At 39.7% G+C, this 60,948-nt stretch overlaps 5 protein-coding genes across 12 annotated transcripts; 1 reads left to right on the forward strand and 4 right to left on the reverse strand.

The window, feature by feature from the left end:
• Positions 1 to 9,951: 9,951 nt before the first annotated feature.
• On the reverse strand, positions 9,952 to 25,157 carry rragca (Ras-related GTP binding Ca). The gene is made up of 7 exons (XM_084943788.1): positions 24,566 to 25,157; positions 20,465 to 20,668; positions 19,401 to 19,600; positions 15,896 to 16,010; positions 14,573 to 14,715; positions 14,087 to 14,235; positions 9,952 to 11,854 (listed from the first exon to the last, which is right to left on the reverse strand). Exons 1-7 carry the CDS (start codon positions 24,746 to 24,748, stop codon positions 11,700 to 11,702), a joined length of 1,149 nt encoding a protein of 382 aa, XP_084799914.1. The 5' UTR covers positions 24,749 to 25,157; the 3' UTR covers positions 9,952 to 11,699.
• On the forward strand, positions 23,803 to 29,837 carry LOC146378076 (c-Myc-binding protein-like). 7 transcript variants are annotated; one of them, XM_084943793.1, is made up of 5 exons: positions 23,803 to 23,972; positions 26,359 to 26,431; positions 26,969 to 27,017; positions 27,178 to 27,307; positions 29,505 to 29,837. In XM_084943793.1, the coding sequence occupies exons 1-5, from the start codon at positions 23,946 to 23,948 to the stop codon at positions 29,568 to 29,570; spliced, it is 345 nt and encodes a 114-aa protein (XP_084799919.1). In that variant the 5' UTR covers positions 23,803 to 23,945; the 3' UTR covers positions 29,571 to 29,837. The 7 variants fall into 7 exon arrangements, with proteins under 7 accessions (XP_084799919.1, XP_084799918.1, XP_084799923.1 ...); XM_084943792.1 differs by having other exon boundaries at positions 23,804 to 23,972; positions 26,356 to 26,431; positions 29,505 to 29,836; XM_084943797.1 differs by lacking the exon at positions 29,505 to 29,837 and adding an exon at positions 28,282 to 28,740 and having other exon boundaries at positions 23,813 to 23,972.
• A 1,241-nt stretch (positions 29,838 to 31,078) lies between these two features.
• On the reverse strand, positions 31,079 to 40,065 carry rhbdl2 (rhomboid, veinlet-like 2 (Drosophila)). 2 transcript variants are annotated; one of them, XM_084943790.1, is made up of 8 exons: positions 39,596 to 40,065; positions 37,809 to 38,052; positions 36,029 to 36,177; positions 34,800 to 34,912; positions 34,176 to 34,276; positions 33,064 to 33,124; positions 32,904 to 32,965; positions 31,079 to 32,603 (listed from the first exon to the last, which is right to left on the reverse strand). In XM_084943790.1, the coding sequence occupies exons 2-8, from the start codon at positions 38,037 to 38,039 to the stop codon at positions 32,424 to 32,426; spliced, it is 897 nt and encodes a 298-aa protein (XP_084799916.1). In that variant the 5' UTR covers positions 38,040 to 38,052; positions 39,596 to 40,065; the 3' UTR covers positions 31,079 to 32,423. The 2 variants fall into 2 exon arrangements, with proteins under 2 accessions (XP_084799916.1, XP_084799915.1); XM_084943789.1 differs by lacking the exon at positions 39,596 to 40,065 and adding an exon at positions 39,168 to 39,575.
• Positions 40,066 to 40,487: 422 nt separating this feature from the next.
• akirin1 (akirin 1) lies at positions 40,488 to 52,437 on the reverse strand. The gene is made up of 5 exons (XM_084943861.1): positions 52,039 to 52,437; positions 43,997 to 44,143; positions 42,395 to 42,523; positions 41,117 to 41,188; positions 40,488 to 41,022 (listed from the first exon to the last, which is right to left on the reverse strand). Exons 1-5 carry the CDS (start codon positions 52,241 to 52,243, stop codon positions 41,012 to 41,014), a joined length of 564 nt encoding a protein of 187 aa, XP_084799987.1. The 5' UTR covers positions 52,244 to 52,437; the 3' UTR covers positions 40,488 to 41,011.
• A 2,314-nt stretch (positions 52,438 to 54,751) lies between these two features.
• cnr2 (cannabinoid receptor 2) lies at positions 54,752 to 58,215 on the reverse strand. Its single transcript, XM_084945042.1, has 3 exons — positions 58,110 to 58,215; positions 56,510 to 56,563; positions 54,752 to 56,367 (listed from the first exon to the last, which is right to left on the reverse strand). Exons 2-3 carry the CDS (start codon positions 56,553 to 56,555, stop codon positions 55,280 to 55,282), a joined length of 1,134 nt encoding a protein of 377 aa, XP_084801168.1. The 5' UTR covers positions 56,556 to 56,563; positions 58,110 to 58,215; the 3' UTR covers positions 54,752 to 55,279.
• Positions 58,216 to 60,948: the final 2,733 nt, after the last annotated feature.

The raw sequence follows: 60,948 nt of genomic DNA on the forward strand, positions 1-60,948 counted from the left end.
TGAACGCCACATTCAAGCAGTGATCTTGCATGATAGCGCAAAAAAAAAAAAAGGAATAGCACATTAAAAAAATCAAAGTAAGTCAATACTGTCCAATATTCCCCTGTATGCTGTTTTGTGTTAAGTTTCAACAGGTTTGTGGATCGAATTTCCAAATATGAAAGAATTGAGGAAATCCTTCAAGACTTTCAGCTACTGGGCAAATTTTTATTTTAAACATGGGTACTGATCTAAAATTTCACAGCTGGCGCAGCTCTACTAGAAGATATTATAAAATTCAAAACAAAATTTATTTTTGTTTTGCTTGTTTTCTGCTGTTTTAGTCCAGTTTGGTTTTTCAGTGAGTTCAGAAAAGATTGGGGGAAATTTTCTTTGGTAACTTCTGTCTCTTTTAGATTGCAGAAATTGTTTTGCATTTTACTGTGATAGGAAATTCAAAAATAGGAAATAAGACATCTTTTTAGTAAACTAGACCCTTAGACCAAAGCAGCTAGCCCGAATCAGCCATATTAGTTAGTAAGTTACTGTTAGATGTATCTATTTGACAAAAAGATACAATTAATAGCATCCGAACTACCCAATCAGTGTTTTATTTAACTATCCTGTAGTTACTGTGATCATTGTTGGATTAATTATCAGTTTATTTCCTACAATTATATCGAAAAACTAACAATTAACCCAACAAACATTGTACTAACGGGAATTAGTTGAACGTCGCTACAGAGTACTTACCAAAACGCACCATGTAGTCTATTTAAAGTTGAATTTAGCCTTGTTCGTCTTTCAATACTGGTGATGACAGCATCCACCTGTGAAATACACAGTAATCCCGTCAGTATTGCTGGTTGGAGCCACAGAGTCCACTCTCCACCCTCAGAGCTAAACTTTACTCCAGTCTGTGGTTCTCATTTATTTACATCGTAGTCTGACTGTTGGTTTGCTAGCTTACACACACTGATATAAAACGAGCTTATTGTGCTAACATTTTAGTAACGTTAGCTCAGGCAGCCGTCGAGCATGCGCACTCACCAGAGGTCAAGTTCATTTTTCAGCTACCGGTAGCTTCGAATTCATCACGTCTGTTTTCCGGTGAGAAACAGGTGTTGAACAGGTAAGTCTTTAAACTCACTATTCCTACATAAGACCACCTGCATCCAGTATGCCGTCACTCCACTCTCTACACTCCTTTTTTCTATGTGCCCTTCATGTTTGTTGTTGTCCAGTTTCAATTGAATTTAATTCATATAGCCTCAAGGCACTTTATATTGTAAGGTAAAGACCCTACAATAATATAAAGAAAACAGAGAAACCGCAGGAAGGAAAAACTCCATTTTAGCCGGAAGAAACCCCTGGTAGAACCAGGCTCAGGGACAGGCGGTCATCTGCCAGACCAGTTGGGGGTGACCTGTAGAAAAGAGACGGAAATTAATAATAACAAATAATTAAATGCAGAGTGGTTTGGCATTCAAATGTGACATTAATAATCGTATTCCAATATTAAGCGATACATTATGTGTAAGTTAACTTTTTTTTATTGCGCTATAGAACATTTAATTTATTTATTTATTTATTTTTTAAGCAAAAAATTAAAAAAGTATTTATACTTACCATGTGAAATATATATATAAAAAAATTCCCCTTCAGTAGGCATCTTACATAGCAATATTGTCATTTTTTTTAAGATAAAATTCCCTAAAAGTAGTTTTCAACATGTTACAGTAAGCAAGAATATGTCGATGTGACTATATATAACTTGTGAATACATTTTCAAGGTTTCGAAATGTGTAAATGTGTTGTTTAAACATTATTTCCAAACTTTAAATAACCATCAGTGCACCATAACCCTGCACACATACATCCCTCATATACTTTATATAAGGCTGACTCATTGTTTGTCCTTTGTGTGGACCTGAGTGCACGTGATAAAGTGGAAAACCAGCATGCTGCAAACTCCAGTGTCTCACCTCTCTATTACGCTTCGTGAAAATGTTTGCTGTCACAGAACACCCACTCACAAATACAAATGCACACACTGACATGTGCTGCATGCTACAATGTGTATTTTTAGCACATGTACACAACCTGACTGATCCCACTTCGATTTTTACAAGTAAAAGTTGCATGACTGTGGAATAAAAAAAGCAACAAAAAAAAACAGCAATTGACATAAATAAAGCGCTGAGATTCTCAGATGTTCCTTTGAAGGCACTCAGCAAATAAATTAAGAATACTTATAAACTTCTCTCCCCATGCATCCTCTTTCCCCCTCCACATCTTTTGATGTGCCACAAATTGATGCCTAACAGTCACAAGAGCACAGAACACATGACAAGAAGAGGAAAGAAGTAAAGAAAAGGGGAGGCGGAGAGGGGGGGGGGGAAGCAAAGCAAAAGTGGGATGCCGCGGGTGTACATAAGTTGAGAGGTTTGGGAGAAGAAAAAAAAAAAAAAAAGACAAGAGACAAAAAGAGTGAGAGGCTGAGTCTAATAAGAACCAAGAGACAGCGTGCCGATGTCTTGTGGTGCCATTTGAATACAGGGCAGCAGCAGCTGGAGTCTGTGTCGAACAGCTCTGCACTTCACACAGCATCACCATCAGGAGAGGATAGCACTGGTACTACTCTGCTGGAGTCTTATACTGCTTCACACACTCCCACAGACCAGCCTCTGTGTGTGTGTGTGTGTGTGTGTGTGTGTGTGTGTGTGTGTGTGTGTGTGTGTGTGTGTGTGTGTGTGGGAATGACTGGAGCTCCATGGTTCTCATTACTCAGCCACTGTAATGTGCTCGCCTTTCTAGCTTACCATATTGGGGCTGGTGTTCCCACTGCTGGCTTACAGAAAAGGAAAGGACCAACCTCACCTCTGTTCTGAATGCATTAGCACACATCACATTTTCAATCTGGACCTCAGCACAGGTTCCCCGCGAGTCTACTGAATAGTAAGAAAGTATATGCATGTAAGTGTGTGTGTGTGTGTGTGTGTGTGTGTGTGTGTGTGTGTGTGTGTGTGTGTGCAAGAGAGTTTAAAAATACCCATACTCCTGCTCTGTGCTGATAAGTTGTGTTATGAGAAAGTGCCAGGGCAGACAGCGGGGTCATTAGCATGACTCCCAGATTGAGTGGTAGAGGGAAAGGAAACAGGGAAGGGAAGAAGGAAGGAGGGACGAAAGTCAGAAACTACACCCAAGTTTCCAAAGTTTTCTGGAAGGGATACGAGTGAGCACCCAGTCAAGAGTGTGCACAGAGTGTCCAAAGACAAACATGACCCTGCGACCCCTGCTCTCTCAGCCATCTCCATCTACAGTCTGGTCATCTGGCTGCTTTGGTCATCTGCCACCTCCAAAGTCCATCTATTCGTAAATGGAAGCGCTATTTTTATTTTAGTATCCATGCCCATTGCGTTTCTTATAAGTCCCATAACTTTCTGCACCAAAGTTCCTTGAAACTCTGAAAAAGGCATTTTCAATGACTTTATGCTTCTTCTCCAATATAGTTCCGAGCAAGGCATTCTTTTTTTTTTCCTTCACTGCATTTATTAGGTTTTTCTATTTGGACCCAAGTGCTGATTTCATTCAACTTTCGTTTCTTATTAATATCCTGAAACTCTAACACAGTCCTATTTTGTGCCCCACCCTAACATTAATAACATATAGTAAAAGCAACATTGTCACGGTGTAAAACTTCAAGAACAATTTGCAACTCTTTTGGGATGCACAGAAAACTCATGCACCCAAAGGGAAATCGTTTAATGTGTTGAATTCTTGCTGTTTAATTTGCAGGTCTTAAAAAAATGAATACAGATTAGAGCAGGAAGCCCTTTTTGCTCCACATTAATCATCGCAGGCTGTCTCCGATTTAACTTATGACCTAACTTGTAGTTTTGGGATTGCTTGACTATATTAACAGTATATAAAGCAGTTAGACACGGTTAGAGACGAAAACACTACTTGATGCTTCAGTAAAAATCAATAATGCAATATGTAATAATATGCCAGACAAAGGGGGAGTTTTCTGCATCATTACTCTTGATTTTTTTCTGTACTTCTCCCTAAGATCTGAATATACATTTTATTAGTTTATTTAAAGACCTTCTTTTTATGACTGCTGTTCAGTGGTCCCACATTCAACTACGTGAGTTTTATTGAGTTAGTTTAAGCTTTTAAAGTACTGTGTATGAGTTGTGTTTAGATTTGTTTTTGCCCCAGTCAATAACACACTTAAATATGACCTTAGGATCTTTGTTTTCTTATGTTCTGTTGCATTAAAAGCTCCCATTGCATTAAAAACTCTCTTTACTCAAGCCCACTCCATCACTTTTAAACGCACTTCGGTGCGGGCATTCTCAGAGGCCTTTTTGACAGCTATAACAACGCTAGTCTTTTGCCTTGTGCCGTTCAGCGCCGAGGAGCCTTTGTAATGTCTTGGCAGTAGCCACTTCGGTATTCTTCTTGCTGTTGTTATTCCATTTAGGGGCAACAAATCCCGAAAAGCAAACCTGTGGTTGTATAAGTCATGCTGGGACCGTAAAGGGAAAACATAAAAAAAAATAGACGGGCATTAATGGAACGGCTAATAAAGTCAGTTTGTGTGAGAGTGTTGTGAAGGATTTACTGCTGACACACTGGTTAATGCACGAGCAGGTTTTCCCTCAAATGTTATTTTTAGAAAGGGTCTAGGGTCTTTTGGAATCTTGTCACTTGTTAACCCCTTGTGTTCTCAAGAATTAATAAAGTCCTATAAAAATGAGGGGGAGCTAAATGACTGGAGAAGGAAGGAAAATTGTTTTGCTTTTTTTTTTTGCGTTTGTTACCGGTGGATTGATATGAAAGAATGCATAAATCTCAGGATTTATGCATTCTTTTTAACTAAAACAGGTTACATCAAACAAACATCTTGAGATAAACTGTTACAAAACACAACCTATGGCTGATACATTTTTTTGTTTAGTTTGAAGAGCAAAACAGTTATGATAAGGTCAGTAAATCTGACCCAAAACCTCATCATGTAAACTAGGGACTTTGTATTAAATGTCACAAAATGAATACACCACACCTCAAATGGCAAAACATTATGTCAAAGGTGTTGGCCGAAATGACAAAATAAAGTTATGTTAAGTAATTAGAAAGCACTTCAGGCACAAACATAATGCTGTGTCCTGGTCATAGCTTTCCCGCAGGTCTTCGCCTGGACCCCCTTTTTCTGTTTTGAATTTTAAAATAATGCCTTCATGAGTCAAGGCTGGCTTGAATATATGAAAAATTTCTCAATATTGGAAAAAAATATCTGATTTTTTCCAATATTCTCTTGAATCTGAGATATTCAGCCTCTGCTGATTTCATTGGCCAGCTTTTTGCCTTCAGAATCATTGCAGCCACACAAATTCCTTCTTACACAGAGATGAGATGCTACAAGTCTGTAAAATGTATTCAGATATTGTATTTTAAAGTTACTGTTCTATTAAAGCAGACAGCTTCTACATAGCGAACAACAACAAAAAATATTACCGCTCAATCTATCATGTGAGAGTGCATTCAAAGTATGTCACGGACCTGTTTCAAACACTTTTAAAATCACTGCTTACCCTCTCAAACCAAACATGGTTACAACGGCAAGACAAAACCTCGTTGCAACGTCACAACTGTCTGGCTTCTCCTCTAACACTAATGAGCAAGTGAAAGAGTGGGAGAGTACCCTGATTAGTCTGGCAGCATCAGTGTCAGACACTCTGCGGGGTGCCCACATCTCAGTGTGTATTTGTGTGTGTGTATTATGTTTATATTCCTGCATTTGTATGGCTGCCAGTCTCTGCTCTCCTTTCCGTGCCATCCCTCCCTGTCTCACTTTCTTTTCTCTCGTTCTCTAAGCTCCAAGAACTCTGATCCTTGCATTCGCTCAGTCTGGCAAATGACTGCAGGGGCTGACAATCCACTGTCAGCATGCACCGCCACAGTCAATAACACTGTCCCATGTCACTGCACTACACTGGCTAAAGCTCACATTTCTTATCCCTCCCAAAAACTGCTGCTTAACAGCCCTTCTCTGCCTTTGCCAATCCTGCTAAAAGCATCACCACAGCCAGCTAATATCCCCCACCCCTCGAAAACCCCACCCTGACACGTTTTTGGTTGTCCAAATGACCAGAACATCCTTGGTTGAAGTGAACGCTGCATAATTTAAGTCCAAGAGTAGCACCCAGAGAAATATGAAACCAAATGTGGTGTGCTTTCCACGATGCCCCTGAATTCTAAGCAAGTGATGGGTGACTGATCCAGCTGTCTTTCTGTAACAAGATGAGGTCATGTAGGCTATACTCAAATACACACGTGAATTGCATACGCGCATGCACGCATGCATGCAAGGGGTGCAGCGGAGCTCAGAGTGTTACCAAGAAATTGTAGTCTCCATGATAATCCACTTCTCCTCCATCGTGTTCTATTAACTTCACAGTGTACGCACGCGCACACACACACACACGCCCCCTTCTCTCGGCCCACACGCTCGCTCACAAATGTCTGCAAGTGTCAGGACCCGTGTTGTCCAGCTCCATTGTATCTGCATGAGGCTGAGATAATGGCATCTGTCGCTGTTCCTTTTGTCAGCGCTGTCCCTGGCCCCGTGCTCACTGCTGGTCCCCATTAGCTGGCTGCTGGCCCGCTGGCCCCTTCGCTCCATGCTCTGCTAGCTGACCAGAAAATGCAGGAGACGCCTGTCCCTTCCTCTAACTCCCACTGTCGTTATCCTTTTCCCCTCTCCTCATACCGCTTCTCCCATTGCTGCACATTAAGGGTAGTAGAGCAGTTTGCTCTACTGGTTAGCTTCTCAAAAAAAAAAAAGCAGTGAACACCTTATGACAGGTCTGTTTTGCTTTAATGATATGTTGCAACAGAAACCTCAAACTAGGTTTTCTGTTTGTGTGTCGGCTGTGGGAAAATCAGGTGATGTTTTTGGCATGGATGGGTTTTTATTGGATACCGAAATATCCCCATGAAAGTTGTATTTCCTTACTTAAGCTTTGTCCACCTGACTGATTTTTTAACCTAGGTACCAGAGAGATGACAAATAAAGCCTCCAAAATGAAGGAGGATAGTTAATGAGTAAGCAAAGAAGCTGGACCAAGGCAGTGACTTACTGACTCAATTACTGTCCAAATAATGCCTTTATTACTTTTCTGTTATGATTGGCAATCTGTTATCCAATTACCCCAATTCATTTATTACAAAGACACACAAATCTCTTAAGTTAGCCATCTTTTTAAAAGAAGAAAGGTAGAAACAAAGAACTTTTGAACACCCTTTACCCTGTTACACGACTAGGCATCTGGTTTTTGTGATTTAAAAGATGCCCTGTGCATATTTTGGAGCAGTTCATATTTGTATTACACGTTATTAGGAACTCCGGTTTTGACTATAAGCAAAGCCGAACTGCTATGATCGTGCTACTAACTGCCTTGCTTACAGTTTTTGATGTCAGATCATCTCAGCACCAGCTTGCCTTGTCTATGCTGGATAATTGCTCTCACTGGAGCTCCCATGTAGCCTGTATTACATCTGTCACCTATCTGAGACGTCTTACTTAGCCACATCATTTTTCCCTCATCTCTCATAAGCATAGTTAATAAAATGTAAAGATGGGAGATAGCACACCGCTGACTGAGTTTTATTAAGAACGTAATAGCAATATCGTCGTCGTAATGATACTAAGAGATCTGAGATGATGGGCGGACCGGCGTGCGGAAGTGGGCATGACATCACAGGCAAAAGTATGTTCTGCTCGCTTTATTTCATTATTAGTTAAGCTTACTTATTAGGGACAGGGGAAGGAGGAGTGTTGCCTTTGATAAAACAAGGCAATTTCAAGACCTGCTGCAGCGCCAAATTACAGTTGTACATCATGCGGCTCGCTCTCTGCTGCTTCCTCAACTTCCCCACAGTCTCCTTTTTCTCCAGCTCTCTCTGACTGGAAAGTCTCCGCATGTGATGTTGATCTCCATGTTGCCTGCACCACGGAGCAGAAAGACCGGCCAAAGAGCGAGAGACGGCAGCTGAAACAGCAGACAACAGCCCCATCTACAGATTCTTTTCAGTCACTGTGATACAGAGTGGACACGAGGTGACCCAGGTGTTCCAGTAAACAGTAGCTCATGGATATTATTTTACCAATATCTTGATTGCATGTAGTTTACTTCAGTCACTTTAAATTCAGCCTGGGTAAATGAAGAGAGGTTTTTTGGGGGGGGGGGGTTGCCCAGCAAACTGACAATAAATACACCTGCAAGATGCTCGGGATGAAGTGCACACATCCAGGTTTTGCATTATTAGAAGCACGCTTTGTTTTTGCTGCTACAGTACAAGTGCAATAGCTGCTTTTTAAGCTGTCTGCAGGCATGAGACACGTTAACCACCAGACAATTTTTGTTCCCTCAAGTGCTTTTTCTGTATTCAGATTTTGTTGCCGCCTCAGTTTATTTGCTACTATTTTTGTCTCAGTGTACTTCGCGTCAGCGGATACAGAATTAAATACCTTTTAATTTCTCGAGCTACGCTGGCATATAAAAGATGCTCATATTTAGATAAATTAGATAAATTTTGACTGTTGAACTTACTTATGTGTTATACTTATGTGTGCATCTGTTCTTGTATTTCAGCTGGTGTGACACTTGAATTTCCCTGCATGGAATCAAAAATGTTTGATATTCATATTGGAATTAAAGGACAACTAAAAATGACTCGGTTTATTCTTTTAGAGTGTCTTCATTTAAGTATATCATGGGCTCTGCATCTCACCGCAAGGTCTTCCAGGAATAGCTATGACTCCAAATGACCTTCAAAACATCATAAGCATGACCTCTCTACTTCTTCAAATGTGAACTGACATGCAGATCAACAAACCATCCGGCTGACAGGCCTAACCTATCTGCCATTAGTCCGTCAAGGTATCACACTTTGCTTTAATTCACCATCTTTCACAGTGTCACACTTTATATTCCTTGGCATGGGTAGGCTACATGTGGATGCATAATTTATCTCAAATTAGCGCCTATTTGAGTAAGCATCAAAGCAAGGCGGCTAAGGTTGGAGGAGAGCTTAAGGAACCGCAGGGAAACCATCGGCAGGATTAATGCGGGAGATTTTTATAAGAAATTACTGGCTTAATGAAGTGGATAAAAAAGCTGTCAGTGTTTTATTGCATCTAAATTGTGTGGAAGTGGTGTTTAGCTGTTTCGCCTACTCCCCACATAATGGGTCGTGACAGTAGCTGTGAGGCTTATTTAACTTAACTGGTGAATAACTTGCATGGTGAAGCTATTCACCGAGTTGTTTTTATATGCACTAAACCAGAAAAGGGGGGGGGGGGGGGGGATTTTTTCTTTCCCCACTCATTATTATGCCATCTGAACAACAGCCAACTTTAAGAAAACTGACAATTAACAGTCTGTCTTGTTTTATATTGGAGTAGTTTTGTTGAGCAAATAAATGTTAAAAACGGTTATTTGGCATTTTAACACGAAAACATAGAATCGACATAAAGATGCCTTTTTTTAGAAATTGGATGCGAGTAAACACCTGTGTTTCCTCAATACTGAGTAATCCAATTTATTCTATTGTCATGCTCATAATGCAGAACCAATAAACGAAGCAGCAGTTCTCGCTGTTGTTATAGACGCTGGTGACATTTAACAGGCTGTATTCACCGCACAGGTGAAGCAATGGATGCACACTTTCTGTATTTTTAACAAGTATGAAAAAGACTTATTGGTCTTGGCAAAGAGAAAACTGGATATCATAATAGTGGAGAGGAGACTTGGATGGTCCTGCAGCACCATCTTGTGTTTGTTTGCACTTTTGCATTAGATAGTGAAGAAAGGGTTGTCAAACAGAATGCAGACATTTCCGCACATGTGGCAAGTTTCTCAAATATCTCTTAGTCAACGAACTAATAAAAGCACAAGAACACACTTTAAATTTTCATTTATTTCACACAGTATAGCATCACATTACATGAAATCAATCATCCACCACAGTTCTGATGTGCAACAATGAAGCGGCGACTTATTCTCAGGTGACTAATGAAACAACTTCTCGGGCCAGTTTCAAGGAGCACCAGAATTACCTGAATAACTTTGCTGAATAAAACCGGGGGCACCTTCAAAGCTAGAACTTAGTTTTACTCAGAAAAGTTAGCTAGATAATGTGGTAATCCTGGTTCCTGAGTCAAATTCCCGATCTTTAGGTGCAACCGGTACGAGCTTTTACCTCTCAGTCCTGACAGAAGCAAACACAAACATACAGACATGAACAGTGCATTTCATTTTAATGGCGATTATAATAAAATTTGGTCTTTTTCCTCCTACTTTAGCAGTTTGATTTTCTTTGTTAATTCCATTTCCACTCTCCCCTTTTCAAAACAAGAAGCAATGTTTTGGTTGAGAACAATTCAACTGAAAAAACACACTGATGTATGCATGCTTGGAGTAATGATTTGCTCTTGTGACTCCCGCCCATCAGGACTAAACTAAATCAGGTTGCTACATGGGTTAATAATTTTTGGCGGGACTGTGACAGCGCGGAAAAGCATGCAAGCATGCTGCAACCAGTCTGGCAATCCTAAACCATGAGTCCATCTGGTTTCTTGACCTGTTCATCAATCTTGCACCTCACTCATACTTAACAAATTTAATTAATATTTTTCTTAAATTGTGGCATAGTGTAACTGGCTGCGATTCATTCATGGTGGCAGTGCTTTTGCAATGTGTATGTCTAAATTTCCAGTAAACTCCTTTTTCTATTCATCATAAAGTCAATCAGAAGCTGTTCCTCAGTGGAGCACGAGCACAGAAGAGTTATTTTCACTGAATGAGAGGAGTTTAATCATGCTAAACTGCTCTTAGCTAAAAGGACATATATACGTTTTCTGTTAAGTTCCTTCACAATAACTCGCCTGGGATTTAATCAAAACCTTTCTCACACACACTCACACACACACACACTCTAACTGGACAACACAATCCCTTTTTAGTCTGCTCACAAAACCTTATTTTCCCTTCACAAGTCAAACCAAAAGCAAGTTTTGGGCAGCATTCAGGTAAGGTGAGGTGAATGGTGGTGAGAGAAAAAGCTTGCACTACAGTCAAGCTTTATCTACATAAGGCCATCTCTGAACATGTGTGGGTTTGGACCAGCAGTTTGCGTCCATCGTCTTTTTCAGCACAGAAGTGGTCGGGGTGGGTTCATCACGAGACAGAAGCCTCCAACCTGACAGTTTGTCCATATGAAGAGGTTATAACAGAGGGTTTTATTCCCCCACATCACATTGTTCATACAGAGGAAACAGCAGCTAATTATCACAGCCTTTGACTGCTTTAAGAAATCCAAAGAAAGATCCTGAACCTTTTCCTGTTCAGGTGCAGTTTAGTCTCTCGGCTTCCTCAAAGCTAACACAGTGCTTTGCATTTACCTGATGCCTGAATTTCCCTTCAATCGTCCATCTTGGCCTGACCCCTCTGTGCTCCACTGCTGCTCCCACACTCTTGGCTTGAGGCATTTCTCAGTGCTTTAAGTGCTGGGAGCATGGGATAGTGACTGGTGCGCTGGTGAGCCCCAGTTTTGTAGTCTTTTCTCTACAGGCTCCCGAGCCCTTCCTAATCTTTCCTTTCCTCTTCCTTCTTGTTGCATCTTTTTGTTTTTTAATTTTGCATCAGCAGCTAGATGGTGTTGCGTGGTATGCCATTGAGTGCAACAGCCTTGGAGCAGGGTGAGCCCATTGCCTGTGGACCAGCTGAACGCGGAGTGGAAACTCCCACCTCAAAGACTTCATGGATAGCCTTCCGGAAACAGTGGAAGTTGTAGTCTATTAGTCCTGTGAAAGCGAAAAACAAAAAACTATGTTATTAAACAACTGATCAGTCCAATGACTGTTTGCTCACTTCCAATGAAATGAACTGGCACTAATTTTTTAAATGGTAGTTATATTTTGATGACGAGGGAGAGAATATTAACAAAAAATCCACACTCTCCACCACGGGCAAGACCAAAGACCTGTCAAAGGACATGACAAGCAAGAACGTAGAGCTGCAAGGCTGGATACAAGACCATCAGCACGAAGCTTTGTGAAAATGTGACAGCTGTTGGTACAGTTTTTTGGAAATTGAATAAAATATAAAATCACTATGAATCGCCCTCCGTCTGGAGTTCTATGCAGGATTGGGGTGAGGATCATGAAAAAGGGGGTGGATCAGCCCAAAACTACATGGGAGGAGCATGTTAATCATCTGAACATAGCTGGGACCACCAACAACACCATTGGTAACACAGTATGCTGTAATAGATTCAAATCGTGCAGGACCAAAAATGTCCCCCTGCTCAAGAAGTCACATGAACAGGCCCATCTGAAGTTTATCAGTTGACATCTAAATGACTCAAAGAACGCTTGGGAGAAAGTGTTGTGGTCAGATAACACCAAAATTTACATCTTTGGCATCAACTTGAACTGCAGTGTTTGGAAGAAGAGAAATGTTGAATATATCCAAAGAACACCATCCTCACAGTCAAGCTTGGAGGTGGAAATATTACGCGTTAGGGCCGTTTTTCTGTTTAGGGTACAGGCCAACTTCTCCACACTGAGGGCCCAATGGACAGGGCAAGATATAATGTTAGACAGGAACCTCCTCTCACAATCCTGTAGAGGGAGCTGAAGCTTAGAGTTGCCAAACTGGGGTATTGCTTTGGGATTCAAACAGTAGTAGTAACAGTGCTTCTGAAAGTCTACAAATCTATAGAATTGCCATATGCTACTGCCAATTATAAAGATTACTCTGGAAGCAGCACGTTTTCAACGATTTCTGTATTTACAGCTTTACAATTTGATATAGATCCTCTGCTAAGGGAACATTTTATATGTGGACTTGTTGAGTAAATGTTACACTAACTCAAAACTCACTGAAATGTGCATGCATTCCCTTTGGTGATGCAGAAAATGTAAAAGTGTTTTTATATTTTATACTGCTGTCGGGATTTTAACAATTAGCACACAGAACAAACAAAAAGAACACGTATACGATCAGTAAATTGAATTTAACTTTTATTCCCATGTGTCCTTTGTTAGGCTATGGGACAGTAACCTTTTAATGTTTAAATGTATGATGTTTAAAATTTCAGCGCTCTATTGTGCAGCCATCACATTAGAAATAAACAGCAGTATTGAGAGTGCTCTAAGAATTAAAATAAATAACTTGAATTGTTTATTTTAAGACTGTGCACTAAATCCCGAGATTAGTGATTTTGTGCAGCATTAATCTCATCTCGTTTGCTGCGGTATTGCATTTTAATGTTAGATTTAGAGTAGGTGACACTCACAGAACCTGAAGCACCCCGAGACAGGCAGAGAAAGCCCACAACCATAATGTGACATCCTGAGGTTTAGGCTTTATCCAGCCAGCTAATGCAAAGAAAGCCCAGCTATGTTGAAGGTCCTTCATAGTACATCCCATAGCTTGTTTGAATACACAAACTGATCCAGGGCTAACATGCTATTAAATGATCAGGGTCTCAAATACAAATTACAAATTGATATCTTTTTCCTTTAGCACAACAGCTTTAGCTTAAAGTTTGTGATGGGACAAACTTTTAATTTCACTTAAGAATTCATCGACTGTGTTGAATTCTCAAGGAGACACACAATTAAGTATCAAAATAAACCCACTCTCCTACACTCTCCATAATATGGGGGAACAAACTGCAGATGGGCTCAGACAATCACAAGCCACAAAGATATTCACCCAAACTGCCATCCAGTATGTTGCTATTTAAATTAATTGTAAGTGGTGGATCTCCTGTTTTTGGAGCTTGAAAGTCAATTACTGCTTCCTTTTATCACTCCCAACTTTTGCTATCTTTCTGTGTAATGTACTTCAGTGCATGATAACATCCAGGTTTACAAATTGCACTCCATCTGTACACATGCAGACACACACTATTACTGCACTGATAAACAAAGTGAAAGAAAACATGAAGACATTTGACACAAGCCAAAACCATTAACCAAATTAAGCCAAGTGAGCAGCAGAGGATCACAGGTCATCTGACAGCTTACCTTTGCGCTCGAAGCTCTCTTCTCGCAGGATGCAGACAAGGGCCAGGAACTTGGTGACCTCTTTCAGGTACAGCACAGTGGTGTTGTTGAGCTTGATGATGGCCATGGACTCCTTGTCATAGGCACTGCCGCTGCCATCTTCCTTCAGACTAGTGAAACACAACAAAACACTGTAACATTCAAAGAGGAAATGGGAAATAAACTGCAGCTTGTCTATGAGGTTATTAATTGTGCATAAATTAAGTCGTGCTTCAATGAAAGCACCCTCAGACAGCACGTGGGTGAACTCCGTCTCTTAAAGGCTTAAAAGATTTCAAAAGATTCAAGCAAATATGACAGTAGTTATTATTATGCAAATGAATGCAGAAAGTTAATATAAAATTAACTTTATAGACACCACTGACCAAAATTATGTTTATCAAATCATGGAGCACTCATTACTCAACTCTGACCTCTTTTGGTGCATCACTAAAGCACAAAACTCACCCATAGATGCAGGAGACATCGATAACCACATCAATCATATCACAGCACAGTTCATAGGACTGCATGTCCACAGGAGAGCTGTCTGTGGCGATGTAGATCTTACTGACCACGTCAAACAGAAAGGCCTTCTCTATCCCTGAATTCTGTCACCAACAAGAAGACAGACAAACAAAGGACAGACAGAAGAAAGAGGCAGTCAAAAAGTGTAATTTGGTAAAGAAACGGGAAGCTACTTCCTGTTACAATTAATGTCTGGTAGCAGATCCCTTACTGAGAGAATAAACTAACTTACAGTTTGTTTGTTTTTTGTTTGTTTTTTTACAAGGGCTGCAAAAAAAACAAACAAAACAAACAAAACAAAAATCTGATTTTTGATTTGTGTATGATCAGGTTGTAAAATACAAGTTTTTTTTTTTTTGTTTTTTTTTTTAAAATGGTCTGAAAGCCTGAAATAGCAAAATAATATAAAGCAAAGAAAATGAGCTGACTCTGAAATGTCATGAGAATAAATGTTTTAAAAAAAAAAAATTAATTTATGAGAACATTATGAATACAAAATGAATGGGAAATGAGCAAGTTGTGGCTTTTTTTGGTCACTTTATCGTGTATTATAACATATATACACAATCAGATCCCATAGTAACTCAGGTATGAAGACAATGTGTCATAAGAGCAAGCTAAAGTCAATGCTTTATACTTAAAGCTTTACATATGAAGAGAACTGTCAACTTATAACACAACAAGCTTAAACTGATGCAGTCTAATACAACTATAAAATAAATCCTGCATTTATATTTTTTTAAAAAAGGCAAAAAAGTGATTAAAGCTGTTTTGAAGATGCTGCCAATTTAAATTTACAATAACTTTGGAGCATTTTGTTTGTTTTTGTTTACATGTTTTTCATATAAGTAAAGAGGCAAGTATCTGTTAGTTAGCCAAACCTCATCCAAAATAAACTTTGCAAACTAAATATGAACTTGTTTACTGAATGGACTGCCTTAATACAGTAAATCTTACCAAACTAGTTAGTACATTTAAGGAAGAAACAGTTGTTCTCCACTCAAAAGTCATACCCTGAGATAAAACAGTTAAAAGTTACAGAGCGACTACTACTACCAGTGTGGGACAAAGTAGCATTACAACTGAGGATCACAAACATCTACAGAAAAGGCTGTAAGGACAGTGGAGGAACTGCCAACACTAATGTGGCTTCCGTGCTGGCAATGACTCACGCCATGAACGCTGTCACACATAAATCACTCCATCAGTGACAAAGTTGCAAGATAATTCTTATGCATAAAGGGTTGGTTTTTGTGTGCTTACAGAAATGAAGATATTTAGGAGGTTCTCCAAGGTGGGGAGCTGTGGGATGAGCTTCTGCACCACTTTGCTGAAGGCTTCAAAGATTGAGTGGTCATAAATACTCGTCAAGTAAAAGCTGAATGATGAAGAAAAAAAAGGAAGCATATAAGCTGTTACAAGTAGGAAACACTTCTCACTTCCTCAAAATGCATATGAAACCAGGTAAAAATACATAGAGTCACAAGATCACATGACAAACAGTTGCAGAATTGTAGAAAAGAGATGTGAATCAAAGCATTAAAGCCTGATTCAGACAAAAGCACAAGGATAAAAACTTAATGCTAACTTGGCAAAAAAAAACATCTGACAAATAAAAAAAAAAAAACAGTCTTCATAGGACTGCTGAAAACTAGGCACACATGACTTATAGACATTGGTTAGTGAGATGTATAAATAAAAAGTTTGTGTCTGAGAAAACAGTGGTGTGAGCCAAATGGAAGCATCTGCATACACTTGGCAGGAGCTCAACTTCACAATGTATTACGGTGAAGAAAGCACCAGAGGCAGAAGGCAGAGATCCACTATATATCCAGGACCGCTCAGGCTGTCTAACCGGAATAAACAACAATCTCACTCCACATAAAACACCCCACAGTGTGCCAACACAGTCCTAAAAATCAACAGTAAAGCTGCTGCAGAGCTGCCCAGGCTCAACCCCGACAGTCTGTTTAATGTGCTACACAACACATTTAGTCTTCCTATACAGTGTGTCGGAGCAAAGGCTGCAATTAACATTAACTCATCGCATTAGAGCTGCAACATAAATTTCAGTATCTAGTAAATCAAGACTAGTTTGACTCTAGAAAATATCACAAAAATGAATCATGTGGTAGCCATTAGAAACAATGCATGTCTAAGACACTTTGGCCTTGACTTTACTTTTCAAATTAAGAAGTTGCGCTACATTTTTATACTGTCTGACAAAATGTCTATTCACCTCCACAGATCTATGACCAAAGTAAACCCTTTCCTGACAAGTTTAGTCTTAAACACTACTTTCAAATCTTAATGAATACAACATATTGTTCACTTCGTAAATGATGATGATGAGATAGCCTTTATTTGTCAGTTGCAGTTGCCCACAACCGAGATGACAGACCTTGCCAACCGTACATACAATACACAAACATCGCATTGGGGAGACAGGTCAGGCTAGGTAGCAAGGGGGGGAAAAAAAAAAACAAAAAAACATCGAAATGTGTAACACAAAGGATAATACAGGAATGCACAGATATCAACACACCATAGCACAATAAAACACAGACAAGCAACATGGGAGAGTATTCCAGTGTGTACAGCTGATCTGGGACCGCTGCAATCTTCGATTGCGCCTCCAGCTGATCCGGTGTCCACACCGGATGGGAGGTAAGCATGGGAGGAGGCGTTGGATCCGGGGTAGGGAGGGTGATAGTGAGGGCGTATCAGTGTACGTGTTTCGTGTGTGTGCGCGTGTATCCTGTGTTCAGCTGGGAGAAAGCGTCACCACGCCCGGTTAAGCGTCAGTCAACAGTCTCCAGTGGACCCAGGTGGCCTTGAAGGAGGGACAAAGAGTTCCGTCAACAATCCTGTTATCATGGGAAGAATTTGTTGTTCCAATCAGCTTCAACTTTGGCAAGCCTTCAGCTGGCGCCAGGGGGGCCGCATGAGTGAAGATCGTGAATGTTTGGGTTTAGTGCGAACAACTGCATCCAATTTTTACAGTTGGTCTAATGTCCATCACTGGTCACCAGTTCTGTCAATTCCCGTTGTTCTTCTCCAAGATGTTATCCATATTGCAGAGCCATGAGCTTCTCCAAGATCTTATCCATATTGCGTTCAAAACACAGTCTGAGTACTCACAGCCCTGCCAATCGTCTATCATATCGGCCAGCCTTATGGGATTTTGAACAGCTGTAGCCGCTTCTTGTTCTTCGACAAGACAGGTCCAAGCCAGCTCCAATCAGCCAGAACTCTGTTATCATGGTTCCAAATTGGTAGATGTTGTTCATTGTCCTCCATCGAGAGTGTCGCCAGACACACGACGCAACCGACCATCGAGTATCCGGCAGCAAACGTCTCCGCAGGACAATCGGGCTCTCCCAAGCCTAGCAGGGTGTCAATTCCATTACGGGACCAGTTGATCAAATCCATAATTCTTTAGGCTTTAGAGAACAAGACTGGGAAACTCTTTGAGGGTTAGAGTTAGACGAGACAAACACATATGATGGTCCCTATTAGAATCAAAAGCAGAAGTACTTAAAGTATCAAATGTCCATGTTTGTTTAGTTACTTTTACCTCCTCTTGTTTCAAAATGGTAGGATGAGTATAGCCAAAACAAGTAACTTGAGGCTTCACAAGATGAATTTACTATGATGGTGACTTTTTGACACCAACCACACATCAAAACAAACCAAATAAAGAATTTTAAAAAAACTGAAGCCATGACATCCATTGTGCGAAATGGCAAAGTATTAATTGCATTCTATGACAAAATTTAAGATCATTTCTTCAATCTAAAGACTACTAAATGAACATATTTAGTCCTCAGGCTATATAAAAGTTAAAACTTTTAGCATTTATGTCAGAAAACAACAAACCATGGTGTGCTATGTGCACACAAAGATGAACCAAACAGCAGATGTGTACTTTGGCTTTCTTTCTGCATCTCAAGTTTTTCTGCCCTTTGGAGCCTTAATCACAACAGGTCTGATAGCTGTCGCAGAGGCCACTGTTGCTTCATTAAGAGGTCAAAGAGGAATCTCACAGGAACACTAAAACTATGCAGACAATGTTGAAGACACAGACTACTGGATATGTAAAGACGGAAACAGAAGCTACTTTTAGGCCTTATTATTAGCAACAACACCAATTACCAAATGACATTAATAAAAACAACCATCCCAATGGCTTTTCTACTGCAATTATTGAAAAAGGGAAAAACAAACAAAAAGCCACTATGATTGAAGCAAGAGCACTTTACCAAAAAAAACCCCCAAAACTATTTTTAAACTATTTTATACCATACTCTTAAACCATGTTTATCAAATAGGATGAGTGGGGCCAAGTTTCCACCATATAAAACTTTTGTGGAAGAGGTTAAAACATCTCTCAGTCTCATGTGTCATTACCAGTCAGTGAGGTTGTCTTTTTGTGTCTGCACTGACTTGTGTTTACTCGTGTCTGTTTACGACAACGTGATTACGGGTGTTAAAACTGTCTTGAATAAAGCTAGTTTTGTTGAGAGACTAGGCTTTGTCTGAGAGATTTGGGGTAAGCGATTAACTGCTGTACCAACTTATTAACGGCCATTTAAGCTGTGGCCTGTTTTCTTGATTAGTGAAATCTGTTAAACAGTAGAGTTATTGTATTGCATTATTGAGTGTATGAAACTTTGTTTGCTGCAAATCAAATATAAAACAGGATGGATGTCTCCCCCTCTTCTTCTGGCTTTTACAGATGATTAAAATAATCACAAGTTAATCGTACCTGAGATGCAGCTTCTCTAAATTGGCATCTACCAGATCATCATTGGCTCTCTGATGGATGTCTCTTTGGGTTTCGATCTTGTGATCGTCTGACAAGCCGTCAACTTTGTGGATAAACACCTCGAAGTTTATCTCTGGATTGACCCTGTAGGCCCGTGACACAGTGAGATGAAGCCTACTCAGAGCCTCCACATAATCATCCTATAACAAAGAAGATGACACAAAAACAGGCATGTTCACAAAGTGAATCTAAAACAAGATTTAAAGCATAATCTTCTGTTCTGGACACAAAACCAGAAACAACATGTAGCATAGAATATTTAACAATTTTAATACTACCATGCTGCTTTATTCTTACAGAACACTACATCCATAATCTGCTCTTTTTTAACCTTAAAAACATTATGAGAAAATATTTTAATGTAGTAAGAGTGTATATAATATCCAACAACGTCCTTCAAAAAAAAAAAAAAAAAAAGTTATCACAGTGACATAAACAGGAAAATCAAGATGCGCTTCTTCTTAAAGAAGTGAGAATGACAGTCTTGTGAGCTAAGCCCAACATAATTATTAGCTGTCACTCCAGATAACATGGAGGAGTACATTCTCATCAGTTTAAAGTGAGGTTTGAGGAAATGCACCTCTGCCCCGCCTCCCAAAACAGCAAAAGGAAAACAGCTCTCCTCTCATATCACTGTGTGACCAACTGCTGAAGCAAATTGAATCTGATGCACCTTGAGCACAAATAAAGCCATGCAATCAGATGAGCTGTGGCTTATATCGCAGCTGAGATTACTTCTTGAAAGCACTCAGAGTCATGTGGACAGCGCAGGCATAAAAGCCGTGGCATGTAATTGTCTTTTATTCAAGCCACTCTGGCTGTTCATCACCCAGCTCATTATTCAGTGCTGAAATGGGTGTATACTTGGATGCCTGTTTTCTTCTTCTGTACAGTTTCATCTTAATAAAAATGTAAGTGGTCGTGATTCTGAAAGCGGTCTGATTTTGCACTTCTACACTTTATCTTATCAAACAATTCTTCCTCTTTTTTTTTTTTCTCTTCACCTGAGCATCAATAACAAATATCAGAGCCCCGGTTCCTCTGAAGATCATCTCGTAGTCGAAGGTGGGGTCAAAGAAGTCGACCTGGCCGGGGAAGTCCCAGATCTGGAAGTTGACAAAAGAGCTACTGGAGATGTCGTCCTTGTAGATCTTGTTGGTGCTCTCCAGAAACAAGGTCTCATTGGGAGACATTTTGTGAAATACCACCTGAAATGAAAATTGATGCCATGTTTCAGCTGAATAAATACAAACAGAGTCTAAAGTGAGGAACCGGATTTACATTGCATTTCCTGCATCAATTATCTTGATGGATAACGCTGCAGCTAGGCTTTTGACAAAATCCTCCAAGTACTCACATGTGACACCGTTATTATCTCAGTTACACTGGCTTCCTGTTAAATTTAGAGTTGATTTTAAGATCCTGGTCTTGACCTACAGAGCTGTGCACGGACTGGCACCTGCCTACATCTTTGATCTGCTACAGCCCTATGTCCCTAGCAGGTCTTTGAGGTCATCTGATCAGGGCTTACTTGCTTTAAAAAAAATACTAAGAGGAGGACTAAGGGTGATAGAGCTTTTGCCACTGTAGCCCCTAGACTGTGGAACTCTCTCCCCCAAGCATTAAGAACTGTGGACTCAGTAGCTGTTTTTAAAAAAACAACTCAAAACTTACCTTTTTAAAACTGCTTTTGGTTAATTTTTTGCCTGTTTTATTTTCTCTTTTTAAATCTTTTTATGACTTGTAATCTTATGTGCAGCACTTTGTGATTCTGTCTTGAAAGGTGCTATATATATAATAAATTTATTTATTTATTTATTTAAGTAAATTTAGTGGGGAAAACTGGTATATGATGACACTCAGCAAACAGTGGGATTATGAGAAATTGCACTTTTATAAGAGGGTCACTGAAACTTTAATATAGCAGTGACCACAAATCTGTGGTAATTCTGACACTAGCTGCTGGGAAAAAATGCAAAGACGTCCGTCTGTTCTTGTTACTTCATCTTTATTTATTGGAAATACTGGGGACAGAGGACACAGCGCTAATCATTGCAGTCACTAGACAAACATGCGCTTCTTCAAATTTTCAATACTGCAATCAATTCTTAACTGCCACTGACATAACAAGTATGTTTTTCTTAAATCAAGAGTGTTGGATATCAATTTAGTTTTATTATTTTATTACAATTCTTTATTTCTAAAGTCTAGTTTTTATTTTTATATTAAATAAATACTTCAATAAAAACTGGGGAGCTAGGTAATTTGGAAGGGGCTCACATACGAGCTAGTACTCCTCCACACTGAAAGGAGGGACTTTGGTGATTTGAGAATCTGACTAAGATGCCTTGTTGCTCCTAGACGAGTAATTTCAGGTATGTCCTACCAAAAGGAGACCCTGGGCAGATTCATGGAGATTTGACATGTTTAAACTGAGATGGTTGTCCTCACGGAAGAGTTTGAGGAGGTGGCCATAAAGAGGGGGTCTAACAGATGTGTAAATAAATTTTTTTTCAGTATAATAACCTTGTTAACTTTTGTTGCAGGTGTGAATTTAAACAGACTTGAAGTCATCCAGCAACGTTTTAAGTCCGATGACCGTACATTTGTATGTGTGAAGACACGTGTAAGGTTTTCTTCACTTGTGGTTTACAAATGGCTGTTCCATAATCCCATTATTAAAATATTGCAGTCATGTGAAAGATTATCACAACAGTGCTGTAATTTGCTTTATAGTGTTACTCTAGCACAAGGATATCATCCAGACATCACATGTAGAACAAGAGGGAAAAGGGCAAAACACTGCAGACTCAGATCCATTGCAACACGTCATTCTCGTCAGCATTTTTCAGCTTTTCACGCTGCGGATAGTAAAGTGGCTGCTGTACATTGAACTGAAGTTAACAATTAATGAGAGGAAGGCTTAACAAATAGGGTAGAAAACGAGATGTAGTGGACGTGTGATGTGGTAGGAGTATTTGCTCCCCTGCTGGCATTTTAAATCAATGTGTCGTCCACTGAGGTCACCGGCCGATGAACCAGCAAAAAATCCAAATCACATGTTTCTCGGGCTCAGTTGGCAGCTTACATCGAAATGTTAATCTTCGACTTGAGGGTGTATGGATTATAGCAAACACAGTGCAAGTGCACATATATGCACTGGCACAGCAGTGTGATTCTTCACAAGAAAGTTTCTCCATGCACTTTCTGTAGGTTAGGTTTGCGGCACGTCAAGCTATATTCAGTCTTTTCCTACTTCCCCCTTGGATTTGAACATAAATAATAAAATATCATAAGAAGGGCCAACTACATCTAATCTATTATTAAACAACAGTACAACAACAGTGAAAGTGGCAGGCCAAGAAACATATTCTGAGCGGCCTATAGATGAAATATGAAATAAAGACTAGAAAAAGAAAAAAAAAAAACTAGAAAAAGTGGAACCAGCCTTGAGGGTTTGCTGCATGACAGGTGGTTGTGGTCATTTGATTATTTACAGTTACAATTCCATACTTTGGGGAATTAACAAAATTAACTGAGACTCAGTTTCTGGACTTTTTTAAGGAATCTTATCATTCCGCCTTATACTGTGCCTATTTTTAATTATGTTGCAGTTAACTGGATTACTAGTAATGAACTTTTTTTTTTATTATTCTTTACATATATTAACTTTTTTAAAAACTTTTTTCCCCATTTTGTTTTAAGGAAACAAACCTTTTCTTTTTTTTCAGCGCTTTCGACGCCACAAAAAGGATTTGCTACCTTGGATAAACATCAGCCCTCCTATGAGGGATCAACACAGCAAGTCATCTGCCTCTGCCTGAGCCTATCCCTAGCACCAACCCACAATATCCACAAGTCCCTTCTCTGTTATCCACACTCCTGCTTTTCCTTCTCTCTCACTGCCTCCGAACGTGCCTTCCCCCTTTGCCAACAACTGCAAAGTTTCTACAGGCGTTGGTGGCTTGTTGCCTCTGCCATAACTTGTAATATCAACTTTTTTTGGCTCCAGGCTTACAGCAGTCACCAAAGCTGACAGAGGTTTTGCCTTCATATTAAATGTCATCTACACTCATAAAGGGTTTTACTTAGTGGGGTGAGGGTGGCGTTTCCCTGCATTTAGCTAGCAAAAAGTCTGTGTTACTTAAATCTGTGGATGATGATGATTATCTTTGGCCATTTTTTAAAAAAAAAAATCAAAAATGCATTTCAAACTTAAGCAAATTAAACATCACTTTTTAAAAACATTTTATAGACAGCCATTAATATGCTTTAATGGAAGGCCAAAACTGCTTATGAAATTAATAATTAGGAATTCAGGTGAAAACACAGGTGCCGCTGGTCATAGCAATCTCAGAGCAGCTACTGAGGTCATCTCCTAACAAGGAGCTGTGTCACTATACGGCGGGCTTAATTTCCTTGAGCATACTGGAGTCCTGGCTGTTCCTGATTTTTGGGAGTGTGGGAGCGTCTGAATAGTCCATCATGCACAGGGGTAGTTACTGGAGGGGGGTAAGTAGCGGCCGAACAAATTCTTTCTCCCTCTTTCTTAATTAGATAAAATGGGTACGACTCAGGTAAAGAGGCCTTGCACGTGCTGCACTGATTTAAAAAGTGTTATGGCTTGCAGACTGAAAGGTGTGGTCGCTCTGATGTCATGTGAAAGGCACACTCCAAATCTATACCGCACAGTTGGGTGGGACTGACATAGACTTTCTTTTCTGTTTTTTGTTTGCATGTCGGATAAGTTGTTAACCAAATAGTCACATGCTGCATGTACACACGTACTATTAAAGATGCACCGAGCGCCTCTGTTCAGCTGGTTAATAATTCACTCCTGCGGACACACCGGCGTTAGTTCACACAGATAACCAAGTGACCATTAGCTTTCTACAATTTTTCTTTATTGTGACTATGATTGTTATTATTATTTCTTCAATTCTTACGTAGATGAGCACGCTGTCAGCTGACTGATAACCGTCATCGCTCGCGACATGCTAACCCAACTCGGTAGCTATTTTGGCTAACGTCCCGTTTATACTCGCGTGAGGCTGAGGCAGGCGGCGCTCGCCTCGGAAGGCTAACAATTTAACATCTCCGCCTACCTTCTGTATCGACGATTTGCCGCTTCTCCTCAGGCCCATAAGCAGGATCCTGGGTTTGCTGTCGGACGGTGCCGGGCTGTCCTCGATGTCGGCCTCCTCTTCACCATAACCGAAATCTTTGGGAAACGAGTCCGCAACCCCGTAGCTGTCAGACAGCTGTTCCACCTCGTACTGAATCGACATTTTGTCCTAAGCACGATCGCTTCCCCCCTTATTCCCCCCGTTTACTTTGTCGGTTTGTCGGTTTGTTTGTAGCGGGCCGTTGGTAGGCACCATGAAGTAACGTCACCCGATGGAGATAGTTTGTCAATAACGCCTGAGCTACTTGGAAACGCAGAGCGTGATCCCACACATTTCCTTAGGATTTCCTCTCGCCCTGAAAAAAAACTCACCATTTAGTCCCGCCCTTTGATTCTGATTCGCTGCTTGGGTTACAATTCGACAGGTGATTGGCCGAGCAGCCTGCCACTTTAATGAGGTTCACCGCTGTCACCTGACTAGTACTCGGACTTGTTTTGTGAACTGTCGCTCGAAAGGGGAGAAAATAAAACCTTTCTTTTCTTTTTTTTTTTTTTAAATGAGCTATTTTAAACCACCTAGAGTATTTTTTGTGGACTAAAATAATAGTCACAAATGATCTTGGGTTAAAAGGGAACATTTAATGAAGACGAACCAAACAGAGTGAGCGGTTATGGTGTTATTCTGTGTTGTTACCAACAGATGGAAGCAGGCGCCTGCTACAGTGAAGCAAAGGCTTTCAGGAGCCTTCTGAAATGTAGGAATTATTTATTTCCGCAATTGTAGGACATTAAATAATCCATGTTGAGTAAATAAATCCATTGTTGTGTAAATTATATTGCCTATGCAATGCCGCATAGCATACGGCAACTACAATAACTCTTAAAAAGTGTACCTAGTGTATCTGTATAAAAACTGCCTGAGTTGGACACATCTAATTTTTTGATGGTTTATTATTTATTATTATTCCTAAACACATAATGATATTATTTTGTTGTTGTTTTGTTTAGCAGTTTTGACGCATTATTTGCCCTCCAATCGCAGAATGGCCTAAGAGTGCAATTTTAAGTGCTTTGTAAAAGAGGAAAAACAACAGAAATGGAGATATGTAAGAATTTATCACTGGTTTCGTGACGAGGAACCTTTGCACGTTCTTATATTCCCGAGGAGCTCCTGAATGCAGCTTTGACTCTGCGGAGCAGTTGGTTGAGCGAAGAAGATAAACGAAAGTAAACTTTTACCGACCCGGCCGGCGGTGTACCTGATTCTCAAAGTTAGGTGCTCCCATTTTAAGCGGAACGGTAAATATAGGAGCTGTCTACACGAAAAAGGGCAGTTTTCTAACCGACATTACTATGGCACATTATAAAGTAAGCGCGTGTGCTGTCATTGTATTCATTTTACTCTGCTGTTTTTAAGAACCCGCTTCATGTCCTGTGTTTCGAGCTAGCTAAGCTAATGTTAGCAGGGAGGGAAGCTCATCAGGAGGTCGCCATCGCACCTGTGACAGCTTGTATTTGGGCTTTCTCGGTGATGGGGGTCTGCAAATGTTTGTGGGTAAACAGAGTTTGGAGAACGTAAATAAACTAGCTACGGCTACAAATTATACTTTGTTTATTACACCTTTGAAGTGCAGGGCATTAAATACGAGGAAATTACAAATAGTGAGGACACTCTTAATCATATTGGTCCACTCTAGTAGGCAAGACGTGACAGCTTAAAGGTACTTTATGATTAGCTGGTAATAAAATGTCTTATTTTTCTTCCTCCAGCAGGGTCCAGACCCCAAGAGGGAACAGTTTAGGAGATACTTGGAGAAAGCTGGTGTTGTTGACAGTCTAACTAGTGGTATGGTGCATTTCTTTTCTGTTAAAGTCATTATACTAGCTTTGGGAGCTATTCGCAAAGTATTACAGAGCACAACTGAAAGCTAGACCCTCTTCTGACAGTGCTGCAAATTATTATCTGACACCAAGTAGCCTTGAGGGAAAATCATAACATCGAAAACCTTTTCACCAGTGTCAGGCTTTTTAGTAAACACATCTTAACAACATGGATTGATAGCTAATGTAATGTTGATAGAGAATGTAAGATATCAAACATACATTTTTTGCAGGATTTTCCACCTATTAAGAATTTTTGACTTGTTTTTCACTGTAAGAAATGGTGCCGAACTTCTCAAATTCATTAGATTATAATTTGAGTTAACGTAAATGCACAGTACAAGGACTTTGCTTGAGTAAACAGTCCAAATTTGCCATTTAACTCACGAATTATGTTATCAGAGATCAAGTAAACAGAACTAAGAGTCCATCCAAGTATTTACTGACAGTCAGTGATAAGTAGAAAGTTTAACTCTTTTTTTCTCCCCCTCCTGGTCTTCAGTTCTAGTGTCGCTATATGAACAACAAGAAAAGCCCAACAACGCTTTGGAGTATCCTTCTAATCGCACAAGCTGATTCTGAACATTATGAGCCTGCAACATTATGATCTGTGTGTTGAGGTGAACCTTCAGCTGATATTTTCCCTCCCAGCTACAAGTCTGAACAGAAATTACACTCGCTGTAGATTCTTTAACTGGCTCCTTCTACCAGATTTGTCAAGCAGCAACTCGGTGCTGTTGGGCAGACTTCAGAAGATGCTGAGGCTCTGCAGCAGGAGGTGATTAATCTCAGGCAAAAGTGTGCACGCTTGGCAGGGGAAAATAAAGAGCTTAAAGCAAAGGTAAGCCTCCAGTGGTTTGTAAAAAGAAGACTTTTTTTTTTTCTTCCTTTTTTTTTTAAATTTTTTTATTTTTAAAACCTTATTTAGATTTTAAGATTTTTGAAGCACAGTCATTATAATTACACACAGAATGCAAAGAAGACATGGTGTCCTACAGCTGGCCAGAATAAATTAATGCCAAGATACCACAAGTTGAAATAAAAAGCAAAAAAAATGTCGTGCAATGATTTCACAATTCATCAGTACATAAGTTAATACAACACAAAAATAGACCTTTTAGTCTTCAATTATTCTAAAGTTCAGAGTACAAACTTTAACATGCACAAAAGTAGCGCAACATATCCGAAATAACTTGAAATGAGACAAAGAGAGACAAAATGACCCCATGACCTTGGAGCAGTGTGTTCGATTGAAGCATTAACAAGTTTTAACCAGCGTTACAAATGTAAACGAGTGATACTTTCCTGAAAACATGCAGTTGATGCCTCCCAGTTTGTTTGTTTTCAACATTTAACTTCATATTTGTGAAACTGTTTTGCTGGAAAAATTGGGATCATGCATAATTTTTCAATTTAATCTTTTCCATACATTCTTTCCGATACCAATCACATAATCTCCTGAAGTGCAATGAAAAGGAATTTGCACAAAACTCCTTGTGACTGTCTGGTAATTTTGTTATGATGTAGTGCATAGTGTGTCCAGACTAGTAAGGACAAAAGAAGCAAACCTCAATCATGTACCATGTCCTACCTTTGTCGTGGTACAGCTCTATTCCGAGGCTTCTGGTATGAGTATTGTATCGCTTCTCGTCGGCCAGTGTGTTGTCTGCCATGATGCTTTTTGATACCTGTCTGCAACAGTGTGTATTTATTTATTTTAATCTGACAGTCTGCATGGACACAAGGAGCTCCTGAAAGGCTTGTAAACTCGACTAATGTAGATGTTTGGGTTTTTTTTCTTCTCTGTCTCTCTAGCTCCAGCGTTATGAATCTGTACCTGAAGATGGAGGCACAGCTAACTAGACCCCAACAGCATTTTGTTTCTATGTTGCTATCACTTTAAAAATTGAAGGCGAGAAAACACAGTTAGGTGAAAACTAAACATTTTTATGTTGCTGTTTTTGTCTTTTTTCTAAATCTCAGTTTCTACTTTACTACTTTTGATTTAACTTATTTTGTACATGAATGTATATAAGTGTTGGGAGTTTTTTTTTGGTTTATTTAGTCTTTAGTATAGCTTTATAGTAGAAACTGACTTTCAGCATGACGAGTGGGTTAGCAATAGACAGCAGTCATTAAGCTGTTTGTTTTGCTTTCCTGTCTTGTTAAGAGGACACACACTGCTCAATGTATGTGTGTGTTATTTACAAAAATCTGGTGTAGGTGCACAAAAATATATCACATCTAAAATAAAACATGGCCTTGTAATCACTGTTTTGTTTTTTGTTTTTTTTGTGTGTGTTTTGGTTTGTTTGTTTTTTCCGATTTTAATCAATTTATTTACAGCAAACTATCAGTGAGTTCTGTAATGCAACAGAGTTACTGTGGTCATTTACAGCTGTGAAGGCTCATTAACACACATCCTCAATCACCCGCTGAAAGAAACCAGATATAAAACACATTAAAAAACAAACACCAAGCACAAAGACCTTGGGGACCAGAGCACATTAGGCTTTCTTCCACACTTAAAAACCTATTTCTCCAAGTGCATACAAAAACCAAAACTATGAAATGGTGAAGAAAACTGACAGTATTGTTTTTGTTCAGATAAGTGCTTATAGTAATGTGTCATTTGAGATTTAAAATCCAGTCCAGATGCTGTGAAACCTGAAATTACATTAGAAAACTTCCAATCAGATGTTCTTCTGTTTAACAAGATTTTTTCTGGAAATGCGCAAATTAAACGACTGGTAGAGGAAGGTGTAAATTAAAACAGCCAAAGCACCGTTGTCACAGCTCACCTATGTCTACCCAGTGCAGACATGTCTAAATTTACTAAATAAATAAAAAATAATAAAAATAAATCAGCTGGTGTAAAGTTTCTCAATGTAAAAGGAGCGCATTTATAGGCTGGACCGCTGTGTCCTGTAATGATTTTTAGATTTGCAGATCTGAGATTCGTTTGTTGCTTCTGTTACCACTAATGTTTCGTAGTTGGAGGAAGCTGTATCCTGAGCTCTAAAACTCCCTTTTAACAGGAAGAAACCTCCAGCAGAACCAGTCTCAGGGAGGGGGCAGCCGTCTGCCGCGACCGGTCGGAGTGAGGGGAGCTTTATTCTTCTGCCATCCCTTCTCTAGTATCCAGAGCCCATCAAGAGCGTGGCCCATGGAAACCAGAGAGGGAGAGGACATGGTCTGCAGCACCCAGTAGTGGATCTACTGCACCCAGGCTGCTTGGTATTGGAGAGAAAGTCAGCATGCTCATTGAGCCACACATGCTCAACTGCAGCCATAAGGGGAAGCAACCGAAAGATGAAGACAATGGTGAGCCAGACTTTTCCTATGGAAGTGGAATGGATATGCACCAGCTCTAAAATCCCCCCGAGGAAGTTCCAGCCTCTCATCTTCACTCTGCCACGATGACTGATAGTAAGTCAATAACAGAGAGACAGTAACTAAATAAAAGCAAAGAAAATCTGCTGAATTAGTTCAAACAGCAACATTAGCAGCAGTATTTTAGACTAATGGTGCATAGTATAAAAAGATTTTTTGATAGTTAACAGTGGTATTGTCAAGATATAATATATCTCAGCTTAACAAAATGAAATGTTAACAAGGAGAAAACATCACGTTTGCAGAAAGCTGCATTTCCAAAGATGATTTCAAGCATATGATGATTTGCTGAAGAGCGTTACGACCTGTCCAGAGATCACATCTGCCATATATTTGAAATAATCTTTGCTGTCCATTTTCTCCAAATGTGACATTTTATCCTTGGAAATGTTGATGTTTGAACTAATTCAGCAGATTTTCTTTGCTTTTACTTGGTTAATGTCTCTCTGTTATTGAATTACTATCAGTCATCGTGGCAGAGTGAAGATGAGAGGCTGGAACTTCCTCGGGGGGATTTTAGAGCTGGTGCATATTCATTCCACTTCCATAGGAAAATATGTCTCACCATCCTCTTCGTCTTTCGTATGCTCGATGTCAGTAGGTGGATCGAGGATGCTGTGGGTTTTTTTAAAATGAGTCTTTAATTTCTTTAAACATAAGAGTGCTGGCACAGATTCATATAGAGTGCCAAATGTAAGCAGAGTATCAAAAATATTACACAAAACCAACCTGAGCCCTCTGCCCCAGCATCGTCACATGACTGAGGGATGAATCAGACTGCTTTCCTCTAACTAAGAAACATCAGTGGTAACATGAGCAGCAGGCAAACCTGAGACCGGCAACTCTAAACTTCAGCAGTTTTCTGAATTGCACATCGATGTTGTCAGTGTGCTAATTTCCCAGATGTGCTTATTTCTACACATTACATTTAACCGCAACAATCAGGTGAGATTTAGCAATATTAGTCCCTGATCTGTCTTAATGCAACTTCTCCACATGTAGCAGAGCTTTAAAAAACACTAAAGTAATGCAATATTTATACTTTTAATTTTATTTGGGTTTATTTTTTTCAAACTTTTTTCCCCCCGTTTCTGCATTTCTATCAAAACTGCAAAAAAATAAAATAAAATAAATGTAACCACTGCGTCACACATATTGGTGCATTAGGTAAGAATAGGTGTGCCTGCACTGGGCCAAAACATACTTTGCTGACTTTGGCCTAAAATAAAATAGGTTTCCCACTGGAGGTTATACTGACAAAATGTTCACATCTAGTGTAGCTCATGGTTCTTGTGTCATGTCTGTGTTTTGTGATGTTTCTGACTGGATTTTTCACTCTGTGCTTAGCTTTAAGTATCAAATGATGAAGATTAAGCTTTTTTTAAAAATTTATTATTTTTATTAAACCTGTTTTTTACTTACTGTCTGTACAGATGCAGATAAGTTGCCATATAAGCAGCTGTTTCCTGGAGCTGTCTGTATATTTGTTTCTATCCTGTTTTTCAGACATTACTGAGTAGTGTGGCACAGTGCGTCCTCTGCTGGTCATATTTGTAACTGTTCTTGGTGGGGTCGCTGCTGTATGAGACTGATCTCGTTGAATTTATTGAGGAGAAACTTCAGTACATCTTCAATATGTCAAAGGGAGAACTTTTCAGAAATGATTCTCTAAAAACCATAATTTTGATCACGCCTCTGCACATAAACAGGAGATTAATTCCATTACTTTATTACCCAGAAACGTTTAAATCAGATCACTTATTAGTAGATAACCTACTGGCTGTAAAACCAGGTTTAACCAAGTGGAACACAATAAATCTTCAGAAGTTCCATATTTAATGTGAAAAAAATATTTACAAATGTGACTTATTTATGAAAACACAGTGTAGAAGGTCTGTTTGGTCTTTTTGTCATAGTTTACACACAATCTTAGATAATTTACAGTTTCAATAACAAAAAATATTTTTTGTTAAAAAAAAAGTACATTTTAGAAAATAACATACTTGATAGTAAAGCAGCTTCATAGCTAAAGAAGAGGCATTAAGGACACTCACCCTGTTCTTCCAGTCATTACATCAATGTAAACATACAGTTATAGCTGTCACGTATAAAAACTCTTAAATATGTTTTCTTCTAGTGCATAGTGTTTTTAAGCAGTGTAAGAAACTTTTCTATGAACAGTGGATCAATGGCAGTCCTCGATGATCCAACACAGTGGAAAATACAGAAAGTCAAAAAAAAAGCACACAAGGAAAGAGTAAACCACATACGTTAATTAAGTCATACATAACTGCCCCATCATGTTCAAAATTAATGCTTCAATGGGCACATTTTCATCTGCATAGCCTAAAAGCAACACTACACATAAACAGCAGGGGGAGCCATTTCACACAAATTCAGCCCTAAAGAGAGCTCAAAGTAAAAAAACAAAACAAAACCTAACAAGTCAATGTTCGGGTCCCTGAAAAGTAACTGTTCTCTACAACAAATCAGTAAAAATCAGCTTCCTGAGTGACACAAGAATTTTAGAGTTTAAAACAGGACCTGAGTGCAGCTTCATGCTCCTACGGGGCTGGAGAAAGGAAGATGTTGAAGAACACAGCAAAGAGAACAAAGATTGTGTAGCCCACTATACAAATCCAGAAACGTGGGTCTTTGAGTAGCTTCTCATTGTAAGCACTGAAGAAGACGTAGCCAACGGTCATCCCTGCCACAATTCCTCCAAAGTGAGCAACAAAGGACACCTAAGAGGAAAGACGGGTTTTACATTTAGTCTTTCACACTATTTACAAGGTAGTCAAGCTACTGCCCCCCACCACAGAGGAGCGTGTGTCTGCATGAATAATCAAGTTTCAGCAAGAGCTACTGAGCTCGTCTGGAGCCACAAGGAAGTAATGCTATCACAAAACAAGCTTGCTGCTGGGGGAGGTTAGCTGACTTAGCTGGATCTGTCTTGAGGCATCTTCTGTGTCAGAGGAGATTAATAAAAGGAACAAAAGGCCCTGTTTGTTTATGGCTTTTGCACAGCAGCAGCAAAATCATACCTGTAAACCATCTTCATATTTGACAAATCTTCTGTAGAAGGCAAACCCGAAATCTAAACCAACTGGGAAAAAGCAAACAGTTTTAAATCGAATGTTTCTGAAGGTAATTTCCTCAGGTACAAAAACACAAACAGGCCAAAACACAGATAGGAGAACCTACCAAAGACCACAATGAAGAGGATACGAAACACTCCAAGGAGAGGAATCATCTCTCTGAAATTCTGTAGATTGAAGCAAACACCAGATCAATACTTAGATTTAAACTTAACACATGTAGTAATTTACAAAGTAAAAGGGGCATTGGATGATCAGAAATGTAAATGTACAGCTATTTTGTTTTTCTCTATTTTTGGTCATAAAAAATTAAATTGCTAATATCAAATAAAGATTCACCTAATGAGGTCAGCACATGTACAAATAATCCTTATGAGCCAAAAGCATTCCCAGAGCTCTAAATGCTCTGTTTCATCATGACCACTTTGTATGATGTAAAATGAAAGCTGATAACTTGAATGTGGTCATTTCAGGCAGACAGCAGTGGCTGTCAGTAGCTAGCACAAACGCTCTGTTTGCAGAGGTCAGCCAGTGATAAGAAAGCTGCCTTAAAAGGACTGAACCTAAAATGGCTTGTTTCAAAGAGGGGATGAACTAAGGGACTGTCCTAAGGCCCAATGTAGGGCTAAAAAGAATTTACACTGTTCACTATGTAAAGTTACTACCACCGCATCCAACAACAAAATCATGGAAATGGAAAAGAACAGAATAGTTCCCCTTTAATTAAACAAGCTGTACGAACTATTGCTATGAACACATCACTCACTTCCTCTCGTTGATTTCCAAAGTCATCCTATAGACTACCATCCAATGTTGCCCAGTTAGATTCTCCCCCTGACACTACTTCCTCTTTTTCAAATTGCACCTTCTGCTTAAGATACAGTCCACCTGTGTGCACCTTCCTTCACTCATATGTTGTTGTTTTTTTACAGTAGGTATTCACCACAACCATTTCCATCCTTTTTGCAAAATCCACCACGATCTGTTTTTCTGCATTTCTCTCCTTGATACCACATTCACCCAACTTATTCCCAAATTCTTCTTTCTCTTCTGACCTGTGGGGCATATGCACTGACAAAATTCAACATTACTACTTCAATTTCAAGTCTTTACCTACAAGACTAACCTGTAGATCATGTCTCTTTACTACCTACACCATATTGCATTGTCACATGAAAAGAAAATACAGATTTCCCGATGAACTGCTGATGAACTTACCACCACAGCGTTCATGAAGTAACCGCCGAGTAGGGCATAAACACCCCCAGAAGCCCCCACCAAGGCACTGAGAGGGTCAAAAATGGAACTGGCCAGAGACCCTGAGGGAGAAACATCCACAGCTTTAACACTCAAACACGAACATGAACAGGAAAATTAACTTCAGGAAGACTGAGTCTCAGGAAGGGAGGCTTGCTGACATCTGGTAGTTAGAGTCCCAGAGGACTGGGGTCATGCACAGAGCCGTCTCTGCCATACTGCCTAGGAAAGTAGACATCGTGATGCTTTGGCTTGGCCCCGCCATTGCATACGACTATTCCACATAAGTTTGTCAAGTGGGGAATATTCCTGAGTGGACATCATATATCAAGATTAAGGACCTTATCCTGGATTAAGAGTCACATCTGTGCAGATAACATTACACTAGTAAGATTATAACTGGATGATAGTCCCAGATTAGCCTCAGGGACATAGCAGCAATCCAATTTAAAGCCCAACTAAACCGTCATGGCACTTTGTGTGTCCTCTATCCTCTTTCAGTATTCCAAAAAAATGGAGATCAGCAGCAGGTGGTTCTCTGTTTTGAGGCAATTAAGTGAAAGACAGAAAAAAGGTAATTCTCACCTGCAAGAACACCAGAAAGATAAACCATCCCCACTTCAAATCCTTTGTGCACCAGCTCCAGTGCGATTCCTACCACCAGTTGCATCAACAGGTTGCCCAAAATGTGCTGCACACTAGAAAATACAAGGTAGGCAATAAGTACTTGGCCATTGAGATGCAGGACAGCATGATGGACAAAATAGCATGAACACAGGCAGTTCTTATTTAGATCGCTCATTCTGAAGTGTTAAGCCTGTTTAAACTGGTTTTATTAGTAAATCAGTTGCACAAATGTTACTTTAAGAGACTAAACTTGGTTTGTTTGTTTCTGCACATTGTTCCAGAAGGATACTAAGGCAGTTTGCAGGCCAGATTCAAAGCAATATACAGTGTGTTTATTCATGGGGAATAAAAAGCCAGGGCAACAACACACCTCAGGTAAGTATTTTTAATAGTTTTGAACAATAAGAGTGTCCACGGCAATAAGCTCTATATGATTTTGTCTACACACAGCATACACTTCATTGTTGCTTTTGGTCTTTTCAGAGGTTTTTGTTACAGAATATCACCCGCCTTAAGCTTTAGTGTTGTTTTTTTCCAGTCAGAGCTGGTTAGACTGTTGTTCCTCTTTGCTAATAGCTTTCCTGTGGAGTCATGATGTTTGGTTTTCCGGTCTTTCTGCAGCTTATGCACTAATGACTTCTTTCTTGCTGCATCCAGTACGTTTGCAGTGGTTTTACAGCCATGCCAGACAATTACTACCAAGATTCCATGCAACTCTTTAACATGACCTGAAGCTCAACTTGAGTTTGCATGCTATCCATGTGCCTGCACTAGTTTCCTCTTGGGGGGGCTCAAAATGAAATTGGCTGTAGGTGTGGGAGGTGTGACTGTCTGCCTCTCTCTGTGCTATCCTTGTAATAAACCTTTGATCTGTCCAGGGTGTGCCCCCATTCTCACCCCATGGCAGCTGGGATAATATTAGTTATCCATCTTCATGAAAAATTACTCACCTCTGTGGTGAGTAATTTTGAAGTGGTACTGCTGCAGCTAAAAACTCAACATTAAAAAAAACACAAGACAGGATGCTTTAGGCAAAACCTGCAATCTCAAAAGTGACCGCTGGGTTTAATTACCACCCGTGAGTGAGTTTTATCCACGTTTTTTTTTTATGTTTTTCTGGGGGGTTTTGCACTGATTAGAGCCTCACTCGTGTAATTAACATATCTAAAAGCTCTACCCATGCTTACCCGGCGTGGACAAACATGTAGGAGATAAAGCGCCAAGCCTCGTTCCGGCATTCAGGCTTGTAGGTTAAAGGGCTGTTCCAGATGCCTTCATCCAGGGTCACCCACTGCTTCTGTGGCTTCCACACAGCATAGTAGATAAATACAGCCAGCTGATGAATGAAACAGGGTGGATACAAAACATTAGACATGAAGTATGAGAGTCTAAAACGCTGTAGAAAAGATATCAGGGTCAAGCTAAATCTAAAATAGCTGTGAAAAAAACAAAAGGATGAGGGAATTAGACATACAGATGTTGAGGTTTGCTTCACTGAGACATGTTTCCCACTAACTTGACCTCAAAAATCCTCCCAGTCTGATGATACAAAGAGTCTACATGGTTATATCTCTATGAGTATAAAGCAACAACACGCTGAGAAAGTATCCATGGGCATTCAAATGCAGCGACACTGGACATCTGTGAGCCACAAAGAGAGCTGTTCATTCCTAAGTTTGAACAAGGCAGCATGCAAACAGAGGCAACAGGCTTCACACCAGCTCTCACGTTACAATATAACCAAGTGGAAAACTGACTTGGTTATCTCACAAGCCCTGATGTGCTCACAGAAACTGAAGCATAAACAGACCATCTATACCGCACAGCAAGCCACATACAACTAAGCCTTTAAAAATACTCCAAAGGACACTAAAAAAGTGAAGAGATCCAGTTCAAGGAGCAAAGGTGAATCCTAACAAACACCACTCAGCTACAGCTGCCAATCAAAGTACCCACATGCCGAACTCCAGTATCCAGATAGGCGAGTTATACTGAAATTCACCACTTCTAGTGTTGTTGTGACGGGGGACAGTATCTGCACAGACCAGGCTGTAAACATGAAAGTTGGGCATTTTAACATGGGAGCTTTGTTACAGGTGGCCAAGTAGAGGAAGTCTTCCTCTTGGCACTTTGTGGCTCTTTAATTTTCAGCCCCGGAAATTGAGGCTGGTATGCAAACAAGCTTGGTAGCGTTAGCTCCCAGGTTAGCACTCCACCCTCTTGTCTAAATATGATCACTTCCCGCTCCAAAAAACCAAAATGGCAGAAGCCATAAAGTTCTGGCAACAAAGCCAGAAAGAGGAGCTCACATTGGCACTATGAGAGCTTACAGTGATATGTGTTTAACACAGAGGCGATTTTAAATACACTCCTTGTAACCTTGACTTAAAGTCTTAATAATGTACATCATAAATAACTCTTTGAGGTCAGAGTAAATCAGCTGATGAGCTACCAAATTCCACTGGATGTTTTTATTTAACTGAATCTGAATGTCAAAAGACACACTGGCTTTCTGTGGAAAAGCTTCTCCCAGCAGTGAAGCTCAGTGTAACCTGAAGCTACCGCTGTTTTCACTGATAACAATGACTTGATGAATCTGGACATTCAGAGGAGGCGGTGCAGATGTTGAAAGACATGGAAAGAAAGAAATGCCCAACAAAGCTTCTCAGTTTAAGGCTTCATCTTTGTGAAAACACACATTTTCAAAGATATACAAACAGTCAAATAAGACACAAATAATTTCTCATTAATATCTGCTATCCTATCCAATTCAATCCAACTTTATTTATAAAGTACTTTTAAAAAGCCAGCACAGGACCAAAGAACTGTATAGTAAATAAGTTAAGAACAAAAGAACAACAAAACAGTACTATTAGCAGTTACCCTGAATGTATTTAATACTAATGTAAACCATAATCACTGTCCTAGTGCCTGTACAGTATCGGTGTCATGCATATGCAGAACTACCTCTGCAATACTGATGAGGATGATGAAGATGGGGGGTGGAAAGCAGTTGGCACGTTCCAGGTACTTTTCGCGTAAGTGTTCTGGGAGTATCCATTTGGAGACAAGACGGTGGAACTTCTCAAAACATCCCATCTCCAAGACACCATCCGGTTGCTCCTCTTCATCCCTCGGCTGCCTCTCATCCGTTTCCACAGGAAACGGCTCCTGCTGCTCCAGGTCATCGTCCGCCATCACTGCTCCAGCCCTGAGTTAAAAGTGAATTCTAAGTTAGTGTAAAAGAAATTTGAGTACTACTGGAAGCAGGAGCTGCTTTTTAAGCTTTTAAAATGTGGATGGAAATTAATTTAATAAATAGTATGTGGTCATTTCACATCTATTTATGATGTCTTGACAGCCATGTTCTGTTAGATTCTCTTTTGCTTTCATAACTACCTGAGTTCTTTGTCACACAGAGCTAGAAACACCTGCCTCTGCGAGTTTAGCCCATATTGCCAAGAAAAGATCCGTCACACCATTAAACCACCAGCAGGCTGAACCGTTGACACAAGGCCAGATGGATCCATGCTTTCATTTTGCATTTTTATTTTTGTTTACACCCAGTAGCCGATCCTATTTTCCTCTGACACCAACAATTATTATAATTCTCTTCTCTTTCCCCCCCTCAGAAAGATTTCATTTAGTTTTAAATGTCTAGTTTCTTGTTTCAGTTTCGCTCCGATTATTGAGGAATATTTAGGTTTATTTTTTCTCCTTATATCCGGAAGTTTTTCGGGAGACGACACTTAACAGGTTTTGAAAAAGGAACCAAAACAAACACATCGTTTTGTGAAGGCAGCTGACTCTCAGTCATGTCCCAGAACAAGTAAACATCTAATATTCAATAAAGCCTCCTCCGGGTTGTGCGCAAGAAAATTGACTAAAGAAATGTTTTACTTAAATCAGTTATGTTTCAGCTGATTATTTCAGCCTTGTTTACAACAGCTGACCTGAAGCTGGGTGTCGTCTTTAATCGTGCATTTCAACTACATGAAATACACTGAAGGTTACTGTAAGCATTAAACTAACTTTTAAGACTATAGGCTGAGATTCTAATTTATTATTATTAATAATGTTATTTTATAGCACTTCCTTCCGTGTTGCCTACATTTTGACCTACAACTGATCTCACAGCACAGTAACAGTGCAGGGTTACCCGGTGCTGTAGCATTTCCTGTTTTCTGGGCGAAGTCTGATTTTTAGGGCTCGGTGACTGTCGGCATTGAGAGGACTTGGATTACATTCGCGCTCTTACCTTCTTGGATAGCTGCGTAAAATAAATACATAAAATAAATTGATCATCACGAACTTTGTCTAACTCACCTTAACCTTCAACAGGAAGAGAGAAGATAGCTCCAGGCGGTGCCAAAGAGACAAATACCGACTTCTCCAAACTAAATCAAACGACTCCAAGTCCTGAATGAAAGAGCTGATCGGTGAGAACTGGAGTTAAATAGTAACCTACAGCAATGTTTTGTGGGTTTATCCTCCCCTGTTTATCTTAGTCCGGCCATGCTTTCGGGCGACCCGCAGAGCTGCCTTCTTCAGACTGACCCTCCCTAAGAGACTGAAAGAAAACGCTTAAGCCCTTGTTGATAATTATAGGCCTTTCATTGCTTTTTTCCTGCAGGAAACTTCCTTCTTCCTACGCGACATAAACAAACCCCGATGCTCCCCTTCTTCTTCCCAGCTACAGCACAGCTGTTTTTTTCACAAATCCCAAGTTTCCAAACCGCGCACAAACAGCCTACCTGTTCCCCTTGTACCACACCTGTGGTCAGTGACGTCACAGACACGGTAGTGCTTCGTCCCAAGGAGCAGTGGCCTAATCCCGACCAACACTATACCTCCACCCCAGCGTCCAACCACACAGAAAAGAAAATACTCTTGATTAGAAGCGTGGTTCATATTCAAACTGATCAGTGTCAATAAACTTCACTCAGGTCAGAGACCCGCTTTAATATTGAGGTTGTAGTTCTCCCAATCTACCACAGGGGGGTGCTACAGCACGCAAATAAGGCTAATGGCCGGGATTATTTTTAGAATCAACGATTACAGTAGATAAGACACCAGTTGTGAACAAGTCTTAATGGCTATACATTTCCCATTTGAACAAGTCATCAGCTCCGAGATTTCAACATAAATAGGTTTTATTATTATGTATGGATGAACTCATGTTAGAGGCTTTTGCTAAATTCATCAATTATATTCCATTAATCACAGCTCATCTGCATTTTTCTGTACAAAATGTCAGAAAATTCAAAACCAAAAGCAGTAAAATTCAAATTTAGTAGTTTATCTACATTTAATTATAACCTTTGTTGTTTTGTTTTTGGAAAACAAGCCAAACCGTAGATTAAAAACAAAAAAACAAAAACCCAGTAGTATTCTTCAGGATGATAATTTACAATAACCTGTTTTAGGTTAAAATGATGTTCAACATAATTTTACTCAAAGTTCAGTCATTTAGGTGTGCAAAGAAATACATTTGAGATGATACAAAAAAAAAAAAAAATAGCATGTTTTATGGTCAACATGTCACAAAAGAGCAACTATTACTGACCTTATGATGAGATGTTGTGGCTTAATGTGCACATTATTAATATAAATATGGAGCTTTAAAGAAATACCCAAGACAACATGTTTTAGTCACAGAACTTTTATTTTTTTCAAAAGGGAGAAAAATCCACATTTTGGGTAAGTTTTGTGAGGAGGGAGGTTGGGAAAGGGGGGGACAGTAAAGTGGGACAAGGTGAGAAGCAGGAGCCAGTAGATACAGCTGCTGGAAGGTTATACAGAACGGTCACAAGCCATAAGCTTTTTCTACAGCGCTGGCAAGAGATTCAACAAACATCTGCTTTAGTGAGGAAGTCCAGAAAAGCATATTTAAAAAAATAAAAGGGGGGGGGAAAAAAACAACAAAACAAACAAAAGATAGCGGGCTTCATACAGACTTTCTCTCAGACTTTTCTAAGTTTGGCCAGCAGCAATAATTTTGAAGTAAGAAACCAACTTCTGGATTAAAAAGTGGATAAATCATGGCACCCAAACAGTTTGAGAAGGGACGAGGGGGCGGTGTTAGGGAAATAAAATGTAAATCAACTGGAAGGAGGCAGTAGAAGAGCAGCCATCTTATTAGAGGAAGCCGGGATCACACGGATGTGAGCTCAGGACACATCTGAAATACAAAATAGTTGTTATTATAAGAGAGGCATTCCTTTTTAACTGAGAACAGACTTAAAAACAAAGTAAATAAAGATAACAGTACTCACAACTAGCAGGTCGAGCGCCGTATCTTCGCATTATCTGGTCTTGTGTGAATTTTACAAAAGATTCATATTGTTCTGAAAAGAGAAGAGGATGGAGGTGAGGGTGTGTGCCACATTCTGCAAACATCAAATGGGTGGCGGAACAAGTCTTCATTTTCATTAAGCTAAGTACCTGAAAACTGATTCACAATCACATTTCCAGGTCTTTTAATAAAAACTGTCCATAATAAAGCATCAGTAGAACTACTAAACCTCACAGACTCAGTTTTAATCAGTGTACTTCTGCTACAATCGGCTCCCTGTAGTTATGTGCAGGAGGAAAAGTCAACTTTAGAGCAGCGCAGATATAAACATTACTTTGAGTTATACTCTATGGAAGGACAAAAATATCAGTAAAGTACAAACAGTTTGGCTCAGACCACAAATAGCTGCTAACAACGACATCGCCACTTTCCTAGAACTGGCAGCAAGCTAGTACAAACGTAGCAACCAAGAACCCAGAGTGATGTTAAAGCCGAGTGTTTGCTGACCCCAACCCCCCAAAGCAGCCAGAGGTAACAAAGCAGTCATGAGCAGTCAGAGTTTCTATATTGCTATTTCTATAGCAGGGTCACTGTGGCTGCAACACTGTTCTGTGTGGCTTTGGGCCTCGATAAAGCAAAAACCCTGTGTGTTCTCATTAGCACAGGCATTTGTGTTAGTGTGAGGGGCTGCACACTATGTGATAATGCACCTGGGGCCATGTCACAGAGCAATGCAAAAGTAATGACAAGCTTAACAAGTTTTTGTTTACAGGAAGAAAAGAAGTAACGTACTTTTGTGTGCAACAGTCAACACTGCTTTTAATAAACATAATGTGTGATATGTAGCAGACGGTCTCACTTCCTGTATACGACAAGCCCAAGCTGGAATTTGGAAGTTTATAAACCCTCCAAACACTCAGGCCTGAGTCAAAACAGAGAGAGCACCTTTTTTTTTTTAATTAACCGTTTTAAAGCAGACATACTCGAATGAATGCAGATTTGCTTTTGTTGCCAAATGACATTTTATATCCTCTTTATGTCTTTGTTCCCTCCAGCTGTTATAAAATATTCATCTTGGGATTTAATAGCACATTTAAAACTCCCAGGAAGGTACACACTGTAAACACTTTGTCGTGAAAATCTGAGACACACTAAAGAAGAATGCTTGTCACACTGACTGTACATCATCCCCGGAATATAAAGGGCACTGTTCATATTCGAGTCCTTTCAATTTTATTATTAAGGAGGATTTTTTTACCTGCAAGTTTTGTATTAAGGATCTGTTCATACTCCTCCCGGATCTTCTCCTCGTGGTCTTTGAGCAGGCGCTCACACAGGTAGCTCACCTGCCTCAGCGTAAACGAAGGCTGGTCCTTCCTTGAGGCACCTGAGGGAAAAAACAAAACAAATCAGATCAGCTATAAATAAATAAAGCAGAATCACATCTATGGTGCAATACCCAGTCATGGGCAGAAACATCCTCTCTAAGCTAATAGCTGCTCAGCTAGCTGCAGAATTACAGCTCTGTGTCCTCTCTCACCTCAGAAAGACCAGGAGGGTCATGCAACACTAATGCTGCCTCTTTCTGAGTCTCCCCAGCGTCTCTGCCAGGCTCAAACTGGAGCCGGCTTTAGCTCGGTGATTCATTACAAAGTGGTCTTTGAGGTCTGCTATGAGCCAGATAGACTAAAATGTTTGTAAGTCACAGTGGAGGATGGCAGAGTGGGGATGAAGGTTAAAACAGTGGCCTCGCAGACAGAAAGAGGCCGGGTTAGTAACAGTGCAGTCATTGTGATCTACGAGGTCGTCCTGCATAGAGTCACACAGCACACAGACCCAAAGCCCTGAGGCTTGGATTACACTCACAGTCACTGGGATTTTTTTTTTACTTTATGCACCAAACTGATAATGTAACCACTGCTGAATGGAACAACTTGAAACAATGCCTGTAATTCCATCAGATCTGATGCATTGCATCACATAAAATAGCAGTGGGGCAATTTTTTTTTATGGAAGCCACATCAAGCTGCACAAAGCAGACGAGGAGAGGAGAAAGTCAACTCTTTTAGTGAATCTGATCTATGAGCTTCACATTTAATTCTATTTTATTTCATTTGTATAGTGCAAAATCACAAGGGTCTTCTTCCTCCTGACCATGTGATAACATAACAGGTCTCTTTAAATTATGTATGTATTTAAATAATCTAATGTTAATCTAAAATTTATTTTCCCATCTGAAACACATGCGTTACAGTCAACAGCACTTGGATAATATGCCCATGACGCATGTATTCTCTGTTTGCACCCAAACGTTTATCGTATCTAGTGGATAAGAGTGACTCACCAGCAGCAGGTTAGATTTGGGACAGAAGTAGGGTTATGTCAATGGGTGATGATGATGGCGATCAACAATGGTCAACGTGGCGCTGATAGAAACGGTCTAAACTGGCAAGCTATCTTATTTCACCAAGGATAAAATATATTATTGACAATGATATTAATTAAGTCCATCTTCGCCTCTATAAAACATCCACATATAACAAACACTTGCAACACTGATGTATCTTGGCATGCATGGCTACATGCAAAGAAGCTCATGCCCTGACTCCTGTATGCTTTCAAGTTAGCGTGTTTCTATGCAACAACAGGAGCACGGAGCAAGTCACCCAGCCCCACGCAGAAGTCAACATCTCTCATCAACACTTGGAAACAGTTTATCTGCCTTTCTTGAAATTGTGCAGTGAGTGTGTTGTGTAGTTGTGTGCTTTATTTATTTTTTTGTCTTTATGCTTACCAGAAAGAAAGAAAAAAAGGAAAAAAAATGCATGGTGCAGAAAACCAAGTTTATTACGTCTCCTACCTGGTGGGGAGCTGGGAGCATTGAGAGAGGAGCTGGGGCTGGGGGCATCACTGGAGCTACAGGCCTCAGTCTGGTTGAAGGCCCCTTCCAGCTGCCGCCGCCTCTGGATCCTGCTGTACTCCTGACGGAGGTTCTGGAAGATTTGCTCTGCGGGGGGCAAACAGGAAACAGGAAAAACAGGATCAAAAAACTACACTGACTCACACATGCTCCCAACACTGAGACATTTGGTCGTAGAAATGATGGTCAGTGTAAATTATCTAGAATTATTTGATGCAAACTTTAAATGTCCACATTTAAATAGCAGAATAAGCCAACTTTTGTTTTTCGCACATAGATTTGTTCCAGGAAAAAAATGCTGCTTATTTTCATTAATCTGTTCACTTGTTAAATTCAAGATCAACCACAAAACAAAGTTAATATAATCCAGCAAAAAAAAAAAAAGAAAAAAAAAGGAAAAACCCAGGAAAAAACAAAACACACTTTCCATGTGTTCTCTGTTAGCCAATATAGGCTAAAAGATTGACAGAAGGAACAGATGTGCACTAGATTGACATTAATAACATGACTAACACAGCTGTAACACATACACAGCCAAACAAGGTCTTTTTTGGTTTTTAAATCTTATGACTATCATTTTCACTTCTCTTTCATACGGTTTCCATAATAGCAGTGTGTGATGCCAAGTTACAACTAGTGCAAATGCTCAGACCTAAGCAGCAACAGAAATCACTTCTTTACCAAGGTACCCAACCATTGTCCTTCTATAGTCTGTTTAGCAGTTTTTGTGAAAGTGCAGTACAAACTGATTTGTATTGTTGTACAAGCTGCATGATTCATGCATTTTTAGCCTAAGAGAAACATAAGTACAGTAACAGGCCAGCTATATACTGTGCATCTATAAGTCATAGTCTTATCAAAAAATATTACTTGGCGCCAGTATATTAATGCAAGTAAGAAAAATGTGCTGCTTTTTAAGGTTTACCATCTGACACTTTCAGGTTGTTAGTTGGACAAAATAATCCCAAACACAATACCTCAAGTTCACCTTGACATGAAAGGTAAAAAAGTGTTACACTCTACTAATTCATGGATGTCCATCTCTTCCTTAAGTTGTGTCACAACAAGTAAATTTTGTTCCTGTACAGTATCTAAGAACTTATCGACTAGCACCTTTCCTCCTTAGAATGAAGTCTATGTTAATCTGCTGTCCAGTGTTAAAAACAGCCAATATCATGGCCTGCATGCTCACATAACAAGTGGCGGGGTGGGGTGGGGGGTGATCTACACAGGGGCCTGAAACTGAGCTGATAACAGAATATAGAGTGGGTAAAGTTTTCTGTAAGTCGAATAAGATAAAGTCTCGACACACTCTGCATCTCTATATGAGGAAAAGTGCCTTGTTTAGTTTGGCTGGGGATAGAGTAAGAAGCCATTCTTTCACTTCAACCCACTCATCAATATGCTTGTTTAGACCTGCTGGCAAAGCAGAGGATTTACTGTGTTCTATACGGTTGTGCAGTGAACTGTTGTCCTCCGAGATGCATCCTCCTGTTGGATGTAGTCACGCCTCTGAGCATAAACACCACAAGACCAATCTAGAAGGCACTTTTTTTGTTTAGCGACTAATAAAACATCGTCACTGCAAACAGAACAATGTCATCTTACAGGCAACAGAGGCTCTGCAGCTTTGTATCAGCTGTATGAAGAGAAAAAGGATGTGGGACAACGTTTAAGCAGATCACTGTTTTGATGCCATTTAAAAACAACTGAAGTTGAAGAAGTTTGACAACAAACTGCAGAAACGGCATAATGCTGAAGCTGTCCTGAAGACAAATCAAACATCAAGTTATATTAGCTGCTGAATAATAAAGTGTGAACTGAACTAAACATTCAACAACCTGGCAGGGTTTTATGGAGGCCCAAAAGTAAAGGATGTGCTGAAAGGAAAAAACAGAATTAATCATTTTTATCTTGGCAAACTTAATTCTTGGAAGCCAAAAGAATAGCTGAAATTATTTTTTGTATTATTTTTTCAGCCTTTACTATGGGTTCTACCAAGTGCCACTTGGTAGATCTACAGATCTCCACGAACCAGTTTCCTAGGGGAAACCCTCCACTTGTATAGGGAACTCAAACTGACATTTGATCAAACAAAGCCTGCATGAATATGTGTGAGAAGAGAAGGCCAGACGCTTAAAGTCAAATGTGTTGAAGAGTTCAAATGGACTGGTTCTTATATAGCACTTTTCTAGTCTACTTCAGCACTCAAAGCTCTTTATACAACACAACTCATTCACCTATTCATACAGACAGTCATATGAGTGCTACCTTTTATATCCAAGTACTTTCTAACATTCACATTGACTGAACATATATGAAGACTGAACTTGTGTTTAGTACCTTGCCCAAGGATACTCTGGCAAGCAGACTGAAACAGCCAGGGATTGAACCACCAACCTTCCAATTAGCCGATGATCCGCTCAACCAGTCACCCCAAAAACCTTAGTCATTTAATACCATCAATTAAGAGTATCAGTGAGAACACAATCCTCTGAGTGCATGCTTTGTATGCATACAGTATCCACTGATCACTGGTCTTTTCATCTAAATGACAAGTGAAACCCCTCTCCTGCTGTATGTCACTTAAAGCTTTGCCAACTGCCAGTGCCTCAACAGGGTTGCTTGGCAACAATGACCCTGCCACAACTAGACCAAGCAATCAATCACAGAGACTTCCGGAAGCCAGAGAAACACTGTAGAGAAGCTGAAGGGCTAAGCAGTGAATACGCAGATTGGCTAGACGTGGACATGGTGGAGAGAAAACAAAGCCGGCTCACTTCATTTTACCCTCCACCTGTAAAGGGCGGTAGGGGAGGTAGGTTTCAAATATCTCGAATGTTGGAAGTAGGTTGTGATGTAAGATTATACTCTCCACGTCCACGAGTTCACCAGCATCTGCTCAGGTCAGAACCACGTAAATATTATCGCACAGTAAGCGCGAGGGTCTGTGCAGATGTCTGTATGCCTGTTTGTTTTTTGTGACTCCACTGACATCCATGTGCCCCAGGTGGTGGACTTCAAAGAAGTCTAACAAGAATGACTGCTCGGTCATCAGGTCTCCAGGTAACCATGTCCATAAGAGAGTATTACCAAGGCTTTACTGGTAGGGAGGTTTCTGATGAGTAATTAACTAGTCATTTAACAGAGATCAGACTTTCTAACATCAGACTACTCAACTAATATAAAACAACACCCAAAGCATTCAAAATACTAATTAGTAAAGTTAAAAAACAAAAGCAGTATTGTGTGTATTTTTTGAAGCTATCCAAAACCTTTAATTATTTTTCTTGTTAATCATGTTTTAAAAGTTGCTGCACTTTGTGTCACATATAATGTAGAAAACACACAATGTGAGATTGGTTGGCAGAGTTTAGCTAAGCAGAAACTAGTTACATGCAATCTCATTGCTTCTATCTCGCTCATCATGCCAATAGTTGGCTAGTGCTCTGCCAGTAAAAACAAATGCATTTCCTTGTGTTTGTAGCTCTGAAAACACTAGTATGGAGTTGGTCCCTTCTCCCTGTGATTCAGAAAACATAGGTGCTGTTCAAAATTTAGTAGCTCCAAGTCCAACATCAACAGCTTGGCTGCCTAGTGACGGCAGACACGCCAATTCACACTATGCAAACAACGACAACCCCCACTACAGCGGGTACTCAGTGCAGTACTACAAATCAGGCTTTTGGATATTCCCAGAAATTTCATATTTTCTTTACTTCAGACTTTGTGAAAAGTCTGAAGTAACTACATATAACTACAGCATATGTAGTTATATGCTGTAGTTAACTACATATAACTAGAGCATGTTAAAATGAAAACAATACACTACCCAAGATAATGTGTTTTTTATTGCCTATACAATGCATAAAAATAACCTATAATACATTAAAACAAGTAAAGAAGAACAAAAAAAAAAAGGCAAAAAATTCTGTATTTATTCTCTCTTAATATTTAATATTTGCTCTTATAGTCTGCACTACAAGTTGTTCTGATATAGTGACTCTGGTAAGTGAAAATGGTGTGGGGATCCGTTTAAAGCGCCTACATGTTTTGGTAGCAGTGTATCAATGTCATTGAATAAAATCACCATATTGGTACTTTTTCCTACCAATACTAGCCCTTTTATGTCTGTGCATTTAGGTCAGTACAGACACTCTGTACTGGTGTTAAATGAAGCCTATTTATCAGAGTTTACTCCTGCACAGAAACACAATAGCGCCTTAACTACATGCAGACTGTGTTTTGGTGCATAGTCATACCCGAAGACCCATTCTGAGCCAGGAAAGACCCTGATATATTCTCTAATAGTACGCTAAATGTTCTTTTTTATGGTTATCACTTGAACTATGGCCTGGGAAGCTTTCTGACCAACCTATAAATTAACAGTGCCACACAGTTTATCCTTTTAAGTAACGCCTCTCAAGAAAACACTCAGCTCATTTGTCATCTTCGGGAATTTCACAGAAGTACAAGCCCAGACTGGCAGAGGAGAAGAGGTGTCCTATCTACAGTATGAAATGAAATTGCTTAAAGATCCACTGGCAACGTCCAATCCTGTTTTCTTGCCTTCTCGTCTGCACACAAGAGAACCTGACTAGCTGGAAAACATGTGCGGGTAGAGTTGGGTGGGAGGGATGACAGTTGACCTTTCATTAAATACAAAGCTGCTTTCGCTTAGCACACCACATCAGAAAGGCAGCCTTGCAGAGCTGCTCCCATGGGAGGCCTCTTTCAGGGAAGATGAGCTTAGTATCAGGTATCTGGACTTTGTGTCTCTAAAGCAGACAAATCTTCATTACTCCAAACTTGCAGCTCCTGAACTCTAATTCTTTTACAACACAGCCACGCTGTAATTACAAAACAAAATAAACAAATCAGCAGAAGAAGAAAAAGACTGTTTTTAACTGCCCCGTATTCCCTCAAAACTAAAAACACTCCTGAATCAATATGATTCTTTGGCTAGTTTCTGCTAATATTTACAGAGATGAAACGCATTTCACAGCAAGCCAACCACCATAAACACCTGTATCTGTGAGGAACAGGGCAGCTTCGCCTCATCTCTGACAAATATCATGCACTGCCCCCAGACTCATCATACAATAATGTGTACAATGAAGCACATTTTTTCCTTACAGTCCAGACAACATCAACAACAGAGACCCCTTTGTCAGAGATTACGTCCTAACCAAACCTCAATGAGGTTTAGATCAACATTTTACATACAATCTCAGTATAAACTAATGTAACCCACACAAACTACTGATGTAGGGCATTAAAAAAAACAAACAACCCAAAAAACTGTTTTCTTTGCTCGAACTGACCATGAGGAAGTGTTACTAAAAGTAAATTCATGGTACCTCATTTATGTCCCTTTGCATGAGTCCCCCAAAGTGTTAACATTTTGTTGTGTTTTTATGAGAAACAGGGAGCATGAAAGCTAGCTGAAACTCCATCTTGAATCTTTTCAACAGCAGCTCAAATGTGTGCATTTAACCTTACTGCACAACGAGATTAGTTCTTATTTGACAATTTTTAAACTTGTCCTACCTTTCCACACAAGTTAATTGAATCCCACGTAGCTGCGCACCATGAATTTATGTTCCATAGCACACGCAACAAGATGATCAGCCCATTCACACTTTGAATTTAGCAATCTGTGACAGATGACAGCAGTTCATTGAAGAAGAATTATGGAAAACACCTTGCATTATCGTTGCACTAATAAACGCTGCTGCCTGCAAGCAGTAAAATGTTCAGTAAATTTTTGCTATACATATAATTATCACAAATTATCACCCAGATTGTTTTCTATAGCTGTGTCCAAATTCATAGGCTGCATCCTCCTGAGGACGCATTTGTAGACCGATTAGGCTGTCCAAATTCGTAGACTCCTCCGAATGCAGCTGACAAATGCGTCGTCCTTTTCCCCGAATTTGAAGGATGGGTTGGGTGTGTCCTTCGTGGGCCACCATATCCCAGAAATCATAGCGCGGCCCAGCCAAACTCCAGTTTCCGGCAATGGCGGCCGCTATTAAGTTTTAAAATTACTCTTATTAATCTTTCTGGGTCACAAAATAAACTTTTAACATATTTTCAGTATTTCAGTATTATTTTCAGTATTATTATTTCAGTATATTACAGTATCTACCCAAGAGGAACTGATAGCAAATGGAGGAAAAGTACCCAAAGGCAGACACAAGAAGAAGTTCTATATTAAGCTTTAGCTCTTATCAGTCATACATATTAAGCCAATCAGGAAGCAAATGTAGGTATTTGCTCACTTGTTTCCAAAACTTTCTATTAGGTCAGACTGAGACATAATCCTGGGGTGTTTAAATTAAAACTGAAAGCTAAATTCCAAAGAGTTGTGTTCAAACAATACTAGACAAACGTGCAGCCCAGCAGGCATACTGTGCAACCTGGGAGTCGCGTTGGTTTAATGTTCTGATGAATACAACATTGACTAATAGCATATTTCTTTTTCTTTTTTCGAATATCACTCTGTTTTAACATCATCCATGTTGCTGTTCCAAGGAGGAAAAGAAAATGAAAACACACATGCACACCAACTCAGTAGTTAGGTCAAGTAACACAATCCCAGCAAGAAACAGCAATAATGGCTGTAATGATCAAGTCAAATCGTGTTCCAGCTGCTTAATAACTCAAGTAAAAATAATAATTAAGCCTTTTTTTTTTTTATTAAAACTATTTCATGGAGGAGACAACTGGGCCAACAACAGTGATCTGGTGAATTTGATTTTCTCAGTTCTAGTAATTTTACTTTGTGCTTTATAGCTAAAACATCTCTAGTGAGTTCCAAACTGTTAAATAAGGAGTAAAAGCCTTGAATTTCTACATATCGGGAGCAGTTTTTGGGGTTCAGTATTTGCCAAATGATAGGCAAAAAAGAACACTTTATCTGCCTCCTGAGTCACATTTGTGTTTAAATCCAAAAAATCTAGGGGTTTATAATTGTGTGGTTTTCTGCAAGTTAGAGAGCTAAATTAATCTTGCAATCCTTTTTTTGGCAGAATTAACCGATTGATTAGGCCTCATGCTGCCATCCTGCCAAATATCACTGACTGGCACATACATTAAGGCCACTTGATGCAGTGGATATCCACAAGCAATTAGTCTGGGCCTATTTGTGCACCCCACACACCCATCCAAGACTCACAGTGGATGGAGCTGCATTTTCAAATCAATGGGAGAGTGAAGTACAGGCATAAAGGAAATGAACAATGCCTTCCTCCATGCCTGAGGAGGAAAAGAAATGGTTGTGGTGCATAATGGTAACCCCCACCTCAATACAACACAATTGTGGCACTGTGGCATTGAAACTAAGGAACATTACCCAGGCACCTCCTAATTAATAGTCTGCAATGATGTGGTTGCTGCTGTGATGCCATTTGTCTGCAGGAGAGCCAACGAGCAGGGGTTAAAGAAGATCTGTTGAGTCCTTTCAGTCCAGTTTTAGTTAAACGAATTAAAGTTTAATGAAATATATTAAATAATTGAACGTGGTAACACGGCTGAAGATTGTCTGAGCAAAGCTTGTAAAAGGGCGTCATGTTTATTCAACTTCCCCTATCGCCATAGACTGTTTGAATTAGCCAAGCGAACAACTCTGGATCTAATTTTTTTTTTTCACGGACAAAACAAATTTAGCCAATGTAAGCCAGCTCAGCAAAGAATAGGACGAAAACGGAGAGCTGCAGTGACGCCACAAGCCCCATACTTACAGAGTCGCTTCTACTTTTCGGTGCCTATACTGATTCATTATGATTGGTAACAAGATCTGTTCTGGTAAATCAGCGACGACATTCCCCTTTCCTGACGTTAGCCGAAGTAAGCTAACATTTAGCCTCCAACCCCCATTCAAGTAGCTAGCTATCCATTCCACTCCACCCAAACCCCCTCCCCCATGACACCCACCCTGAAAGGGAGAAAAAGCCGTCAAATTTGGTCTAAATCCATACCTGGAGTGAGCCTGTGTTCGCCGCCAGTAGCCGGAGGAGACATCGAATGCGCCGGGCTGTCGACCGTGGGACGGAGGCTGCATCTTTGAGGCGACGGAGTGCTAGAAGTCCCCGGTAGTGGATTGCACCTTCTCCGCTTGGGAGACTGGGGACTGAGGAGGGCCTCAAACTCCATCGACCGCTTTAACGTAGCTCCACAAGCCATTATAGCTAAACAAAACGGAAAATAATAAGCAGGAAGAAAAACGACCCGCAAACGCTGGGCTTTAAACGCTCGTGCGTGTGTACGTTTAACGTTCCTCGGTTTTCTTCTTCGCCTTTCTTCCGCTCCACAACAACGGATTTTCTTCTCTCAGTAGTAAAGCAACTGCCGACCCTGCCTGCTGAATTTTTAAAACGTCACAAAGCCAGAGCCTACCATTACCGGAAATAGGGGGGTCTTCAAATATTTACAACGAATCTTTCTGTGTTTTTTCGCAGATTTGAAATGTAATTCTTATCCAGAATTGCTTTTGTAATGTCTTGATTAATTCTAACTAGATTAATTTGTCGTTTTCACTTTTTTAATTCGGCGCTTCTAAGCTGCGTTTTCCGGCTGTCTTACCCTGTTGTTGTTGTTGTTGATTCCGTTCCCTTGAACTTAAATTCAAGGTTCACGAGACGTCTCGCCGTAGAGTTCAGGTAAATTGGGTATTTTAAAAACGGACCCCAAATTTTTTACCGACATATGGAAAAATTTAGATTTAATATTTAGGTTAGGTTTAAATAGGTTTAATAATTAGGTTAAGTAACAGTTTAGATCATAAATTCTCTACAACTGAGCTTTATTGTCACACACACACGCACACTATCTATCTATAAATTTAATCTATTATCTCTTGCATTCAAACATTTGCGCATAGAGATAGTTTGCTATCTGATCTCTTAAAACACATCAGTGACCAAGCACAGACTCGGCAATAAGTAACCTGTCCATGATTGCAGTAGTAACTTTGGCAAGACTGAAAGAAAAGGTTTAAAAGGTTTACAAGATAATACTGAGACCTGCTATGATATGTGGTTTGGAGATGGTGGCACTAACAAAAAGACTAGAGGCCGAGCAGAGTTGAAGATACTAAGACTTTCAGTATTGGAAATAAGTATATCAGAGGTATAACATTAGAGAGGCCAGGCTAAGATGGCTTGGATATGTGCAGAGAAGAGATACTGAATATGTATTGGAAAAGGCTGTTGAACATGGAGACAAAAAGAGGAAGACCACAGAGAAAGTTCATGGATGTAGTAAAGGGTGAGATGGAGGCAGATGATGATGACGTAAATCTTTAAAAATGTAATAATTTCCTCCACTGTTGTATTCTTCATTTGTTTATTGTCAAGTTTCCAATCATTGTATTGCATTTTCCTCAACAATATAAGAATTTTATAAACACCACCTGATTGTATAACACTTTCCACCAAATCTTTATAAAATAACTTTATTTGTTTATATATTGCAAGGCTATAACTTTAGACTAGTTTAAAATGAGTGTATACATATGATCATCCTTTACATTTAATTTTTGCTAATGATTAAAATTTTAATTTGATTAAATCGATGGCTCCCAACAGTTCCAGTTTTGCTTGGAGTGACAATAAAGCTCATCTTATATTATGTAAAAGAAAATGACCAAGAGATAACCATTTTGTTTTTGCATTCTGTTTTGCATTTCTCATTTTGTCTTTCCTTTACAGCTGTGTGTTTTCATGCTTCTCTACAACTCACTCCCTTAGAGGTGGGGGTAGGTTTACTTCAGCTTGAGGTAACATCAAAGGAAGGCAGACTTTGATTACCAAGAACTGTAAAACCCATTCGGCTCTTTATAAACGCTTTGGTTTCAGTTAGGCGAGGAATAACAGGCTTTTTTTTTCTCAGCGTTTCAGAAGTGAGATTATGACACGAAATAATCAATCCTAATACTTCCTGAAGTAACCGAGATTATCATTTTTACAGTAATTGTGTAGCCCTACTTTTTGCTGCTGTAGTGAGAAAAATGAAGCCACATACTTGTTCCGTTCACCACCTGCTGCTATTTCTTCTCCAACACAGTCATGTGCCTTACTGCTAGCTAATTTCACAGATTGTCTGCTGTGGTAGAGAACGTCCCTTTAGTCATCCTAAAGACAGATACAGAGATGGGCCCACTTTATCACATAAAAGAAATGTACTTGTGTAATTTGCTTTAAAAAAAGATACAAAGAGTCGAGACCAAGTGTTATTTTTAATAAGTTCACACAATGGATGAAATAGGTGTTCTAAAGAATTTCCTGTGACCTTAAATCAACAAGCGGCGGCTTTGATTATCTACCTCTGTTACGCTGAGTGTCACTGTGAGTGTAACTGCATATCAGTGTGCGCTCTACTGCAGCTGCCAGCTTTTACTATCGCAAAGACTGTTCTAGTGTCTGTGCTCGTTCTCTTCCTAACATTTGCTCCATTCACCTCTACACGCTGCTTGGATTTGTGCAGTGAGCATTGTGTGAAATTCTGCGGGGTCCTGGCATTCATGTGCAGATCGGCGACCCACTGCTTCCTCTGTTCCTGCATGCTCTGGGTCATACACTGAAAAATAAAGAATCATGCTAGCAACAAATGGCAAACCCAAAAGTCAGTAGTTCAGTTCACGGAACCAGGATTTCATGGAATGCTAAAGTAGTGAGAGGGGAAACATGGAGGTCAAAGGTAAATGACCTTTATATGTGCTTAAATATTAGTAACACATAGTAGCATACATTTGTACAAAACAATTTACTTAGTCTGATTGAGTGCAGAGGTATTTATTTCCATTTAAATCTTTTGGGTGCAGTTATTGCAAAATGCTGAAAAAAGCTCCGTGTGTCCTCTGTGTAACTATCATTTTCTATTTTTAGCATATTAACTGGTAATAACATTACGGATTAATGGTTAACAACATACTTTATAATCTCTTATAATTAAAGTAATGTGTAATGGTCACATTGTAATTCCCAGGGTTTGTGTTTTGTTTTGACAAGTACTGTTATCATGTGTTGTTTACTTATTTACAAGCTTATTTGCAATTACAATTAAAAAAAAAAACAAAAAAACAGTAAGAGACATTTCCTTGTATAGACAGATTTTATCCTGATCTACAGTGATGGTGTTGATCACTAGCTAACAGCTGTCGTGAAAACAAGTGTTTCACGAACTGTATTGCTTCTCTTTTATTTTAACGTTCAGCTTCCTTCACTTTCTCATGGTCAGCTGGTGACTGTAGACCATTTCTGAAATGGAGTCAGGTCTGGTGGTTCTGGCCTTGGGCATCTCATCGTCAGATAAAGCAGTACAGTTGTCTTCTGCAGAGGGTAGTCCATGGCTTGAGTCTTCTGTGAGTTTTTTACACCTTCCCTTGCAACACAGCTTTTGCAGCATCCGAAAAAGAGCAATTCTTAGTTCTCGAAAGCGCAGGGCATACAGCAGTGGGTTGACTGAAGAGTTGACCAGACAGAGGGTGCTGCAGAAAGCAAAGGCCCGCTGTTGGTCTCGGGTCAGGATCACTGAGACATCTACTAGCATGAAAGAAAGCACAGGAACCCAACAGCCCACCAGTATGAGCAGAATCAGGCCAAAGGTGCGAGCCAACCGGATATCCATCCTCATGCGAGATTGACCTTTTCCTGCTGCTCCCTGGAAGCTGGTCATTGAGGACTCATGGCGGTGGGCCTTCCACAGGATGAGAGCATAAGCCCCCAAAATCAGAACCAGAATCACAAGGACGAAGCTGGTCCAGAAGGCTTGATAGTGCTTATTGATGTATGGAAACAAGTTTGAGCAAGGTGGAGTAAGGCCTGTGGAACACCTCCAACCCATTAGAGGTAAGAAGGAGAGGAAGATGATTGTACTCCAGAGAATCAGAAGGCTCAGCAGGGCTCTGCGCCGTGTCAGCAACACCTTGTAAGTCGAGGAGTGGTAGATGCAGAGGTAGCGGTCCAGAGAAGTCAGCAGTAAACTTCCCACTGAACCAGAGAAGGCCATGGTGACACCGCCTAGCTTGAAGAGGTAGGCGCCTGGGCCATCTTTGAGATGAAAGAGGTGAAAGTGTAAGAAACTTATGGTGAAGAAACAACTGGCAAAGACATCAGCCAGAGCAAGGCTGCCAATAAACAGATAGGATGGCCGCTTTCGCAAGGTGGCTGTGCTAGCAATCACCCCCAGCACAAGAACATTTTCCAGTAGTGTGACAGGGCCTGCCAGGAAACAGATGGTGCCGATGGCTTTCCTCTCTTCGTTACTCAGGACCATGTAGCACGTCAGATTCACACAGGACTTGTTAACTGGGAGAAAAACACAATCAGTACCGTGACAAGTCTTAGCTGATCAGTCAACTGTACATACAGATGTCCTTTTTTTATATAACACAGAACTGAATTTTACCATTAATGGAAAGCTGCATAGCTATTGTTGATGAGATATTACCTGTGTGTCCATGCTCTACAGAAGTAGCTGTCTCCCCGTCCGTCATTCCAGCTACTATAATTAGGAAATGAAGTACAAAAAAGCTGTAACAAATGTTACAAGTTATTTATGAAGCACAGATGTCTCTACAGAATCTGATCTTTCATTCACATCTTTATGTGTTAAGATTCCGTCACTTTGACGTATGTCACATTAGGTTGGACAGGACAGGTAACTTCCCGTGGTTAAACAAACAAACCAGAAAACGTGATTACTTTTTTATCTTGTTGTCAACATTGAAGCTGGAGCTTAAAGGGAACATAAACGTCTCTGAGTCAAGACAGAAAGTCATTTAGAGGCCAAAACAAACACACGATCATCACAGTTTCAGCTGATGATGTTACGGGAGAGATAGTCGCCTGGTAGAACATGGTTTCAAGCAAACCATAAAACACTTTGATTTTTTACTGAAGGCTGAATTGAGTTTAAAAATACACAGAGATCTATCCTTGTGCCTGTTATGTTAAAAATAATCAAATTTTTCATCATGATATGTTCAGTGTTATAGTGAAATATCAGCTACTATATCTCTAAAACATTTAGCTTTCCCATTCATGTCAGGAACATCTATGCACATCACATAAATGTTTATCCCCTAGGGTGGATACTCTGCATTATGCAATTATGTAGTTTTTGTTAGCTGGCTTTTTTTGAAATATCTCCAGACTGCTGTTGTGCCGTCACTGTACAGGAGCTCCATGTTGGTGCCCTCTTGTGGAATCAGAGGAGACTGTATTTAGTCGTTTTATCAGCGGGTGAAGGTCACAGTTGAATTAAACAATCTCCAGTGAAGTGTGTCGCCTGTATGCAATCAATAGATTAAAGGGTTTGTGGAAAGCTGAGGCAAAAACATTAGATTGAAGTAAATTATGCTGTTATAAATGAAAAGAACTGCCTTTAAATGTTTGCGCAAAGTGGCTTAAGATTGAGGATTTCTTTGTTCTTTTTTTTTTTTGGTGGGGAACAGCATGACTGATGAAATACAGAGGGTTTAATCAAAATATTCCTGAAGCAATATATTTCTAGAGCAGCTGATAAACACTCAGAAATTATATAAATAAGATTAGGTGTGGCATTGTTCCAATTATACCACGCTATACTGTTTCCACTGTATCTGTGACACGGCCATGTGAAGACTATAAAAATTGCATATGTTTGAGGCCAAAGGAAGCACGTATTGAGAAAGATCCTTATTGAGAGACATTTTATGAACATTGTGGTGACATGCGCAGCGTCGTGTGGCAATAACCCCTTGAGTCACTTTTGCGCCTTGACACATTGTTACAAAAGATCATGAACCCTTTGGGCAGAATTGGAATTAAATAAAAATAAAACTACTATTTGAAGTCACTCTTCTTTTATGTACTGCAGGAAACAGAGACTTTATTAAAATAAGTCAGAAACAGCAGATCAACTCTCTACACATTAGATTAGAAATATTGCAGAAAGCATATTTTTTTCTAACAATTTCACACTTGCAAAATGCCACTTAAACCAAATTGCTAAATTTCATATATAAGAGAAAAAAATGTAACTGTTAAATAAAGTTATAAGAACTCACCTTCTCTTCTTTCTTGGCAAACTACTGAAATATCAGATTTCCTGCCTCTTAGCCGCAGAGCTGAAGCTGCATGACACGCAAACCAGCAGACGTGAGTACTGGTGTGCATGTGAAGGGAGAAGACAAGGAGGGTATAGCTGTGATGACATGAGGGGGCGGGAGCTGCTTAGACGACATCTGAGATAAAACAAAAACCAAGCCCACTTTTTGATCAATTATCCACTCTCTGTCACAAATTCCAGTTTTCTTCTGTTTGTTTTTTTCCGTAATATTTTCTTAAACAGAAATAGAGATCACCAGTAGATCATTCAAAGATCAACCCTTTTGAATTTTGAAGTCTCTCATATATTTCAAGTATGCTTCATGAGGTTGGACTGTGGCGAAAAGCCAATAAGATTATTGAGTGTCAGATATCAAATGTTAAGTGTAAAAAGCATGATCATCAAAAAAGAGGAAGTGGGCCATAACCACATTGGGTTTTGCAGCATATTTTGCAAGTGCCAACAGCTTTTTATGGTGCCTAAATATCTCAATAAGAGAACTTTTGTTATTTCTAACGAACTACCTAAGGTCAAGATTGAACTGTCCTAGTCAATGTGAAGCCCTCTTTCAATTAGATTATTTATATTTAAATAGCAATTGTTTTCCACCTCTTTTTGTTATTATCTTCTACTCATATTCATCTGACAAAACGGCATCTATCATAACAGAAATATGTGCGTATACCCTGTCCCGTCAGGATCACTTAGTTAATGCTTTACTCCAGGGGTAGGCAACTCCAGGCCTCAAGTGCTGTGTCCTGGAGGTTTTAGATGTGTCCATGATCCATCACAGCTGATTTAAAGGGCTAAATGACACCTCAGCATTTCTTGAAGTTCTCCAGAGGCCTGGTAATGAACTAATCATTTGATTCAGGTGTGTTGACCTAGGGTGGGATCTAAAACCTGCAGGACACCAGCACTCGAGGCCTGGAGTTGCCTACCCCTGCTTCACTCATTAATTCTATACTCATAAAACATTGCTTGAAGGATTAGAAGAACACCTTGTTGCAGTTTATAGAAGTAAAGGAATTGTAGATAATAAAAAGATGGCTTTAATTCCTTGGTTTTCTTGTTTGTCCTGCAGTAGACTGCTGACTTGCCCAGAATGTACCTCGCCTTTTGCCCTATGAGAGCTGGGGTAGACTCTCTCTCCCCCCCCTCAAGTTTTGTTCCCTGTTCCTTGGAGTCTGCATTTTGGGTCCTTCTTGTCAATTCATAAAGTCTGCCCTCGCCAGGCTGTGACAAATCTGTTAGGAAATAAAAGTTGATTCTGTTCATCGGGGCGTGGTGTTTTCAGTGGTAGAAACGTTTCATCACCCATTTAAGTGACTTTTTCAGTCTCAGCTCACTCCAAGTTCCCCCAACTTTATAAACAATGCATCTGCACAATGACTGAAACTTAATGAACAATGGGCTGTGAGGTCAGTTCCTTGATCATTAATATGCAAATTCTCATGACCACTGATCAAAGACCATTTACCGAAGGCCTCTACATTAAAAATGCTACGTCTAGATGAACAGAATCAACTTTTTGGGATTTCCTTACCTGGATGATTGAGCATGCATCAAGACCCCTACAACAGACAACTTTATAGTTTTTTCCTGTGTGTGTGTGTGTTGCAATTCAACAAATCTGACTACATGTTTGATTTTTGATCCTTATATTTCACCACCAAATTCATTCTAATGTGAGCCACTCTACTTTGACAGGATTTCAAGTGTCCAGTTCAGCATTTTGAAATTGAGCTAGTCAAATACTATCTGCATAGTGATAGCACTGACTCACTTGACCTGAAACCCTTTTATGTAAATGGGCGAGTAGTCCACTCACCCATTGTATTGTAGTACTGGTGGCAGTACATAGGGGGCAATACTAGGCAATCCTGATTCAGTAGGCAATATGATTAAGTCAGTAAACTGGCCAAAAGCATCAGACTAAAGGTGACAAGTTAAAAGTTTGTTTAAAGATTATTCATTAGAGATACAAACTCAACAAGCAGTCCACTCAGCAATGAGGTCATTTAATTTAGATTAAGTCCCATGTGGTAAAAATAGGCTGCATTAGTTTGACAACAATTTAATCAGATCTCTAAACCACATACCCGAGGCAATCTGAAATAAATTAGCAACCTATTTTAGCATTTAGAGAAAATCATGCTCAATAACACAGAGTCGGTAACTGGGTCTGACGAATTATCAATATAATATATATAATATATCAAATTTCATGAAGGAAATGAGTTAGTGTTCTACTACATGACTGTTTTAAAAGAAAGGAAACAAAAAATGTCTCGCGGAAAGGCAGCGATATCTGGTGCACGGGCTGTGTCTTCTCCTCCTTTGACCTGATAAAGTCAGCAGGACAGAAAGCAGGAAATGTGATTAGGAGCAGGCAGCACAGCTTCAATAAGATTTCTACTCGCTCACTGTCTGTCCAGGTGCAGCATAAACACGACAGACAACAGGGCAGACTAAAAGCTGAAATGTTCAATTATCTGTTGAACTGCATCATCCTGTTACACAATCCATTTTTAGAAATTGCCTTGGACACAAACATCAGGGCCAGCTCTGCTGCTTCAGACAGATTTGGATTAAATCCATTAATCAAATTTCCGCTCCTCATTTCCAGATTGCCAGACCCTCAGGGAGCAGTATCAGTTCACTGACATGAAGAACACAGGAAAAAATGATCGGGCAAAAAATCTAATTACTTGGATGCTTAATTCTTTAATCATGCTTAATTATTTACTTTGTTTTTGTTAAATGAAAGGCTTGACTTCTAAATATGGAAATGAAAC

The sequence above is a fragment of the Perissodus microlepis genome, chromosome 11 (genome assembly GCF_051167445.1).
Source record: "Perissodus microlepis isolate ML-2025 ecotype Zambia chromosome 11, ASM5116744v1, whole genome shotgun sequence".
NCBI lineage: Eukaryota > Metazoa > Chordata > Actinopteri > Cichliformes > Cichlidae > Perissodus > Perissodus microlepis.

Coding starts and splice junctions, on each gene's coding strand:
- akirin1 (XM_084943861.1), bottom strand. CDS start 52,243: ATGGCTTGTGGAGCTACGTTAAAGCGGTCGATGGAGTTTGAGGCCCTC. Junction 44,144..52,038: donor CGAACACAGGCTCACTCCAG/GTATGGATTTAG, acceptor TGCCCCCCGCAG/AGCAAATCTTCCAGAACCTC. Junction 41,189..42,394: donor CCTTAATACAAAACTTGCAG/GTAAAAAAATCC, acceptor TTCTCTTTTCAG/AACAATATGAATCTTTTGTA.
- cnr2 (XM_084945042.1), bottom strand. CDS start 56,555: ATGACGGACGGGGAGACAGCTACTTCTGTAGAGCATGGACACACAG. Junction 56,368..56,509: donor TGTAGAGCATGGACACACAG/GTAATATCTCAT, acceptor TTTTTCTCCCAG/TTAACAAGTCCTGTGTGAAT.
- LOC146378076 (XM_084943792.1), top strand. CDS start 23,946: ATGCACAGGGGTAGTTACTGGAGGGGG. Junction 26,432..26,968: donor TGTTGACAGTCTAACTAGTG/GTATGGTGCATT, acceptor CCTGGTCTTCAG/TTCTAGTGTCGCTATATGAA. Junction 27,018..27,177: donor AAGCCCAACAACGCTTTGGA/GTATCCTTCTAA, acceptor TCCTTCTACCAG/ATTTGTCAAGCAGCAACTCG.
- rhbdl2 (XM_084943790.1), bottom strand. CDS start 38,039: ATGGCGGACGATGACCTGGAGCAGCAGGAGCCGTTTCCTGTGGAAACG. Junction 33,125..34,175: donor ACTTCATGAACGCTGTGGTG/GTAAGTTCATCA, acceptor TTCAATCTACAG/AATTTCAGAGAGATGATTCC. Junction 32,966..33,063: donor CCTCTTCATTGTGGTCTTTG/GTAGGTTCTCCT, acceptor GCTTTTTCCCAG/TTGGTTTAGATTTCGGGTTT.
- rragca (XM_084943788.1), bottom strand. CDS start 24,748: ATGTCGATTCAGTACGAGGTGGAACAGCTGTCTGACAGCTACGGGGTT. Junction 20,669..24,565: donor GCAAATCGTCGATACAGAAG/GTAGGCGGAGAT, acceptor TTTTCATTTCAG/GTGGTATTTCACAAAATGTC. Junction 14,236..14,572: donor GATGTCTCCTGCATCTATGG/GTGAGTTTTGTG, acceptor GTGTTTCACTAG/TCTGAAGGAAGATGGCAGCG.